This window comes from Saccopteryx leptura, chromosome 2, assembly GCF_036850995.1.
Source record: "Saccopteryx leptura isolate mSacLep1 chromosome 2, mSacLep1_pri_phased_curated, whole genome shotgun sequence".
Lineage (NCBI taxonomy): Eukaryota > Metazoa > Chordata > Mammalia > Chiroptera > Emballonuridae > Saccopteryx > Saccopteryx leptura.
Window position 1 is genome coordinate 229,887,608 of NC_089504.1, and position 72,089 is coordinate 229,959,696.

The 72,089-nt window shown below is 42.7% G+C and overlaps 1 pseudogene and 2 gene segments (V, D, J or C); all 3 read right to left on the reverse strand.

Moving 5' to 3' along the window:
- Window positions 1-5,301: 5,301 nt before the first annotated feature.
- LOC136393338 (mitochondrial import receptor subunit TOM5 homolog) lies at window positions 5,302-5,456 on the reverse strand (annotated as a pseudogene).
- Window positions 5,457-18,025: 12,569 nt separating this feature from the next.
- Window positions 18,026-18,560, reverse strand: LOC136393968 (immunoglobulin lambda variable 6-57-like). The segment is given in 2 exon segments: window positions 18,026-18,366; window positions 18,491-18,560. Coding segments are annotated over 2 exon segments (387 nt in total).
- Window positions 18,561-33,670: 15,110 nt separating this feature from the next.
- Window positions 33,671-37,872, reverse strand: LOC136393969 (immunoglobulin lambda variable 6-57-like). The segment is given in 3 exon segments: window positions 33,671-33,766; window positions 37,331-37,665; window positions 37,789-37,872. Coding segments are annotated over 3 exon segments (477 nt in total).
- Window positions 37,873-72,089: the final 34,217 nt, after the last annotated feature.

Sequence of the window (72,089 nt, forward strand, 5' to 3'; positions counted from 1 at the left end):
ACTGCAATGAGATACCACCTCACACTTGTTAGATTAGCTATTATTAACAAGACAGGTAATAACAAATGTTGGAAAGGCTGTGGAGAAAAAGGAACCCTCATCCACTGTTGGTGGGAATGTAAAGTAGTACAACCATTATGGAAGAAAGTATGGTGGTTCCTCAAAAAACTGAAAATAGAATTACCTTATGACCCAGCAATCCCTCTACTGGGTATATACCCCCAAAACTCAGAAACATTGATACATAAAGACACATGCAGCCCCATGTTCATTGCAGCATTGTTCACAGTGGCCAGGACATGGAAACAACCAAAAAGCCCGTCAATAGATTACTGGATAAAGAAGATGTGGCACATATACACTATGGAATACTACTCAGCCATAAAAAATGATGATATCGGATCATTTACAGCAAAATGGTGGGATCTTGATAACATGATACGAAGTGAAATAAGTAAATCAGAAAAAACCAGGAACTGCATTATTCCATACGTAGGTGGGACATGAAAGTGAAACTAAGAGACATTGATAAGAGTGTGGTGGTTATGGGGGGAGGGGGGAGAGGGAGAGGGAAAGGGGGAGGGGGAGGGGCACAAAGAAAACTAGATAGAAGGTGACAGAGGACAATCTGACTTTGGGTGATGGGTATGCAACATAAGTGAACGACAAGATAACCTGGAGTTGTTTGTTATCTTTGAATATATGTATCCTGATTTATTGATGTTGCCCCATTAAAAATAAAATTATTTTTAAAAATAAATAAATAAATAAAATAAACAGTAAATATAAAGATCAATGTAGCAAGCAAACAGGAATATTTATTTTAATATGAAGATTCAGAACCAATTGAGGAAAACAATATTTCAGTCACAATTATAGATAACAGTGATTTAAGAAGTAAACAGGCATTTTGCATTATACGCAAATCCAGATTCCAACTTGGTTACCTGTACAACCTCCACAAGTTACAAAAAATGTCAAGAGAATAAAATGCACTTTTGTAAGTTCACATTTAAAATTAAACTCACATCTTTATTCAATCATCTATTGTGGAACACTTCAGTTGTTTCCATGGCTTGGCCACTCTGATTTTAACCAACTTCACCCCAATACATTTCATTTAAAATGCTATTGAAAAAAAAATTAAATTTAGACTTACTTGCAATCTATGTGTTTGAAGAGTTAAATTGTTTTAGAAAAAAATTGTTTGCCAAGAACCAGCAAAAGCTGTAGCCCCATGGTCAAGGCACATATGAGAAAGCATTCAATGAACAACTAAGGTGTCGCAACAAAAACTGATAATTGATGCTTCTCATCTCTCTCTCTTCCTGTCTGTCCCTATCTGTCCCTCTCTCTGACTCTCTCTCTGTCTCTGAAAAAAAGAGAAAGAACCAGCAAATCTTGTAAACATTTTACATTTCAAAGAATTATCAGAAATTCATCACAATATTTTCACAGCTTAGAGCATGCTCTAATGAGCTTTAATAACAGTTGCATCCTTCTTGAATTTAAAGATTATTTGAAATCTTGTATTAGCAACAGTCACAAGCATTGGCTTTTATTATTATATTATTAAATATTTATATTAATTATATTATTATTTTTATATTATTAAATATAGTTTACTAGAATTATAAAATTTCAAGATAAAAAAATGCATTAAGGCCTGACCTGTGGTGGTGCAGTGGATAAAGCTTCGACCTGGAAATGCTGAGTTCGCCGGTTCGAAACCCTGGGCTTGCCTGATCAAGGCACATATGGGAGTTGATGCTTCCGCTCCTCCCCCCCTTCCCTCTCTCTGTCTCTCCTCTCTCTCTCTCTCTGTCTCTCCCTCTCCTCTCTAAAAATGAATAAATAAATTAAAAATCATGTTTAAAAAAATGCATTAAAAGATCCTGAGCAGGCTGTGGCACAGTGGATAGAGCAACAGACTGGGACACAGAGGACCCAGGTTCAAAATATCGAGGTCTCAGCTTGAGCACAGGTTCACCAGTTTGAGCACGGGGTTGCTGGCTTGAGTGTGGAATCATAAATGTGACCGCAAGGTCACTAGCTTGAGCCCAACATCACTGGCTTGAACCCAAGGTCGCGGGCTTGAGCAAGAAGTCACTTGCTCTGCTGTCAAGGCACATATGAGAAAGCAATCAATGAATAACTAAGGTGCAGCAATGAAGAATTGATGCTTCTCATCTCTCTCCCTTCCTGTATGTCTGTTCCTATTTGTCCCTTTCTCTGACTCTCTATCTCTGTAAAAAAAAAAAAAAAATTTTAATGCATTAAAAGAAAATTAATTGTATGATCAATCAGATATAAAATTAATAGTGTTATATTTATTGTATTACATAGTATGACACCATAAGTATTAATTTGTGATGTGTGAGTTTATGTTTTTATGTATCTTTACTCTCACTCTAATGCTTTGTAATAAAATATTTTAAAGGAAAAATCCCTGTATTACATTTAAGAGGTCTTTATTCCTTACGCTTCTCCTAAGGGGTCCCACATTACTTTCATGGGCCCACAAACTATGTCCCTGGCCCTACAAAGGGCAAACACATTCCAGCTGTCCAGCATAAGAGCTCCAGTGATGGGACCGGGCGGAGGCCTGCGGAGAAGCCTGTGTCAGCCTCACAGAACGCCACACTGTGACCTCATTGGTTCTTGGCATCATAACATAATACCAGTGTGTAGGTCTCGTTAAAGATTTCACATAACTGATGCTGTTGGACATGAGGTCCTTTCACAGAATCACAAGAAAAGCATTTCAGGAGTCTCACACCTCGGAGGTTGAGGCTTAGTGGTATGTTCTAATGTGGTAGAATAGAAGGCTGCCCCCCCCCCCCAGTTCCCAATGTCTAATCTCCGTCTGTCCTGTTATGGGAAAAGTCCAACCTTGTCTTCATCAGGCCCAGGAGGAAGACCAGTGTCCATAAATTCAGTGCATGGTTCCGTCCTTGTGTGTCCCCATCTGGCCAGCTTAGCTTCTGTTTTCCCAGGGGCGCTTTGGCTGGGGATGTACCCAGGTCCTCGCCTGGAGCCAGCATTTGAAGTCAACGTGGCCGCTATGGAGAGAGAGCACACAAATGAAGGGGTGAGAGCATTTTACCGGGCAACAGGAAGCTAGAGTACTCGAGCTCGTTTTTAACCTTTGTTTATACTATCTCTGGCTGGTAAGGACAAGCCACCCTTTCAAAATAACCAATCAACTTTGCAATCTTTGTAGGCTTGCATTGAATCCTCCCCCTAACCAACCCATAACCTCGATAGTCTAGGTTTCTGTGTCTCTTATCCAATTCAGTCCTTTCCCCAGGCTAGACAGATAGCCCTCTATGGACAATATCTTGGCTACCTCCCCCTGTGCCATTTTCATTCACTTCTACTTCTACTGGGCATGCGCTCAGCAGAGGCATTTCTCCTGCTGTTTTTATTCCTCCTTCTGTAATGATCCTTCCTTCCTACTTCAGGCCATAAGCAGGCTGAGGTTTTTGTTTCTCTTCCCCGTCTGTGTTGTGTCACTGTAACAACATCTTTGAACCAGATCATACGTGAATAGCTAGCGTCATCCTCAGGCTGGGGCCCAGAGATGAGCAGGAGCCCCGCATTGGCCGAGGCGTTTTTAGATCCAAAGAAACTGCTGGGGACCCCGGAGCCCTGGTGCTTATCTGAGTCTAAGTTGTAGTACAGGAGATACTGGAGAGGGCTCCCTGGCTTCTGCTGGAGCCAGTGTACAGTATAAATGCCCACACTGAAGCCACTGCTCAGGGTGCAGGTGAGTCTGGCTGATGCTCCAGGAGATGCAGAGAGGGAGGGCGGCTGAGTCAGCACAGGCTGGGACAGGGAACCTGCAGACACAGACACTTGTCAATGATGGGGAAGGACCAGGGAAAGTTTCTCAGGAGTTTCAGCATGAAAGGAATAAACTTGATCCTCAAGGCCTGTGCCCACCTGCGCAGTGAGAGAGGAGCACGAGGAGGAGAGGGGTCCAGGCCATGGTGCTCACAGCCCTGAGCCCACAGTGGGGCTGGGCTGCCCCAGGCCTCCTTTTCTTCTCCCCCCTCTGCCAGAGGAGGGGTTGTCCATGCAAATGTGTGTCCCTCAGTGACTGCCCAGCCCCTCCCTGAGCTCTGGTGCTGAGCTCAGCTCACAACCCACACTGAGGAGGATGGAGCTTGACTTCACCCCTCGGGAGAACCCTGGGAGGAAGCAGCTGCCGAGGCCGCAGAATGGTCTCTGTTCTGGGAACTTTATTAGGCCACAGACGACACAGCTGCTGAGTCCCCATCAGTGAGCACAGGGCCTAGCCCTCTGACCCAGGCTCCTATGCATGAATGGTCCTTAATGAGTAGCTACGGAGGGAAAACAGGGAAGTTCCACAGCATCCCCTGCTGATGGCAGGGCACTGACCTCCCCATGGCCAAAGCCCTGAGAGCCTAGCCGGTCTGGGCAGCTCAGCAGATCACTACCTCTAGTCTGTTCCCCAGACACGGTGATTCTGATACAGTGCAGTGATTACTGTCGTATCTCACTCCCAGGAGGAGGCCCCATCTGTGGGGGGTACAGAATGTACATAAATGACAAATTCATTAGTTTTCACCTCCATGTGTGATGATATTTCACCTAATATGTGATGATATTACAAAAGTAAATGCACAGTGACCTGTGATGTCACAGGCAAGGGGACCCTTCAATCTGGTCCCTGAAGAGCCAGAGAAAAAAATCAAGAGGGTGAGCAGAGGAGAGAAGAGGAGGGACAGAGTGGGGGGTGTTGTCAGTGACAGTCTGAAGTATTTGTGACCAACTTCTTTTTCTTAATTGATATATTTATTAAAACTTTAGATTAATGATCCTGTGATTAAGGGCTGTTGTGGTTGTGTGCTGGCTCCCATAAAACCTAACTAATCCTAAGGAGCTCTTCAACAAATATGGTCCAACAGAAGCAAGAAGGTCAATGGAAATGACTGACAAGACAGGCTCACTGCAGACATATTCCCTTATATAACTGATACTTGCTAGAAAATGGAGTTTGACATTACTTACAATTACACCAACATTCATGGAGGCTGAGTATCACAGGAATAAGGGTGTACCGAGACCATAAGAGGTCTTTTTCATATTTCCCAAATAGTTCCCTATTTTAGCTGTGAAGGTCAGTTACCACGACCAAACCTGTTCTTCACAAATAAAAAGTTGAATGTCTATTCAATCAAAGAGTCTCTTACATATTTCCAGGCCTATTCATTTGCAGAGTAGGGACTGTAACCAGGTTCTTCATATCCTGCGATCACAAATGGTGTCCCATCTTCACATGCTGTCCGGTTTCTTTAAGATAAAGCAGTCACGCTCGGCGGGGCTGCAAGGCTGAGGAAGTGCCCCACAGAGGAGAAGACATCCATGCACATCTTCCGTTTCATCTCCTTGGGCTCCAGCTTCAGCACAAGGCCCTTGGATCTGAACATCACAGCTCTGCCTCACCAGCTTCCAACCGCCACGCTCTGCTCTGGTGACCAACTTTTCCTAGGTTTCTTCAGAGGAAGAAATTGTATCTATGACCGGGGTGAATATTAACATACCAGATATGATGTATCATTAGTAACACAAGATTTACACTTCCAGCATTAATTAGTGTGTGACCAGGACTGTCTTGGTCATCATTTGTAGTTGCACACACAGTACTGGGAGATAATAGAAAATATATATTGTTCTCTGCTCGCGATTCTTGGCACAGACCTCCTGAAACCCTTGTAATTTCCTGGGTGATTTTCTGCTTGATTTTCATTCTAATGAAGTGACTCTGGGTGGGCTCCTGGATGGGGACTGGACACTGGAAAGACCAAGGCGTCAATAGAAACTTGGAAATTCGAACAGTCCCCTCATTTTCTTCAGCAAGGAGACGGCCTCAGGTGGAATTAACAAATTAATCTAGCAAATGAATTAAAACCAAGGAAAGGATCATGGTAACCTTCAATTCTGTGAAACCTGGGGACTTCCACTTGCATTTGGCACCTGCAGAGCACAAGTCTCTTTGGCCTGAGGCCTTAAACTGTGCGTCTGACCCTCCGAGCAGACAGTGTTAGAACTGAGTCATGTTGTAGGACAGCCAGCTGGAATAGCAGAGCATTGCTTGTTGTGAAGAAAGATCCTCATACATTTAGTACCAGGAGTGTCAGAAGTGATCTGTGTGAGTAGAAAAGAGACAAGAGTAGGAAAAAACTGAGATTTTTATTAGATAAATTTATTTTTGTTAAAATTTACTCCTGGCACTATGGGCAGTTAGTTGGGCTCTATTACCACATCAGTGTGTGTTCCCCTGGGACACCCAGGGCTGTCACCTGTCACAGTGTGTTACCCTTTCCCCCTATCATGGGTGTATCTTCCTGCAGAGGAGCCTCCCCTGCAGATGCCTCCATAAGAGCTTCTCACTTCGGTAAGGCTCAGAGCTTTAGTCTCTGGTCCAGGGGTTTTTGTCTCACTTCCTCGTCATCTGAGACACTGTGAGTAACTACCGCTGCTCCCATCACTATAAACTGTAGCACAGTAATAGTCTGCCTCGTCCTCAGGCTGGAGCCCAGAGATGAGCAGGAGCCCTGCATTGGCCGAGGCATCTTTGGATCCAGAGAAGCGACTGGGGACCCCGGTACCCTGGTGCTTTTCTGAGTCGGTGTGGTAGTACAGGAGATACCGGGGAGGGCTCCCTGGCTTCTGCTGGTACCAGAATATAGCATAGCTGCCAACACTGAAGCCACTGCTCAGGGTGCAGGTGAGTCTGGCTGATGCTCCAGGAGATGCAGAGAGGGAGGATGGCTGAGTCAGCACAAGCTGGGACAGGGAACCTGTGAATACAGATACTTGTCAGTGATGGGGAGGGACCAGGGAAAGTTTCTCAGGAGAGTGAGCATGAAAGGAATACACTTGAGAACTGAGGCCTGATCCTCAAAGCCTGTCCCCACCTGAGCAGTGAGAGAGGAGCACGAGGAGGAGAGGGGTCCAGGCCATGGTGCTCACAGCCCTGAGCCCACAGTGGGGCTGGGCTGCCCCAGGCCTCCTTTTCTTCTCCCCCCTCTACTAGAGGAGGGGCTGTCATGCAAATGTGTGTCCCTCAGTGACCACCCAGCCCCTCCCTGAGCCCTGGTGCTGAGAGCAGCTTACACCCCACACTAAGGAGGATGGAGGTGGCTTCACCCCTTGGCAGAACGCTGGGAGGAAGCACCTGCTGATACAACCCGAAGGTCCCTGCTCTAGGGGTTCTGCCAGGACAGAGAGGACACAGCTGCTGTATTTCAATCAGGGAGAACATGGCCCAGCCTGCAGCCCCAGCTCCACTGGTGAATTGTTCTCATTGAGAGCTGAGTGGGACATTACAGAAGTCCCACAGCGCCCCCTGCTGATCACAGAGCACACACCTCCCAATGGCCCTTAAACCCTGAAAGCCCAGATGATCTCTGCAGCTCACCAGGATCCTGTCTCTGTTTACACATCTGTTTGATTTGCAGTAACTATGATTCTGATACACTGTAAGTAATTTCTGTATCTTCTCTCTCCTAGAAATAGTCCTGTTCATTCAGATTTGTAAATATATGCATATATAAACACTTAAGTTGTCATCCTCAGCTCTCTTCCCTCCCGTATCCCACACACAGTAGATTCTCGGAAAAGTGAAATGGCTCACCTTTACCTCAGGCCAGGTGTCAGAGAACAGACCAGGGGGCAGATGATCTGTTTATCAATGTCATGCAAGGGCTTTTCAGGGGAACAATGTAAAATACACATGTTCCAAAAATAACAGTTCTGCAAAAATTGCCAAAGATTCACAATTGTTGGTAAGTTTTGTAAACACACTATTTGAATTAGTTAAGTTAGGAAAATTAACATTTGCCAGTGAACTGTGTAACATTTTCTTCTATAATTTGAAGTTAATTTTATCTCCAAGTATAATCTGCAACTTTATGCATAATTGTTTCATATATTTTTTATTAGGATTTTATCTTAAGTATTATACAATTTGCTTATGTTGTAATTTTATCACATTATTTTTTATTAGTTATTTTCAGTTTATTAGCAATATCAGTATATATTCTTTGGTCATACAGCATATGTGTTGATGCCTGAATATACCTGCGTAAAATCCCTATTTCATTGATGTGCCCAGTATGTACACTGCATAAACTGTAGAAATGCTTGCAGACTTCTAGAACTTTTAGCAATAATGTATGAGTGGGATCATCTGCTCCTGAATGCACTGTTTCCTCACAACATTCGGAGAGATCTTTCTTGTCTAAATAGGAGGGTTATTCAATGGCTGAAAATCCTTCAGTTGCTCCTGATTTTTTCTGCATAAAATCCAACACATTAGCCTACTAACTTGCCCTTTCATGGTCTGCCCCGCCCCTCAACACCCTCCTGGCAGCCCCGCCCCCTGCCCTCCCTCCTCCTCTGTTCTCAGAAACTCTGAGCTCTGTCTCTTCTGGGAGCTTCCTATCAGCTCTTCTTCTGGCTATTTGAAGGAGATGGGCTTCAACTTGAATTCATGATGGAAGGATGCATATTGTCAAATTTCAGCATTTGTTAAAAGAAGGGCAAACACATCATCATAGAGACAAATAGAGCTTCTAAACACATTTGTCATTGTGGACTTTTTTTTTTTACAGGGACAGCAAGAGAGTCAGAAAGAGGTAATAAACAGGCAGGAATGAAGAGAGATGAGAAGCATCAATCATCATTTTTTTGTTGCGACACCTTAGTTGTTCATTGATTGCTTTCTCATATGTGCCTTGACCGGGGCCTTCAGCAGACCGAGTAACCTTGGGTCCAAGCTGGTGAGCTTTCTGCTCAAGCCAGATGAGCCCGCGCTCAAGCTGGCAACCTCGGGGTCTCGAACCTGGGTTGTTCTGCATCCAGTTTGATGCTCTATCCACTGTGCCACCACCTGGTCAGGCCATTGTGAAATTTCTTGATGTTACACAAACAATAGAGAACTTCCCAGTGAAGTTCTTGCAGCCATAATCCAACCTCAGTCTTGGCCTATACGACTCGTCTTGTTCAATCCTCCAGTCACCTTCGCCTCTCACCGCACTTCCTAAATGATTGACAGTTACAAAAATCCCAAACACCGTATCATGTCATTTAGGTATGATTTAGCATATATACACACTTTTTATTTTTCCAAAACTCTCATACAGTGAAGAAATGAATTCCAACTACTCTCACATTGCTTGATTTCTGTCATGATTTCCCTAATGATTCGCTAAAGGAATTTTCTGATGGACAAAGTAAAACAAGTGCAGGGAATCTGAAGTTTTGCAGCTGTGGCTTTATGAAATGACTGTGTTTGGAATGATGTTGTTTAGAATGAAGTCCAGACCAGCACATACATTTGCAGATAATATTTTCTCACTATCCTTCATGTACTTTCCCTAGTACAGAATCATCTCTTCCATTAACACTGACCTTACTGTAGAAGGAATTAGCTACAACCAGAGAATATCACACCCAGACAAGGAGAAAAAAAGATTTATTTGTAGCCCGCAGAGCATGTGGGGCTGGTGCCACTAAAGACACGAGCTTCCTGAAGTCAGAGTTCTTACATCTTACATACCTTTACAGCTTTACCTTTCACTTGACGAAGGCCTGACTTCTAGGACTTCGTTGTTTGCAGACCTGAGTGACTTTTGCATCTCCAGGAGAGGAGGGGGTAAGAGAGGAGGCCAGAGGGTCTGTCCTGGACAATTATATTGCTCATTCTTCTTTCTGGTGCTGCAAGTTTGTTTCAGGGAACTGATAACAAGAAAGGACCACAACTGTGGTTTTATTTTTAAAATGTCTCTCAGTCCGCCCTTTCTCCCTCAATCCAAAACACTGAGGTCACTGGCTCGAGCGTAAGATCACAGAGACTACAGGATCCCTTTTTCTGCGTTCTCCTGGTTTCTCCTCTCTCATTACAAACCTATTATTCATCTTAGGATTTCCCACCAGAGTCCTTAGAGGGAGTTTGGGTTGAGGAGTGAATATTAAGTTTCAGAGATCACATGGTGGGTTCTTCAGAGGTGTATGTAACATCAGGTTGGCAATAGATTATCTCACAGACTCTCAGTTCACTGAAAAGTGAGAGGATGCTCATATGACTAAAGTGCACTAACAACAGTTGACTTACTCATCAAAGTTGTCTTTTTTCCTCAGAATTTATTCCACCAACTACCTGCTCCTAGTGGCTTCTTTTGTAACTACTTAAAGGTCAATTACCTCCTTCTTCATGGTTTCCACATGGACCAATGGAATTTAGTCCATTGTAGTAGACACTTTGCAGTCCTATAACCAATACTTTGCAGACAGATAATTAAGCCATCTAGAACTCAAGTTTATGACACTCTCCTGCTCCCTGGACCCTGAGGCCAAAGCTCTTTCTTAACAACTCCTCTAGAATGAACTCAGAATCTCATACTCAAAATGTTCAGAAAGTAAAAAATATTATTATTGTCAATCATTTGCCCTCACTTTATTAGATGCTTTATACCTTAGAAGACAATTTCAAACACAAAAATCCTCTTACATCACCTCTGTATTTAACCTGGGGACCTCCTGCTTTTGATTGGCACCTAAAGTGTGGGCAGACTTGTTGGAGTGAGCCCTTTATCTGTGGCTCTGACCATTCAGGCCGACCGTGTTAGAGTTGTGTATGCTCTAGGACATCCAACTGGAGTGGCAGAGAATTGCTTGTGATCAAGAAAGATCCTCATGCATTTGGTACCAGGAGTGTCAGAAGTGATCTGTGTGAGTAGAAAAAGGACACAAGAGTAGGAAAGAACTGAGATTTTTATTAGATAAATTTATTCTTGTTAAAATATACTGCTGGCACTGTGGGCAGTTAGTTAGGCTCTATTATCTTATCAGTATATGTGCTCCTGAGATGCCCGGAGCTGTCACTCATCACTGTGTGTTACCCTTTCTCCTGTCATGGGTGTATCTTCCTGCAGAGGAGTCTGCCCTACAGATGCCTCCATACATGCTTCTCTTTCAGTGAGACTCTGTTACAGTAATATAATGTTATAGTAATTAAATATATAGAAATATAGAAAAATATGGTAAATATATAGAAATAATTAGGATATAATATTAAAAGCAATTAAAGAAAGTATATAATGCTATGCAGTCTGGATAGGAATTATTCTAGTGAGTATAGATATGATAGGCAGACTCTGCCTTTCATGCAGGGCTCAGTCAGTGTGTGTGTGAAGTTATACATAGATAAGAAGTGGCTGGGTGTCATAACTCTGTAGGTTAACATTAACAAGAAGCTTCCCTAGGAACACCTTAAAAGTAGCTTGATGTGACATTTCAGTAGATTAACATAAAAAGGGCTCCCTGCTAGGAACTGCCAAAAAAGGGGGTTTGAGGTGATAATCCTGATTGTCACCTGTTAGAAGGCATAGACCAAAAAAAGTAGGAAAGTTAAGGGGCTCCCGTGATGTGTTAGTCACCCAGACTCCAACGTTGAACGTGGACTGTCACCATGCTGCTCTGACCAAGGACAACCAACAGGAGCACACCGACAGGGTCCCCTTAAGCTGTACCCAAGCACGCCAAAAGGATTTGTGAGTAATAAACTGCCTGTGTGATTCTTGCAACTAACTTGTGTGTCAGTCGTGTCTTCCTCTGGTGGCATTTGGTCTCGGCTCTGATAAGTAGACTCCTCATAGCCGCCTCAAGAGTAGTCTCAAAGAGGCTGCCAGCTCTGCTGATAAGCAGGAGTGTCCTACTGTGCAGGGAGGTAGAACCGGGATGCTTGACCAACTTAGACCTGGGGCTCTACAGGGACAGGTCAGAGCCCTAGTCTCTGGTCCAGGCTTTTTGTCTCACTTCCTCATCATCTGAGACACTGTGAGTAATTAACACTGCTCTCATCACTATGAAGTGTAGAACAGTAATAGTCCGCCTCGTCCTGAAGCTGCAGTCCAAGGATGAAGAGGAGCCCCGCATTGGCCGTGGAGTCTTTGGATCCAGAGAAGCAGCCAGAGACCGCAGAGCCCTGTTGTTTATCTGAGTCTGTGTTGTAGAATAAGAGATACCGGGGAGGGCTCCCTGGCTTCTGCTGGTACCAGAATATTGGATAGCTGCCAACACTGAAGCCACTGCTCAGGGTGCAGGTGAGTCTGGCTGATGCTCCAGGAGATGCAGAGATGGAGGGCGGCTGAGTCAGCACAGGCTGGGACAGGGAACCTGCAGACAAAGCAAATATCAGTGATGGGGAGGGACCAGGGGAAGTTTCTCAGGAGAGTGAGCATGAAGGGAATACACTTGAGAACTGAGGCCTGATCCTCAAAGCCTGTCCCCACCTGTGCAGTGAGAGAGGAGCACGAGGAGGAGAGGGGTCCAGGCCATGGTGCTCACAGCCCTGAGCCCACAGTGGGGCTGGGCTGCCCCAGGCCTCCTTTTCTTCTCCCTCCTCTGCCAGAGGAGGGGTTGTCCATGCAAATATGTGTCTCTCAGAGATCACCCCGCCCTTTCCTGAGCCCTGGTGCTGAGCTCAGCTCACATCCCACACTAAGGAGGATGGAGGTTGGCTTCATCCCTAGGGAGAACCCTGGAAGGAAGCACCTGCTGAAACAACACTAAGGTCTCTGCTGAGGGGACATTGCCAGGACAGAGAAGACACAGCTGCTGAATTACAATCAGAGAGAACATGGCCCAGCCTGCAGCCCCAGCTCCACTGGTCAATTGTTCTCACTGAGAGCTGAGTGGGGGCATTACAGAAGTCCCACAGCGCCCCCTGCTGATCACAGAGCACACACCTCCCAATGGCCCTAAACCCTGAAAGCCCAGATGATCTCTGCAGCTCACCAGGATCCTGTCTCTGTTTACACATCTGTTTGATTTGCAGTAACTATGATTCTGATACACTGTAAGTAATTTCTGTATCTTTTCTCTCTCAGAAATAGTCCTGTTCATTCAGATTTGTAAATATATGCATATATAAACACTTAAGTTGTCATCCTCAGCTCTCTTCCCTCCCGTATCCCACACACAGTAGATTCTCGGAAAAGTAAAATGGCTCAACTTTACCTCAGGCCAGGTGTCAGAGAACAGATCAGGGGGCAGATGATCTGTTTATCAATGTCATGCAAGGGCTTTTCAGGGGAACAATGTAAAATACACATGTTCCAAAAATAACAGTTCTGCAAAAATTGCCAAAGATTCACAATTGTTGGTAAGTTTTATAAACACGCTATTTGAATTAGTTTATGTTGGGAAAATTAATAGATTTTGTAGGTTTAACATTTGCCAGTGAACTGTGTAACATTTTCTTCTATAATTTGAAGTTAATTTTATCTCTAAGTATAATCTGCAACTTTATGCATAGTTGTATAACTGTGTCATAAAATTTTATTAGAATTTTATCCTAGACATTATACAATTTGCTTTTGTTGTAATTTCATCGCATTGTTTTTTATTAGTTCTTTTCAGTTTATTGGGAACAGTATATATTCTTAGGTCATACAGCATATGTGTGGATGCCTGGATACACCTGAGTAAAATCCCTATTTCTTCAATGTGCCTAGTATGTACACTGCATAAACTGTAGAAATGCTTGCAGACTTCTAGAACCTTTAGCAATAATGTAGGAGTGGGATCATCTCCTCTTTAAGGCACTGTGTCCTCCCAACATTCAGAGGGAACTTTCTTGTTCATATAGCAGGGTCATCCAATGCCTGAAAATCCCACAGTTGCTCCTAATTCTTCTTGCATAAAATCTAACACATTAGCCCACTAACATGCCCTTTCATTGCCCGCCCCACCCCTCCACAGCCTCCTGATAGCCCCGCCTCCCGCCCTCAATGCTCCAGCCTCCCTCCTGCTCTGTCCTCAGAAACCCTGAGCTCTCTCCCTACCATGACCTTCACATCAGGTCCTCTTCTGCCTGTTGGAAGGAGATGAAATTCAACTTGAATTCATGGTGTAAGTACACATGTTGTCAACTTTGAGCATTTTTTAAAATAAGAGCAGACACATCATCATAGATACCAATAGAATTTTTAAACACTGTTATCATTGTGGACTTTCCTGTTACAGAAACTATAGGGAGAATGCCTACAGTTGCCATGCAGCCATCATCCAACCTCAGTCATGGCCAATAGGACATGTCTCGTTCAATCCTCCAGCCATTGTCACCTCTCATCCCACTTCCTCAGTGAATGAAAGTCACAAAAATCCCAAACTCCATGTCACATCATTCAGGTAAGATTTAACACACACACACACACACACACACACACACACACACACACATGTGCACACACACACACTCTCTCTCTCTCTCTCTCTCTCTCTTATTATTCCAGATCACTTGTATATTGAAGATAGGGATTTCATCTGCCCTCACATAAAGTGATTGATGTTTTAATGTCTTTAATGATTAGCTACAGTAATTGTTCTGATGAAAACAGTAAACCAAGTGCAAGGAATATCAAGTTTTGCAGCTGTGCAGGTCATGGTAAGCTGCATTTGTTTAGAATAGAGTCCAGACCAGCACATACGTTTTCATATACTGATTTCCCAGCATCCTCCATGCACTCTCCCCGGCACAGAATCATCTCTTCTGTTAACACAGAGTTTTCAAACCCATTACTCTTCCTTTATGAGATTTCCCACAGGTATTTTTAGTTTGGGGATTTGAATATGGAAATTCAGTGATCACATGCCACCATTTTTGAGATCTGCATGTAACATCATTTAACAACTGCTTATCCTACAGACTCTTAGTTCACTGAAAAGTGAGTAGATATTCTTACCACTAACTTGCACTTAGAAGTTACTTTTTTCATTTCATTTCATTAAATGTAATATGGTGACATTGGTTAATAAGATAGGCAATGATGACTGTCATTTAACTGACTTGGGCCCACCTCTATATAATCTTCCTTTGCATTTTCTACGTAGACCATTCTTTCACTTTATAATAAGGACAGCTGTATCCTTCTCTATTAAGACTTTAGGCCAGGGGTCCCCAAACTTTTTACACAGGGGGCCAGTTCACTGTTCCTCAGACTGTTGGAGGGCTAGACTATAAAAAAACTATGAACAAATCCCTATGCACACTGCACATATTTTAAAGTAAAAAAACAAAATGGGAACAAATACAATATTTAAAATAAAGAACAAGTAAATTTAAATCAACAAATTGACCAGTATTTCAATGGGAACTATGGGCTTGCTTTTGGCTAATGAGATGGTCAATGTGCTCCTCTCTCTGACCACCAATGAAAGAGGTGCCCTTTCCGGAAGTGCGGCGAGGGCCAGATAAATGGCCTTAGGGGACCGCAGGCGGCCCACGGGCTGTAGATTGGGGACCCCTGCTTTAGGCCATCCACTTATTTTCTTGCGTTCGGTTCTGTCTCAAACCTCCCAGCCTGTATTGAATTAGCAGTAGTGAGTCCAGATGTGCTGGCCATGTGTGTCACCCCAGGGAAAGCAGTTTTCAGTTGTTCACCTTTATGTACAGGGGTATTGACTTCTGCCACATGCTTTTTTTAATTAAATTATAAGATGTTATGACTTTTCTTAGTGAGTCTGTTGATGACACTGACTGACACTCAATAGGGCACCAGCCTTACACCCCTGCAATTAATCTCATTTGGATCTTGTGTATACATTTATGCCTATTACTGAATATTATTTTCTAATTATGTCTTCAGTGTTTATGTCTTTATTTGTGAGTAATATGTCTTTATTTGTGAATAATACCTTGTTTTATTTCCTTCCTTGTCTTTGTATCATGAACTTGTTGGCACCAGATAAATTCAACAAATTTAGGATGCATCATTATCTAAACCAGCGGTTCTCAACCTGTGGGTCGCGACCCCAACGGGGTCGCCTAAAGTCATCGGAAAATACATAATGCATATCAGGTATTTACATTCCGAATCATAACTGTAGCAAAATTATAGTTATGAAGTAGCCACCAAAATTATTTTTTGGTTTGGGGTCACCACAACATGAGGAACTGTATTGCGGAGTCACGGCATTATAAAGGTTGAGAACCACTGATCTAAACCAAATTGAGTGTTTCTATCCACAAATAAGAAATACTTTTTTATGCATTCAAGGTTTTTTTTTTCCTCTTGCAATGATTTATAGCTTTCCCGGTACAAGACTTTATTTGTCTCAGATTTATCTTTTAGTATTTCATGATTATATAATGATGAATAGTGAATGGTCTAGTTCTGTTTTTTAGATGTCACTGATTGATTGCTTCTATAGAGAATGCTATTTATTCTACATGTTGGTTTTGTCACCTGAAGTCAAAATTGAGGCACTTAAACTAGTAGCATCTGTGAGTCACAAGCTAATCTGCAATCATCTCTTTGGCTCCTTTGACATCTCTGTTGAATCATTTTAAACTCTGAACAGGCAAGTCTTGCCTTTGAAAACATGACCAAGGTGAGAATATGATAGTAATCTAGAATTTAACTGAAGGAAATAATATGACAATGAGCTCTAATGGGTTCAAAGATATCCTGTTTTGTTGAACATCTTTCAGGAGAACTCTTCAGTTCCTGAGCCCCCAAAGCGGTCAGTGCCCCAGGACTGGAGGCTGGAGAGAGGAGTCGACTGCACCGTGTGAGCATTAGCACTGTCCTGGCACATATTATAGTCATAGTCAGCCCATCCACAGTGGAGACCAGAGGCATTCAGAACACCTGACTTAGTCAAGGCAGCTCTGGATCAAGAGAAATGGTCAGGGACCAGAACTCTGGTGCTTATCTCAGTGTGAGTATGACCTCAGGAGACACAAGTGAGGGCTCCTTGCCTTCTTTTGCTACCAGTATACACTTTTTGTACCAAAAATTATTTCACTGCTCAGGGTGCAGGTGAGTCTGGCTGATACTCCAGGAGATGCAGAGAGGGAGGGAGGCTGAGTCCGCACAGGCTGGGACAGGGAACCAGCAGACACAGATGCTCACTGGTGATGGGGGTAAGCTGCTTGGATCTTCTGTCTGGGCCAAAGGGGCTGACACAGGCTGGGAGGGGAAAGGTTGTCTTTCACCTCCAAGAATTGTCCCTACCTGTGCAGTGAGAGAGGAGCATGAGGAAGACAGGAGTCCAGGACACAGTGCCCACAGCCCTGCTGTGGAACTCTGTGTCACAGGCCTCTTACATCTTCTTCACTGGCCTGAAAGAGGTAGGGCTTCTCACATGCTCCTCATCCACCTATTGTTCTGTCTGATATCTGGGACCCACACAGACATGCAGACTCAAAGAGCAAGTGACCTTGTCATGGGTTTATTCATCTTTGTGTCTCACAGTTGGAAAATACTACCTAAGAAAATAATAAGGATAGATATGATAGACTTTATATGCATTGTGTAAACTTTCAAAATGTTAACTGCGCAGGAAGATTTACCAAAAATTATACTTCACTCTGCTTAAGAGGATATTCCACAGACTGGGTCACACTCTCTGACTTCGTGTGAGTGTGTGTGTAACTGTCCTGTCCAAGAGACAGGAACGCAGAAGCACAGAGAGATGACACATCTTGTCTCTACCCAGCTAAATGGCATAAACAGGACTGAAAGTCAAAGGAGTCCTATTAGCTGAGAAAATATACTTTTAACCGAGTGGTTCTCATACTGGGGTGACATGGCCCCCCCTAAGAGGATATTCGGAAATATCTGGAAATCTTTTCTATAGTCATAACTTAAAGAACTGGGTGCTACAGGCATCATTTATGCAGAATCCAAAAAATGCTTCTAAATGTCCCACGTGTACAGAACAGCGCCCTCCACAGGCAGTGCTCTGATCTCCAATGCGCAGAGGGTCAGAAACTCTGTTCTGATCTAAATTGCCTCCATGAGTGCAAAGGAAATAAGCAATTATTATCAAGACATGGGGGAAATCCAAAAACAAAACAGAGGGACTCAGAAACCTACAGTCTCAAAGCAATAACACAACAACTGCAGGAGACAGAAAGGAGCACCCTTCCATGATGGGGACAGTGAGGGCAGACCCAGGACCGGGAGGCTCTGGGGTGTTTTGGTCACACTTCCCCATGAGTCTGGAGCACTGTGTGATAATAGCTGCTATCACTAGACTGACAGTAGTAGTCGGCCTCGTCCTTGGGCTGCAGCCCAGAGATGGTCAGGGAGGCGGCATTGGAGGAGCTGTCGGTGGACCCAAAGAACCGATCCAGAACCCCAGAGAGTCTCTTGTCATCACTGTAGATCATGCTGGTGGGGGCACCGCCCAGGTGCTGCTGGTACCAGTACATATATCTGTCCCCAATGTTGCCGCTGCTGCGGGTGCAAGAGATGGTGTCCTTCTGTCCAGGAGACCCCAACACAGAGTGGGGCTGAGTCAGCACAAACTGGGCCCAGGACCCTGCAAGGAGGGAGCAACACAGAGATCAGGGAGGACAGAACAGACCCCTTTCCCAGGGTGGGGGGAGAGGTCATCCTCCCAGGTGACAAACAGATGCCCTTCCAGAATTCCCTACAGGCTCCACCTGTACAGTGAGCCAGGAGGGCGAGGAGGAGTGGAGCCCAATCCATGGTGCAGACGCCCCAGACTCTGCTTCCTGATGCCACAGCCAGGCCTGAGCCTTTATACTTTTTTTTTAAGAGACAGAGAGAGAGTCAGAGAGAGAGAGATAGGACAGGCAAGAACAGAGAGAGATGAGAAGCATCAATCATCAGTTTTTCGTTGCGACACCTTAGTTGTTCATTGATTGCTTTCTCATATGTGACTTTACCTTGGGGCTACAGCAGACCGAGTAACCCCTTGCTTGAGCCAGCAACCTTGGGTCCAAGCTGGTGAGCCTTGCTCAAACCAGATGAGCCCGACTCAAGCTGGCGACCTCGGGGTCTCGAACCTGGGTCCTCTGCATCCCAGTCTTACGTTCTATCCACTGCACCACTGCCTAGTCAGAGAGCCTTTACACTTCTTATATGTCCCCCTGACATAGGGGCTGCGAAGTCTATGCAAATCTTCCTCTTTTTGGAGACTGTACAAGCTCCACCTTCTACCTAAGCCATGTCTCCAGGTGAGAGAATGAGTGTGTAGGAATAGGCTAAAGCCGGAAGATGATACAGGAAACATACAAGAGGCAAGGAGAGGATTCAAAGCTAAGGAACTGGGGAGCACGCGCACCCTCTGGTAAATACTGGAGACATAACGCCTCAGGCGGACACACTCTTGAGAACAAGCACTACACAGTAACCTCCCTGATCTTATACCTGTCACAGTTCCAGCTTTTTAGATTGGCTACTTTCACTTAGAAATATACGTGTTCAGTTTCTCCGTGTCCTTCAGCAGCATGACAAATCACTGGGGAACAATTATTTTTTCATTTTCTGTTGCATGAGGTTTTAGAGATTTTTCTATATATGTCTGCATCGCTGATTCCAAATCTGAAATCTGTTTTTTAATGCATGCTCTACTTTGTATGCAATTTTAATTTGTTTTTGTTACAGTTAATGGCATGCATTGGTTTTTAAATTGGAGTTAAGGCGCAACAACTCTTGGATTGAACATAACCACAAGGCAATTAATGTTTTACAAACATCATTTTAACATAATTGTAATTGTTTTTAAATGTAAAAAATTATTATCTGATAAAAAAAACACCCTCTTATTTTGTTTTAAGATTGAATCATAGCTTCTTCAAGTAAGCGTAATGTAAGAATAGTCCTGACACCTTCTGTTATATATGTGGCTGTTACACACTTCAACGTCAAAGGCACAGTATTTCATCATTTGTGACACATGTATATATTGCCTATTTTCAAGTTCCACTTGGCAATCAAGACAAGAATTGGGCTCCTCATATTGTGTGTCATAATTGTGAAGAAATACTTCATGACTGGAAAAAGGAAAATGCAAAGGAATGCCTTTTGGTATTTCCATGGTTTGGCATGAACCTAAGGACCACAGCAGTGACTGTTATTCTGTCTGACCCTAATATTCCTTCAGCAATACAACCTATCCCACACTCTGAGACACTCTTGTTTCCAGATTTCAATGGTTGTATTTCTTCTAAGGATGAAGAAAGTGAACATGGTGATCAAGTGTATTTTGATAAGATGCATGAGGAAATGGTTGTAAAATCGGAAGGGTCTTCTTCTGATGCCAAGCAGTCATTAACCCCTCAGCAATTTAGCCAACCCAAATTGAATGACTCAGTAAGAATGACATAAAAATAGTCCTCGACTTTCTGAAGTATGAGGAGCGTAACTGGATCATTTGTGTGAATCTTAAAATGGTAAATTTCCTGCTAGGACAACAGAGAGGTTTCACGAAGTATCTTTGCTTTCTGTGTTTGTGGGACAGCCGAGCTCGGAAGAAACACTGAACACAGAAAGAGTGGCCAAAACGTGAAGCTCTGGAAGTAGGGATGCAAAATATTGTGAATGAACCTGAAGTTAATTGAGACAGGATCATCATTCCCCCACTTCACATCAATCTTGGCTCAATGAAGCAGTTTGTTCAGGCTTTGAATAGATAAAGTGAATGCTTTCAACATATCATTTCTGCTTTTCCTGCCTTGTCTGTCGAGAAGATAAAAACAGGTGTATTTGATGGACCTCAAATTTGAACCCTCATACATGACGAAGAATTTTCCAGGAAGATGAATAAGGAGGAGAAAGCAGCATGGCAGTCTTTTGTAGCAGTTACAAAGAACTTCCTTGGCAACAAAAAAGCAGAAAACTATGAACTTCTGGTTCAAAGGATGCTGTTGGCTTTCCGCGACATTGGATGTAACACGAACGTTAAGATTCACTTCCTGCAGGGAGAGACAAGATGGCGCTGGAGTAGGCGGACGTACCAGCATCTACCTCCCAGAACCAAAGTGGATTACAAACTAATTTTATGAACTATCAGCTGGAAAAACCAACTCTGGACTAAACTAAAAGGACTCTTCAACCAAGGAACGCTGAACAAGCCACACAGAGACTGGTAGGAAAAGCGGAAACGCGGAGAGGGTTGCCCAGCTCCTCGGAGCGAACGGCAGCAGGGAGAGACTCGCGTGGTGGGAAGTGAGTTTAGCAGAGGGGAAAGGGTCCAGAGCCCCAGGAACAAAGCCCCAGCCTGCAGCCCCAGAGCCCAGAAGAAGCGTAAGGACAGTATTTAGCCAGAAACAAGTCAGGATACTGTTTGTGAGGGAGTCTGATTTCTCAGACCCAGGATCCTTCTTAAAGGGACCACGCAGAACATCTCTCTCACAAACACTCACCCGGGGCTCCTGGAGACGGAGGGAGAGGGGAGAGAACCACAGTAACAGGAAGAGAGTGTAATCTAGGAGGCACAGGGAGAAACATTTTGGGAGATAGCCACCCTAACCCCTGGGATGAGTCACTCCCCAAAGCTGAAGTGAATATTTCCCCCGGAAACAGCAATACCAGCAAAGGGAAGCAGGAGAGCAGCCAAACAAGCTCCCCCGCAGCATTCAGAGCAGAGTCGCATAGAAGGAGGGAGCTTTAGGGTCTACAGTAGTGAGTCTTAGGGTCCAAGCTGCAACGCCCCCACCCACGCGGCTGAGGGTGAGCCGGAGGGCGGGCGGCAGCGGGAGACAAAAGCGCGGTTCTGCTGGCAGGGTTGGAAGCTGGCTGGCCACCACTGGGCTCAGGTGTGAGCTCAATCTTGCCCGGCTAGGGAGAAGGGGGCATGCAAAAGCGGCCAAGCTCAGCTGCCGGCAGCCTGTAATCCAGCCTCGGGAGAAGGGCGGGAAACCCGGAAAGGGTAGAAACCAGCCCCGGAGCAAGGGCAGAGGAGCACATCCCTGCCCCGCCCGTGCAACCCAGGCTTGCGGTCTGACTTGGTAGCCGGCTCCTCCCGCGGGGGTGGAGCCAAAAGCCCAGAAGAGGCGGAGTTCCACTACGGAGCTGAGCTTGGGCACGCAGCCCTGCCTGGTGGTAGAGCCAAAGCTAGCAGCTGTTCCTTGAGTGGGATCATCCGGCAAAGGCAGGGCGAAAGCTCGGAAACAGGCGGAGACCCACAGCTGAGCAAAGGTGCTCGCCAGTGCCCTCAGGACCGAGCATAATGTCACACACGGGGGCGGGGCAAAGGCCAAGGCCACCAACCCTTGTGCACCCGAGCACGTGATCACAGCCACTCCCGTGAAGAGAAAATGCGGAGGCAGAGAAATACAACACAAATAAACCAAGAGAAATCCCCAGAAAAGGACCTAAGTGAATCAGATATAACCAAATTACCAGATGCAGAGTTTAAAATAACGATTGTTAGGATGCTCAAAGATATCAAAACAACCATAGATGGCCATTACGAAAACCTAAATAAAGAGATAACAAATATAAAAAAGGAGATTGAAATAATAAAAAAGAATCAGACAGAAATGACAAATACAATATCTGAAATAAAGAATACAATGGAAGGAATTAAAAGCAGGATGGATGAAGCAGAGAATCAAATCAGTGAGTTAGAGGACACAATAAATAAAGGCACAGAAGCAGAGCAGAAAAAAGAAAAGAGACTCAAAAAGTCTGAGGAAACTTTAAGAGAGCTCTGTGACAACATGAAGAGAAATAACATCCGCATCATAGGGGTTCCTGAAGAAGAAGAGAAAGAACAAGGGATAGAGACTTTGTTCAAACAAATTATAGCGGAAAACTTCCCCCAATTAAGGCAGGAAAATGTCTCACATGTTCAGGAAGCACAGAGAACTCCATTAAGGAGAAACCCAAAGAAACCAACACCAAGACACATCATAATTAAATTACCAAAGCTAAATGATAAAGAGAAAATATTAAAAGCTGTGAGAGAAAAAAAAACTATCACCTACAAAGGAGCCCCCATAAGGATGACTTCTGACTTCTCAACAGAAACACTTGAGGCCAGAAGGGAATGGCAAGAAATATTCAAAGTAATGCAGAACAAGAACCTACAACCAAGACTACTTTATCCAGCAAGGCTATCATTTAAAATTGAAGGAGAAATAAAAAGCTTTACAGACAAAAAAAAACTCAAGGATTTCACTGCAACCAAACCAAGGCTGCAAGAAATGCTAAGGGACCTGTTGTAAACAGGTCAAACGAAAAAAAGAATATAGCAAAAGAGAAAAACAGTTTTAAAGAAAAAAAATGGCAATAAACAATTACATATCAGTAATAACCTTAAATGTTAATGGATTAAACGATCCGATCAAGAGACATAGGGTAGCTGCGTGGATAAGAAAACAGGACCCATACATATGCTGTCTACAAGAGACAAACCTTAAATCAAAAGATGCACACAGACTGAAGATAAAAGGATGGAAAAAAAATATTTCACGCAAATGGAAATGAAAAAAAAGCTGGGGTAGCAATACTTATATCAGACAAAATGGACTTTAGAACAAAGACCATAGTTAGAGATAAAGAAGGTCACTACATAATGATAAAGGGAGCACTCCAAAAGGAAGATATAACCATTATAAATATCTACGCACCTAATATAGGAGCACCTAAATATATAAAGCAGACTTTGATAGACTTAAAGGGCGAGATCAACAGCAATACTATAATAGTAGGAGATTTCAATACCCCATTAACATCATTAGATAGATCCTCAAGAAAGAAAATTAACAAAGAAACAGCAGACTTAAAGGACATATTAGATCAACTCGATCTAATAGATATCTTCAGAACCTTTCATCCTAAAGCAGCAGAATATACATTCTTTTCAAGCGCTCATGGTACATTCTCTAGAATAGACCACATGTTAGGGCACAAAAGCGGGCTCAACAAATTTAAGAAGATTGAAATCATATCGAGCACTTTCTCTGATCACAATGGCATTAAACTAGAAATCAACCACAATAGAAAAATTGAAAAACATTCAAACACTTGGAAACTAAATAGCACAATATTAAACAATGAATGGGTTAACATTGAGATCAAAAAAGAAATGAAAAAATTCCTAGAAACAAACGATAACGAGCATACATCAACTCAAAATTTATGGGACACAGCAAAAGCAGTCCTGAGAGGGAAGTTTATAGCATTACAGGCATACCTCAAGAAGCTAGAAAAAGCTCAAATAAACAACTTAACCCTACATCTAAAAGAACTAGAAAAAGAACAGCAAGTAAAGCCCAGAGCTAGTAGAAGGAAGGAAATAATAAAGATCAGAGCAGAAATAAATGACATAGAGGCTAAAGAAACAATACAGAGGATCAATGAAACCAGGAGCTGGTTCTTTGAAAAGGTAAACAAGATCGATGAACCTTTAACAAGACTCACCAAGAAAAAAAGAGAGAGGACTCAAATAAATAAAATTAGAAACGAGAGTGGAGAAATAACAACTGACACAACAGAAATACAAAATATTGTAAGAAAATACTATGAAGAACTGTACGCCAAAAAACTAGACAACCTAGATGAAATGGACAAATTCCTTGAATCATATAATCTTCCAAAAATCAATCTGGAAGAATCAGAAAACCTAAACAGACCAATTACAACAAATGAGATTGAAACAGCTATCAAAAAACTCCCAAAAAAGAAAAGTCCTGGGCCTGATGGCTTCACAAGTGAATTCTACCAAATATTCAAAAAAGAACTAACTCCTATCCTTCTCAAGCTATTTCAAAAAATTCAAGAGGAAGGAAGACTCCCAAATTCCTTTTATGAGGCGAGCATAATTCTGATTCCAAAACCAGGCAAAGACAACACAAAAAAAAGAAAATTATAGGCCAATATCCCTGATGAACTTAGATGCAAAAATCCTCAACAAAATATTAGCAAACCGGATCCAGCAATATATGGAAAAAAATCATACACAATGATCAAGTAGGATTTATTCTTGGGAGGCAAGGCTGGTACAATATTCCCAAATCAATCAATGTGATTCATCACATAAACAAAAGAAAGGAGAAAAACCACATGATAATTTCAATAGATGCAGAGAAGGCATTTGATAAAGTCCAGCACCCATTCATGATCAAAACTCTCAGCAAAGTGGGAATACAGGGAACATTCCTCAACATGATAAAGGCCATCTATGACAAACCCACAGCCAACATCATACTCAATGGGCAAAAATTAAAAGCAATCCCCTTAAGATCAGGAACAAGGCAGGGGTGCCCCCTTTCACCACTCTTATTCAACATAGTTCTGGAAGTCCTCGCCACAGCAATCAGACAAGAAAAAGAAATAAAAGGCATCCAAATTGGAAAAGAAGAAGTAAAACTATCATTATTTGCAGATTACATGATATTGTATATAGAAAACCCTAAAGTCTCAGTCAAAAAACTACTAGACCTGATCAAAGAATTTGGCAAGGTGGCAGGATATAAAATCAACACTCAGAAATCAGAGGCATTTTTATACACTAATAATGAACTGTCAGAAAGAGAAATCAGGGAATCAATCCCCTTTACCATTGCAACCAAGAAAATAAAGTACCTAGGAATAAATCTAACTAAGGAGATTAAAGACTTGTACTCGGAAAATTATAAAACATTGATAAAAGAAATCAGGGAAGATACGAATAAGTGGAGGCATATACCGTGCTCATGGTTAGGAAGAATAAACATCATTAAAATGTCTATATTACGCAAAGCAATTTATAAATTCAATGCAATACCAATGAAAATACCAATGACTTACTTCAAAGACATTGAACACATATTCCAAAAATTTATATGGAACCAAAAAAGAACACGAATAGCCTCAGCAATCCTGAAAAGGAAGAAAAAAGTGGGAGGTATCACACTTCCAGATATCAAGTTATATTATAAGGCCATTGTACTCAAAACAGCATGGTACTGGCATAAGAACAGGCACATAGATCAATGGAACAGAACAGAGAACCCAGAAATAAACCCACAGCTCTATGGACAACTGATATTTGACAAAGGAGGTAAGACAATACAATGGAGTAAAGACAGCCTCTTCAACAAATGGTGTTGGGAAAACTGGACAGCTACCTGCAAAAAAATGAAACTAGACCACCAACTTACACCACTCACAAAAATAAACTCAAAATGGATAAAAGACTTGAATGTAAGCCGTGAAACCATAAGCATCTTAGAAGAAAACATAGGCAGTAAGCTCTCTGACATCTCTCGCAGCAATATATTTGCTGATTTGTCTCCACAGGCAAGTGAAATAAAAGACAGGATAAACAAATGGGACTTTATCAAACTAAAAAGCTTCTGCACAGCTAAAGACAATAAGAACAGAATAAAAAGACAAACTACACAATGGGAGAACATATTTGACATAGCGTCGGACAAGGGGTTAATAACCAAAATTTATAAAGAACTTGTAAAACTTAATACCAGGAAGACAAACAATCCAATCCAAAAATGGGCAAAAGAAATGAATAGACACTTCTCCAAAGAGGACACACAGATGGCCAATAGGCATATGAAAAAATGTTCAACATCACTAATGATTAGAGAAATGCAAATTAAAACCACAATGAGATATTACCTCACACCAGTCAGAATGGCGCTCATCAATAAAACAACACAGAATAAGTGCTGGCGAGGATGTGGAGAAAAGGGAACCCTCCTGCACTGCTGGTGGGAATGCAGACTGGTGCAGCCACTATGGAAAACAGTATGGAGATTCCTCAAGAAATTAAAAATTGAACTGCCTCTAGACCCAGCTATACCACTGTTAGGAATATACCCCAAGAACACCATAGCACTGTTTGAAAAGAAGAAATGCACCCCCATGTTTATGGCAGCATTGTTCACAATAGCAAAGATTTGGAAACAGCCCAAGTGTCCATCAGAGGACGAGTGGATTAAAAAGCTTTGGTATATATATACTATGGAATACTACTCAGCCATAAGAAATGATGACATAGGATCTTTTACAACAACATGGATGGGCCTTGATAACATTATACTGAGTGAAAGAAGTAAATCAGAAAAAACTAAGAACTATATGTTTTCATACATAGGTGGGACATAAAGACATAAAGATGAGACTCAGAGACATGAACAACAGTGTTGGGGTTACAGGGTGGGGGGAGGAGAGGGAGGGGGTTGGGGGAGGGGAGGGTCACAAAGATCATAACTTTTCAGCATTTGCCATATTCCCCCCATAATCTATAGACAGACAACAAATATTTACGTATGGTGTTCCCACTACAAAGACTGCTGTCTTAGGGACAAATGCTGATAAACTACTTCAGCAGTTCCTTCTTCTTCAAAGACTTATATGTAAACATAGAGCTCCATGTTTCATAGGACATACTCAAGCTCACTCCATGCTCCCTGGAGCTTTAGCACAAGGGAATGCCTTCTCCCTTTTTTTTTTTTTTTAGTATTTTTTCTTTTATTTATTTATTTTTTGTATATTTCTGAGAATGGGGATGGGGAGGCAGTCGGACAGGCTCCTGCATGCGCCTGACTGGGATCCATCTGGCATGCCTACCGGGGGGAATGCTCTGCCCATCTGGGATGTTGCTCTGTTACAACCCAAGCCATTCTAGCAACTGGGGCGGAGGCCGTGGGGCCATCCTTAGTGCCCAGGGTGGATTTGCTCTGGTGGAGCCTTGGCTGCGGGTGGGAGGAGAGAAATGAAGAGGAAGGAGAGAGGGAGGAGTGGAGAGGTAGATGGGCACTTCTCCTGTGTGCTCTGGCCAGGAATCGAACCCGGGAATCCTGCACACCAGTCCAATGACTCCAACGGGTCTACTATATCATGCTTTTTACTAAATAAAAAAAAAAATTTACATTTCTTTTGAATGCTGATGAACAGGAGACACCAAATCTTTTTCGCCTGCAAACTACTACCTTCTTTATTAGATCTAGCTAATAACACTGTTCTGTCTTTTTTCCAAACAGCTCCAGATATATGGAAAAGATTTATATAGGCGGATGGGGATTCTCAAACCCCTCAGCGAGATCTTCTGAGAATGGCTTTTAAGATACCTAGAGGCAGAAAAAGCTCAATAGAGATCAGGGGAACTACCAGCTTTTAGGATACACCCTTAAAGGCTCCAACGCCCCAAAGGGGTCTCATAGGATGCCATCTGGGTCCTGCTTCAATAGTGGAAAGGAAGGTCATTGAGCTAAAGCCTGCCAGGCTTACACGCCTCTGCTGCGAGGAAACAGGGACACTGGAAGGTGGGCTTCCCCCTCGCTCCTCTAAGGGAGGGTTCAGTCTCTTCCAGCCCTGCTCCAGCCACCTATGACCTAACCTTGCCCAGAAAGCTGGGGTTTGCCACTGAAGGCTGAAGGTGCCCAGGGCCGTCAGCCCCATCTACAACACTGTGGACGAGCCTAGGGTATTTCTTCCAAGAAGCAGGTAAACTGATCTCATTCGCACAAGGGCCACTTAACTATGTTTTGCCTGAATAGTCAGGTTTTTTATTCTTCCCTCAAAGATCTCTGTTGTGGGTGTTGATAGTCCTATTTTCTGCTGCTTTGCTTAATATATAGTGTTTCCTTTATCCCTCCTACCTCAATGCCCCACTCATATTTCAGGCTGGGACCTACTCCTAATTTAGAGCTCTCTTTCCTCCTTTAGCCAACTTGTATTATGAATTTACCTTTGCCACCCAGCTTAGTGTATCCCAAGGTTCTCTTTACCAGGCCACAGTCACAGAGCTCCAGGAAAAAGCTACCTGGTCTCAACTCTCCAGGCAGAGGAGAACAGAAGCTTCATATCCATGCATGCTGCAAATGGCTTTTTCCAGTCTACCTGAATCATTACCAGCTAGAAGCAGCGGTCATTGGGACTTGGACATGAGCTGCAAAATATAGAATGGTGACAACAATTCCAGTGCCATGCGGACTTTTCCTGTGGGGAACTTTCCTGGACTCCTGCTCCCTGTGACAGCTCCTAACAGACTGAACTGTGGTTGGGTTGCATGTTTCAGGGATTTGGCATGGTGATGGGGCCAACTTGGACTTGGGGAACATGTTAAGGACACTACTCTTTTAGGGATTCTTGCTGTATTGGCCAAGAGTTTGCTTAAAGGCTTTTAATCACTGTAAAAAAAAAATAGAGGACTGGATGAAGAAGATGGGGCACATATACACCATGGTATATTATTCAGCTAGGAGAAATGGTGACATTGGATCACTTATAGAGGAATGGTGGAGTCTTGGTAGCATTGTGCGGGGTGAAATAAGCGAATCAGAACAAAACAGGAACTGCAGGATTCCATACATTGGTGGGACATAAAAGCGAGACTAAGAGGCATGGACAGGAGTGTGGTGGCTATGGGAAGGTGGGGGGAGGGAAGGAGGGAGAGGGGGAGGGGGAGGGGTACAGAGAGAACTGGATGGAGGGTGGCGGAGGATGATCTCGCTTCGGGTGATGGGTATGCAACAGAACTAAATGACCAGGTAACCTGGAAATGTTTTCTTTGAATGTATGTACCCTGATTTATTGATGTCACCCCATTCAAATAAAAATTTATTTAAAAAAAAAAAAAAAAAAAAAGATTCACTTCCTGAATAGTCACCTTGGCAAGTTTCCTGAAAATCTTGGAGCTGTTAGTAATGAGCAGACTACTGCTGAAGCATCAAACAAGATTGTCCTCAACAAGTACACAAATGCAAGAGCTACAAACGCAAATATTTGCCTGAATAGAATTTAAATAAGTTTTGCATAAATTTTATGATTAAAATAAGAGTTTTAATATGTTCTATTTTGAAATTAAAGACAAATTCTGATGCAATCATATCCTTTAGTGTATTAGTGTATTTACAGCATTATATAAATTATTATATTTTCACAAAGATGATGCCCAAGAAGACATTCTACTTCGTTATGTTAAACTAAATGTTGAAAATTTTACAATAAAATGAAAACCTAAAATCTTGAATTGCAAAAAAAACTGTAGCTTACAGAGAAAAACTAATGTCAGATTTGAGATCAGCACACTCAAATTAGATAAGAACAAGTGTTTTTGTGGATGCAACAAAAATTTTGTTCCCCAGTGTTATTCATTTATATTGCTAATTATATTCCTCTTCATTCATGGACCAGAGCTTGTTTATTCATTCACCTATTGAAGGACAAAGCAGTTGCTTTCTAAGTTTTAACAAACATAAAATTAAAGAGCTCTAAACTTTCTGTGCATATGCTTGTTTGGACACAAGTGACTGATTTACCTAAATAGCTGGGAGTATCATTTCTGTATTATATCACATAAGAATGTATTTAGTTTTGTAAGAAACTACTAGTGTTTTCAAAAGCAGCCATGACACTTTGCATCCCCAACAGCATGAGTTAGAGATCCTGCAGCTCACATCCTGGGAACGTCTAACACTGTCAGTGTATTGAGTGTTAGCCAGTCTGATAAGAGACTAGTGGGATCTACCTTGTTGTTTACATTTGTAATGCCCAATGACACTCCCACTATCCCCACTTCGGCTTCCTCTATTGTGATGAATGGGGTGTCAGAACCCGTCCTCAGTGCAGGGAGCAGAAGGGCAAAAGCACCAGCCACCTGACTCTGTGGCTCTCAGATCTCTGACCCCAGCTCCCTGCGCTTTCAGCTGAGCCTCAGTTCTCACTCTTGATGGACGGCTTTATAGTCACACAGACTGAGGGAGGGGGGGCGAGCTCAGTGTTCCCCAGAGCAGATGTGGCTCCTGCAGGGTCTGCACTGTGCATTGAGGAAGCGGAGGCTGCCCTCCACAGGGGCAGAGAGGACCTCAGTCCTGACATCAGACCAGGGGTGAAGGTGGGCTGGAGGCTCTTTGTTGAGTTTGGCATCTTCGACAGGACAGCAGGATAGAGGGTGGAGGAGAGAGGAGGAACGGGGGAACTCGACTCATCCCTGTGTGTCCCCTGAGTGGACAGTGTCTGGACTGCAGTGCATGGAGAGACCGTGACTGTGTGAGGGAAGCCGTCCTTCACTCTCTCTGCTCCCTGAGCATCAGCAGAACAGGCCTGCAGGGAATGTACATGACCTCAGAGTGAGAACAGAGGGCCTTCCCTCTTCTTGACACCTCAGCTGTATCTGCACCAGTAGAGGCCACAAGAGTCTGTAATTCCTTTGGACCAAGAATTTCACAGGATGAACCAGGTCTTAATTATCCACAGAAACATGGGGCTGTGCCTTCCTAGTCCACAAGGACTGAAGCAGGTTCTTGGGACTCTGGTGGGACCATACACCCACCCATGACCCCTCTTCAGTGTGTGTGTGTGTGTGTGTGTGTGTGTGTGTGTGTGTGTGTGTGTGTGTGTGTGTGTGTGCAGAGTCACAGACATAGTAGGACAAAGATGTAGGACAAGGCTGGGAGAAAACAGGAGGGTCTGTCTGACACCCCAGGAAATACAGCTGAGCCAGAGCTGCTAGGAACGAAGCTGAAGGTGTTTCCTGAGCCTGTGAAATGAGGATTGTCCTTTGTTGCACCTCAGGTCTCCTCCTAGGATCTATTTGTACCAGGTCCCATCACAATAACCCGCATTTCTGATGCCATAAGGAGAGACAGGAATGAACCTCCCACCAGATCACCAGGCAGTAAGAGACCCTGATTCAGCCCAGAGTGAGCACCAGGCCTTAGACACAGGACAGAATGACACATTGCAGGGTCTGAAGTCACAGCCCCCAGCATTCCTGGTGCCAGAGAGAAGGGGAACCCTGTGTTGTCCAGGGACTACCCTCCAGAGCACCAGGAGTGATCTCTGTGTGGGTGAGGTGGGCAGGGAAGAGCGGCCATGGAGCAGCTCAGACCTCCATCTCATGGGAACTGTTTGAACCTCTCTACTTTTCTGTACCTGGTACACATGTTCTTTGGATGGAGTTACCTCTTGTCACCCTGGACAGGGACATAAAAAAGAAGAGTATCAGAAAGAAGAGGAGGAAATAATCAAAGTCAGAAGCATTGGGGTGAGAACCCGAAATTGGGGGCATTTGGATGACAGATACAGGAGAGTTCGACATCCGCGTGGGTATGTTTCCAATGTTCAGGAGCAAGATAAGCAGTTTCTCACCTGGCTGGCTGGCAATCATTCCTCTCAGCACCAATCCTTCTGTTCCACTGCTGGGAATAACTGGAGGCCTTACTCAATTTGTGGAAATGTAAATTGTCCAAGCACATGAGTGAATACTCTGTCATTTTCTGATTGATTTGAAGGTGACTTGTCTTAGACTGTCTACAATGCATCAGTCAGAATAATCTGGGTAATGCTGGGTAACAAAGAACCAACAGTTCACAGACAGACAACAAAACATGCAGCCAATAAATCAGGTGTTCAGGGCACTGCCTGGCTGCACTAAGGAAAGGAATCCAGTCTCCGGATAATGAAGATTCTAATTCCCAGAGATTCTGACCCTGAGTACGACTGGTCAGCAGAGGTTGGAAATTTCAGGCCTTCCTCCATTGGCATGAGGAGGAGAAGGGCTCAGGTACAGTTAGCAAATTAATCTAGAAAATTAACAAGACCAAGGGAGGGATCGTTGGAACCAGCATTTACAGCCAAAAATTTGGGTGAGCCTGGGGACCGCCTACTTCCAATTGGCATCTGAAGAGCAGGCAATCAGGTTGGATTGTGCCCTTTAACTGTGGCTCGGACATTGTCTCCAGGAAGATAATTTTAGTTGGCACTACATTGTAAGACATCCAGCTGGTATTACACAGAACAAATACCCCACACATTTAGGACCAAAAGTGTCAGAAGTGAAGGGTTTGGTGTGAATATAAAACAAGACACAAGAACATGAAAAAAGTGAAATTTGTATTTTAAAATATTTATTCTTGATAAAATTTATGCCTGACACTACAGGGACAATTTGTATGGCTATATTACCTCATCCTTCTGTGTGCTTCTAGGACACCCAGACTGTCACTTGTCATTGTGTGTTACCCTTTCCCCTGTCATGGGTGCATCTTCCTACAGAGAAGCCTGCCCCACAGATGCCTCCACACAAGCTTCTCACTCAGTGAGGCTCAGAGCCCTAGTCTCTGGTCCAGGGGTTTTTGTCTCACTTCCTCGTCATCTGAGACACTGTGAGTAATTAATGATGCTCCCACTGCCAAGATCTGCAGCACAGTAATAGCCTGCCTCGTCCTCAGGCTGGAGCCCAGAGATGAGCAGGAGCTCCGCATTGGCTGAGGCGTCTTTGGATCCAGAGAAGCGGCTGGGGACCCCAGAGCCCTGGTGCTTGTCTGAGTCTGTGTGGTAGTACAGGAGATACCGGGGAGGGCTCCCTGGCTTCTGCTGGAGCCAAACTATAGGATAGCTGCCAACACTGAATCCACTGCTCAGAGTGCAGGTGAGTCTGGCTGATGCTCCAGGAGATGCAGAGAGGGAGGGTGGCTGAGTCAGCACAGGCTGGGACAGGGAACCTGTGAACACAGACACATGTTAATGTTGAGATAGAGACCACAGTGAAGTTTTTCATTAGACTGAACATAAAGGGAACAAAGCTGGTAAATGAGGACTGGCCCTGAGTTCTTTCCCTACCTGTGCAGTGAGAGAGGAGCACGAGGAGGAGAGGGGTCCAGGCCATGGTGCTCACAGCCCTGAGCCCACAGTGGGGCTGGGCTGCCCCAGGCCTCCTTTTCTTCTGCCCCCTCTGCCAGAGGAGGGGCTGTCCATGCAAATGTGTGGCCCTCAGTGACTTCCAACCCCTCCCTGAGCCCTGGTGCTGAGCTCAGCTCACACCCCACACAGGGGAGGAAGGAGTTTGTTTTCACTTCTTTGGTAGACCCCTGGGAGGAAGCACCTGCTGAGACCACACAAAGGTCTCTGCTCAGGGGACTCTGTCAGGACAGAGGTACCAACTGCTGAGTCTCCATCAGGGAACACATGGCCCAGCCCGCAGCCCAGGCTATATTGTGTGAATAGTCCTCACTGAGGATCTAGGTGAAAACGCAGGAAAGTCTCACAGCACCCCCTGCTGATCACAGAGCACACACCTCCCTGTGGCTCAAAGCCCTGAGAACCCAGCTGGTTTCTGCAGCTAACCAGGTCCCTTTCTCTGTTCACACAGCTGTGGTGTCATTTACAGAAACTGTGATTTTGATGCACTGTAGATGATCACTGTTATTTCTCACTCCTACAAGGAGTCCTGTTTGGTGAGATTTCTAAATACATACATACACGGTGGGCCCAAAGTAGGTTTACCATTGTTCTTATGGAAAATAGGAAAATAATTAATAACTATGATAATCAATAAATAATAATACAAGAATAAACTGTTTGCATACTCACAACTGTAAACCTACTTATGCCCCATCCTGCATATGGACACTTAAGTTGTCAATCCTTCCCTCCCCCCGTAGTATCTACAAAAAATGAAATGGTCTACTTGTGCGTCAGGCCAGGTGTCAGAGAACAGAGCAGGGGGAGCTGATCCGCTTTTTAATATTATGCAAGGGCTCTTCAGAGGGAACAGCGTAGAATACACATGTTCCAGGAATTAAAAGTCTTCTGTGATATTTTATAAAAATAGTTCAACAAAAATGCCTAGACACTCAATTCCAATTATTTTACATTCAGAAAATTCATAGATTTTGCAAACTTAACTCTTGTCAGTGAACTGTGTAACATTTCCACCTATAATTTGAAGTTAATTTTATCTCTGTAAGTAAAATCTGCAGTTTTATGCATAATTGTGTCATATACTTCTTAATGGGATTTTGTCCTAGGTATTGTACAATTTTTTATATCTTATTTTATCATCTCATTTTTATGCTAATAATTTTCTGTGTATTCTGTGTATTATTCTCTGTGTATGCTAATATATACTGTGTATCAACACCAGTATATATTTTTAGTTCATACGTAGTATGTGTTGATGCCTGAACACACATGGGTAATAACCCTATTTCCTCAGTGTACCAGGTATGTACACACATTATCTGTATAAAAGGCACAGACCTTTAGAACCTTTAGTAAAGAATCTAGGAGTGGGATCACCTGCTCGCTAAGGCACTCTCTCCTCACAGCATTCAGAAGGATCTTTCTTACCCATATAAGAGGGTCACCCAATGACTGAAAGTCCTTCAGTTGCTCCTAATTCTTCTTGTAAAAATCCTACTCATTAGCCCACTAACATGCCCTTTCATGGTCATCCAGGCTCCTTCACACCCTCCGGGCAGCCCCGCCCCCTGCCCTCAATGCTCCAGCCTTCCTCCTTTTCTGTCCCCAGAATCCCTGAGCTTTGTCCTTACTGAGACCTTCCCATCAGCTCCTCCTCTGTCTGTTGGAAGGAGATGGGCTTCAACTTGAAATCATGGCGGAAGCATAAATGTTGGCAACTCATTTGTTAAGGAAGGGCAGGCCCTGGCCTGTTGGCTCATTGGTAGAGCATCCATGTGGCCTTTGGAAGTCTGGGGTTTAATTCCTAGTCAGTGCACACAGGAGAGCCAACCATCCACTTCTCCACTCTTCTCCCTTCCCCTTCTATATCTCTCTCACTTTCCTTCCCTCAGCCATGGCTCCACTGATCTGAATGCGTTGGACCCACATACTGAAGATGGCTCTGTGGACCCTGTGCTTCTGGCACTAAAGCTCGCTCAGTTGTGAGCATGGTCCCAGATGGGCAGATCATTGACCCAAGATGGAGGTCGCTGGGGGGATCCTGGTTGGAGAACATGCTGGACTCTGTCTATGTCCCCTCCTTTCACTTAAATTTAAAAACTTAAAATACTTAAAAAATAAAACATAAAGAAGGGCAGACATATCATCATAGATACAAGTAAAGTTTTGAAACACCTTTTTCACTGTGGACTTTCCTGATGGTACAAAAACAGTAGGGAGCTGCTCAAAGAACTTTGTGCAGCGATCATCCAACCTCAGTCATGGTCAATAGAAATCATCTTCTCTAATCTTCCAGCCATCTTCACCTCTCATCCCACTTCCTCAGTGAATGATATCAACACAGATACCCATAACCATGTCAGGTCATTCAGGTATGACTTAGCGCATATATATATATATACACACACACACACACACACACACACACTTTTATTGTCCCCACACTCTTGTATATTGAAGATATGAATTTCATCAGTTCTCACATAAAGTGATTGGTGTTTTAATGTCCTTAATGATTTTCTAAAGGCATTGTTCTGATACAAACAGTGAACTAAGTGCAAGGGATCTCAAATTTTGCAGCTGTGCAGGTCATGGAAAGCCGTATTTGTTTAGAATGAAGTCCAGACCAGCACATACGTTTTCATATACTGATTTCCCAGCATCCTCCATGCTCTCTCCCCAGCTCAAAATCATCTCTTCTGTTGACACAGAGCTCCTAAACCCATTGCTCTTCCTTCATAAGATTTACCACAGGTATTTTTGGGTTAAGCATTTGAATACTGAATTTCAGTGATCACATGCCACCATTTTGAGATCTGTATGTAATGTCACTTGACAACTGCTTATTTCATGCTCTTACTTCATTGAAAAGTGAGTAGATATACACCCAGCTAACTTGCACTAGGCAATTCTCTTTTTAATTTCATTTTTTCATTTCATTAAATGTAATGTGGTTACATTGGTTAGTAGGATAGGTGATGATGACTGGTCATTTAACCCAGTGGTCCCCAAACCCCGGGTCGTGGACCGGAACTGGTCCGTGGGCCATTCGATACCGGTTCGCAGAGAAAGAATAAATAACTTACATTTTTTCCGTTTTATTTATATTTAAGTCTGAACGATGTATTATTTTTAAAAAATGACCAGATTCCCTCTGTTACATCTAAGATTCACTCTTGCCGCTTGTCTGGGTCACGTGATACATTTATCCGTCCCACCCTAAAGGCCGGTCCTTGAAAATATTTTCTGACATTAAACCAGCCCATGGCCCAAAAGAGGTTGGGGACCACTGATTTAACCGACTTGGGCCCACCTCTGTGTAATATTCCTTTGCATTTTCTACATAGATCATTCCTTCACTTTATAATAAGGACAGCTATATCCTTGTCTATTTAGACTTTAGGCCATCCATTTATTTTTCTGCCTCGCAAAACTGTCTTATAGGTCTAATCTGTACTGAATCAGCAGTAATGAGGCCAGATGTGCTGGCCACGTGTGTCACCCCAGGGAAAGCAGTTTTCAGCGGTTCACCTTTATGTAGCAGGGGTACTAACTTCTGCCATGTGCTTTTTTTTATTATTAAATGATAAGATCTTATGACTTTTCTTAGTGAGTCTGTAAATATAGTATAATATAGTACATAACATTGACTGATATTCAATACAGCACCAGCCTTGTACCCCTACAACTAACCCCATTAGGTCACATGTATACATCTCCATCTGTATTACTGAATGTTATCTCTTAATTACGTCTTTAGTGTATATGTCTTTATTTGTGAATATATAACAACAATCAGAGACAGAAAAGAGCACCTTTCCATGGTGGGGACCAGTGAGGGCAGACCCAGGATGGGAGGCTCTGGAGAGTTTTGGTCTCACTTCCCCATGAGTCTGGAGCACTGTGTGATAATAGCTGCTATCACTAGACTGACAGTAGTAATAGGCCTCGTCCTCAGGCTGCAGCCCAGAGATGGTTAGGGAGGCAGCGTTGGAGGAGCTGTCGATGGACCCAGAGAACCGATCCGGAACCCCAGAGGGTCTCTTGTCATCATCGTATATAACAGTGGTGGGGACACCACCCGGGCGCTGTTGGTACCAGTACACATATCTGTCCCCAATGTTGCCGCTGCTGCGGGTGCAGGAGATGGTGACCGTCTCTCTGGGAGACCCCGACACAGAGCGGGGCTGAGTCAGCACAAACTGGGCCCAGGACCCTGCAAGGAGGGAGCAACACAGAGATCAGGGAGGACATAACAGACCCCTTTCCCAGGGAGGGGGGAGAGGTCATCCTTCCAGGTGACAAACAGGTGCCCTCCCAGAATTCCCTCAGGCTCCACCTGTACAGTGAGCCAGGAGGGTGAGGAGGAGTGGAGCCCAATCCATGGTGCAGACGCCCCAGACTCTGCTTCCTAACCCCACAGCCAGGCCTGAGCCTTTACACTTCTTATATGTCCCCCTGACACAGAGGGGGGAAGTCTATGCAAATCTTCCTCTTTCTGGAGGCTGTGCAAGCTTCACCTTACACCTAAGCCAGGAATCCAGCTGAGAAAAAGAGAGTGTAGGAGTAGGGAGGGCTTTAGGCCAAAGATGATACAGGAAATATACAAGGTGCACGGAGAGCAGCACTCAAAGCTGAAGAACCCAGGAGCATGTACGCCCTCCTGTGGATTTCCAAGACATAGCGCCCTGTGCAGACACATGCTCAGGGGCTAAACCCCACTCTGGACCCTGATCTTGCACCTCTCACAGTTCCAGCTTTTCAGATTGGCTACTTTCACTTAGAAATATACATGTTCAGTTCCTCCGTGTCCTTCAGCAGCATGACAAATTATTCATTTATATTGCTAATGATATTCCCCTTCATTCATGGACCAGAGCTTGTTTATTCATTCATCTACTGAAGGACATAGCAGTTGCTTTTTAAGTTTTAACAAACATGAACTAAAGAGCTCTAAACTTTCTGTGCATATGCTTGTTTGGACACAAGTGACTGATTTGCCTAAATAGCTGGGAGTATCATTTCTGTATTATATCACATAAGAATGTATTTAGTTTTGTAAGACTACTAGTGTTTTCAAAAGCAGCCATGACATTTTGCATCCCCAACAGCATGAATTAGAGATCCTGCAGCTCACATCCTGGGAACGTCTAACACTGTCAGTGTATTGAGTGTTAGCCAGTCTGATAAGAGCCTAGTGGAATCTACCTTGTTGTTTACATTTGTAATGCCCAATGACACCCCCACTATCCCCACTTCTGCTTCCTCTATTGGGGTGAATGAGGTGTCAGAACCCGTCCTCAGTGCAGGGAGCAGAAGAGAAAGAGCACAAGCACCTGCCTCTGTGGCTCTCAGATCTCTGACCCCAGCTCCCTGCTCTGTCAACTGAGCCTCAGTCCTCACTCCTGTCGGGGAGGGCTCCATGGCCACACAGACTGGGGCGGGGGGAGGGACGTGCTCAGTGTTCCGCAGAGCGGACGCGGCTCCTGCAGGGTCTGCATTCTGCATTGAGGAAGCGGAGGCTGCCCTCCACAGGGGCAGAGAGGACCTCAGTCCTGACATCAGACCAGGGGTGAAGGTGGGCTGGAGGCTCTTTGTTGAGTTTGGCATCTTCGACAGTACAGCAGGATGAAGGGTGGAGGAGAGAGGAGGGATGCAGGCACCTGGCTCATCCCTGTGTGTCCCCTGAGTGGACAGTGTCTGGACTGCAGTGCATGGAGAGATCGTGACTGTGTGAGGGAAACTGTGCTTCACTCTCTGCTCCCTGAGCATCGGCATCACTGGCTCTTTGCTGAGTCTTTGTGCCTCCTCTTTCCTGCTGACATTCCCAGAATAAAGGCAGGGGTTAAGGGCCAGTGGTGCCTGCATCCCCAAGGCCTGACCAGACTGTGATTCATTATGTGTTCTGCCCTTTGAAACATTCTACAGACATTTTATCCGCATCCTGGGACACCCGCAGGTCCCTCCCAGCACCACAGTCAGGCTGGTCCCTGAGTCAGAGATCTCCTGAGTGTGGCTGAGCTGGGCTTCCCACCCTCTGTCCCTGCTCCTCTGAGTCACATCATCCTGGGGTTGTCCTAGGGAGAATTTCTCAGACCCTGTCATATGTCACTCCTGAGATGACTGTAGACGAGAAATGTGAAAAGCCATGTCTAGAATTTCATCAACACACTGTATTTCCCCATCTATAAAATGCTCCCATGTATAAGATGCTCCTTAATTTGGGGAACTAAAATTTGAAAAAAATATATTACATAAAGTTATTGAACTCAAGTTTTATTCATTATAAAACTCATAGAACTCCTCACCACTGTCAAAACTCCCATCCATTTGCTTGTCCTCATCTGTGTCTGATGACGAATCACTGTCTTCATATATTGCCTCATCCTCAGTTCCATCTATGGAATTTGAAATGCCACACTTCTACAAACACTGTATAAAATGCACCCACTTTTTAGACTCCAAATTTTTCGGGAAAATATACATCTTATACATGGGGAAATATGGTAATTTCATGTAAGGAGAGAGAGTAGACAGTGTGGTCAGCAGGGGAAACTGGTGAGCTCCTGTCCTGGATCAGCCCCTGCCTTGTTGTGACAGTCTGTCTCTGGGGTCAAATGTGACTGAGGAACTTCAGACTGACAGGGCCCTGACTCATGGGACCTCACCTGAGTGACACACTTTCTGAGCTTCAGTGTACAATTATGTAAAATGAAAAAATATATATCACACAGGAGATAGTCCATTCAGGTTCTATAGCATTCTATATTACGATCAGCCCATTGTTTAAGGACACAGTTATGCGACATAGCTTAGACCTTTGATGCAAGCCATCCTTTTCAGGTCCCCATAACTCACTGTGGAAGCCTTTAGGATAGTCTTTGTTCTGGTTCCGGTATTGACGCTCAACCTCAGAGCAGGGACTACATACATCACAGGGACCCATGAGGCTTGTCCATCAAGGCCTGCAGGGGACGGACATGATACACAGCCCTGTCGTGGGTGTATCCTCCTCCTGACAGCTCAGTTTTGTCTGCAAAAGAAGAAGCTACAGAAGCCTGTAATTTCTTTGGACAAGGAATGTTGCAGAATGACCCAGGTCTTGATTATCTGCAGGAACATGGGGCTGTGCTGCCTGAGTCCACAAGGACTGATACACATTCTCAGGGCTCTGGTGAAAGAGCTGCCTGCTCTACACCCACCCATGACCCCCCTTCAGTGTGTGTGTGTGTGTGTGTGTGTGTGTGTGTGTGTGTGTGTGTGTGTGCAGAGTCACAGACATAGTAGGACAAAGATGTAGGACAAGGCTGGGAGAAAACAGGAGGGTCTGTCTGACACCCCAGGAAATACAGCTGAGCCAGAGGGGCTAGGAACGAAGCTGAAGGTGGGTCCTGAGCCTGTGAAATGAGGATTGTCCTTTGTTGCACCTCAGGTCTCCTCCTAGGATCTGTTTGTACCAGGTCCCATCACAATAACCCGCATTTCTGATGCCATAAGGAGAGACAGGAATGAACCTCCCACCAGATCACCAGGCAGTAAGAGACCCTGATTCAGCCCAGAGTGAGCACCAGGCCTTAGACACAGGACAGAATGACACATTGCAGGGTCTGAAGTCACAGCCCCCAGCATTCCTGGTGCCAGAGAGAAGGGGAACCCTGTGTTGTCCAGGGACTACCCTCCAGAGCACCAGGAGTGATCTCTGTGTGGGTGAGGTGGGCAGGGAAGAGCTGCCATGGAGCAGCTCAGACCTCCATCTCATGGGAACTGTTTGAACCTCTCTACTTTTTTGTACCTGGTACAGGTGTTCCTTGGATGGAGTTACCTCCTGTCACCCTGGACAAAGACATAAAAAAGAGGAGTATCAAAAAAAGAGGAGAAGATAATCATAGTCAGAAGCAATGGGGTGAGAACCCAAGAATTGGGAGCATTTAGATGACAGATACAGGAGAGTTCAACATCGCGTGGGCATGTTTCCAATGCTCAGGAGCAGGATAAGCAGTTTCTCACCTGGCTGGCTGGCAATCATTCCTCTCAGCACCAATCCTTCTGCTCCACTGCTGGGAATAACTGGAGGCCTTACCCAACTTGTGGAAATGTAAATTGTCCAAGCACATGAGTGAATACTCTGTTGTTTTCTGATTGATTTGAAGGTGACTTGTCTTAGACTGTCTACAATGCATTGGTCAGAATAATCTGAGTAATGACAGGTAACAAAGAACCAACAGTTCACAGACAGACAACAAAACATGCAGCCAATAAATCAGGTGTTCCAGACATTTCCTGGCTGCACTGATGACAGGGTCCCAGTTACACTTGTGTCTCTGGTGTTCTCTGATGATGAAGATTCTATTTCCTGGAGATTCTGACCCTTAGAAAAGTTGGATCAGCAGAGGTTGGAAAGTTTAGACCTGCTTCCATTGGCTTGAGGAGCAGAAGGGTTCAGGTGGAGTTAGCAAATTAATCTAGCAAATGAACAGGACCAAGGGAGGATCATGTGAAACTACATCTTCCGCCAAAAAGTTGGGTGAAACCTGGGGGCCGCCTACTTCCAATTGACGTTTAAAATGTAGGCACTGACACTGTCTCCAGGAAGATAGTGTTAGTTGGCACTATGTTGTAAGACATCCAGCAGGTGTTGCACAGAATAGCTTGTCATGAACAAATATCCCCACACATTTAGGATCAAAAGTGTCAGAAGTGAAGGGTTTAGCGTGAATATAAAATAAGACACAAGAGCCAGATAAAAGTAAGATTTGTATTTTAAAATATTTATTCTTGATAAAATTTATGCCTGACAGGACAGGTACGGAAACTACGGCTATCTTATCTCATCCTTGTGTGTGCTTCTAGGACACCCGGGCTGTCACTTGTCACTGTGTGTTACCCTTTCCCCTGTCATGGGTGCATCTTCCTGCAAAGGATCCTGCCCCACAGATGCCTCCACCCAAGCTTCTCACTCAGTGAGGCTCAGAGCCCTAGTCTCTGGTCCAGGGGTTTTTGTCTCACTTCCTCGTCATCTGAGACACTGTGAGTAATTAATGATGCTCCCACTGCCAAGATCTGCAGCACAGTAATAGCCTGCCTCGTCCTCAGGCTGGAGCCCAGAGATGAGCAGGAGCCCCGCATTGGCCGAGGTGTCCTTGGATCCAGAGAAGCGGCTGGGGACCCCGGAGCCCTGATGCTGATCTGAGTCTGACTTGTAATTCAAGAGATACCGAGGAGCACTCCCTGGCTTCTGCTGAAGCCAACGTATCCTGTAGCCACCAATACTAATGTCACTGCTCAGGGTGCAGGTGAGTCTGGCTGATGCTCCAGGAGATGCAGAGAGGGAGGGCGGCTGAGTCAGCACAGGCTGGGATAGGGAACCTACAAACACAGACAATTATAAGTGATGGAATAGGAACCAGGGAAGGATTCTCAGGAGAGTGAAGGGAATAAACTTAAAAACTGAGGCCTGGTTCAAGACCTGTCCCCACCTGTACAGTGAGAGAGGAGCACGAGGAGGAGAGGGGTCCAGGCCATGGTGCTCACAGCCCTGAGCCCGCAGTGGGGCTGGGCTGCTCCAGGCCTCCTTTTCTTCTCCCCCCTCTGCCAGAGGAGGGGCTGTCCATGCAAATGTGTGTCCCTCAGTGACCACCTGCCCCTCCCTGAGCCCTGGGGCTGAGCTCAGCTCACTCCCTACACTGAGGAGGATGGAGGTTGGCTTCAATTTTTGGGGTGAGCCCTGGGAAGAGAACCTACAGGGAAAACACAAAGGTCCATGTTCAGGGGACTGTGCCAGGACAGAGAGAACACAGCTGCTGAATTTGCATCAGGGAACACAGGGTTCAGTTCACTGCCCAGTGTCCAGTGCATGAATTGTCCTCACTGAGCACGTGGGTGGGGACCACAGGGAAGACCCACAGTGCCCCCTGCTGTTCACAGAGTACACACCACCCCCTGGCCCGAAGCCCTGAGAGCCCAGTTGGTTTCATCAGCTCACCTGGTACAGTCTCTATGCACACATCTATGGACTGATTCCCAGATGATGTGATTTTGATACACCGTCAGTGATTACTGTAGTTTCTCACTCCCATAAGGAGTCCTGTTTAGTGAAATTGTAAATATATACATACTTAAAATTGTAAGTTGTCACTCCTCCTCCCCCACCCTGCACTGTACATAAAGTAGGGTTTTGAAAAAGAGAAATGGCCCACCTGTGCTTCAGGTCCAGTGTCACAGAACAGACCAGGGGCCAGTTGGTCTGTTTTTCAATGTCATACAAGGGTTCCTTCGGAAGAACACTGTTGAAAGCACATGTTCAGAAAATAACAGTTCAGCAAAAATTCCCAAAGATACTCAGTGTTTGTAAGTGTTGTAGACACTCAAAAAGAATTAGTTTACATTTGGAAAATTAATAGATTTTTGTAGGCTTCACATTTTTTATTGAACTGTGTATAAATTTTCTTCTATACTATGAACTTAATTTTATCTCTGTAAGTCAGTCTGCAGTTTTATGCATAATTGTGTCATTTATTTCTTATTGGGATTTTGACCAAAATATTATACAATTTCTTTATATCTTAATTTTATAATCTCATTTTTCATACTAGTTATTTTCAGTTTTTTAGGAACATCAGTATATATTCTTAGGTCAGACTGCATATGTGCTGATGCCTGAATACACCTGGGGAAAAACCCTGTTTCCTCAGTGTGCCCGATATGTGCACTTGCATTAACTCTATAAATGGCACAGACTTCTAGAACCTTTAGTAAATAACCTAGGAGTAGGATCACCTGCTCCCTAAGACACTCTCTCCTTACAGAATTCAGAAGGATCTTTCTCACTCATTTAAGATGATCGCCCAATGACTGAAAATCCTTCAGTAGCTCCTGATTTTTCTTGCATAAAATCCAACAATTAGCCCACTAACATGCCCTTTCATTGCCCGCCCCACCCCTCCAAACCATCCTGATAGCCCCGCTGCCTGCCCTCAATGCTCCAGCCTCCCTCCTCCTCTGTCCTCAGAAACCCTGAGCTCTGTCTCTTTGGGACCTCCCTATCAGCTCTTCCTCTAGCTGTTGAAAGGAGATGGGCTTCAACTTGAATTTATAATGGAAGTACGCACATTGTCAAATTTCAGCGTTTGTTAAAAGAAGGGCAGACACATCATCATAGAGACAAATAGTGTTTCTAAACACATTTGTCATTGTGGATTTTCTTGATGTTGCACAAACACTAGAGAACAGCCCAGTGAAGCCTCTGCAGCCATAATCCACCTCAGTCATGGCCAATAGGACTCATCTTGTTCAATCCTCAAGCCATCTTAGCCTTTCATCCCACTTCCTGAATGATTGACAGTTACAAAAATCCCAAACACTGTACCATGTCATTCAGGTATCATTTAGCATATATACACACTTTTTATTTTTCCAAAACTTTTATAGTGAAGAAATGAATTCCAACTACTCTCACATTGTTTGATTTTTGTCATGATTTCCCTAATGATTCACTAAAAGAATTATTCTGATGGAAAAAGTAAAAGAAGTGCAAGGGATCTCAAGTTTTGCAGCTGTGGGTTTATGGAATGACTGTGTTTGGAATGATGTTTAAAATGAAGTCCAGATGAGCACATACATTTGCAGATAATTTTTTCTCACTATCTTTCATGCACTTTCACTAATATAGAATCATCTCTTTGGTGAACCTTACTATAGCAGTAATTAACCACAAACAAAAAATAAGACACCCAAACAAGGAGGAAGAAAGATTTATTTGTAGCCAGCAGAGCACGTGGGTAGGGCTGGTCCCACCAAAGTCATGAGCTCCCCGAAGTTAGATTTCTTACATCTTATATACCTTTACAGCTTTACCTTTCACATGACAAATGCCTGACTTCTATGACTTCATTGTTTGCAGACCTGAGTTACTTTTGTGTCTCTGGGAGAGGAGGGGGTAAGAGAGGAGGCTGCATTTCTCCTTTTGGAGCAGTTCTATGGTGTTCTTGGGGTATATTCTTAAAAGTGGGATAGCTGGGTCAAAAGGCAGTTCAATTTTCAATCTTTTGAGGAATCTCCATACTGTTTTCCACAGAGGCTGCACCAGTCTGCATTCCCACCAGCAGTACAGGAGGGTTCCCTTTCCTCCACATCCTCGCCAGCACTTATTCTGTGTTGTTTCGTTGATGAGCACCCCATGTTTGTGGCAGCATTGTTCACAATAGTAAAGATCTGGAAACAGCCCAAGTGTCCGTCAGAGGACGAGTGGATTAAAAAGGTTTGGTATACATATATATACTATGGAATACTACTCAGCCATAAGAAATGATGACATCGGATCATTTACAATAACATGGATGGACCTTGATAACATTATACGGAGTAAAATAAGTAAATCAGAAAAAACTGAGAGAGACAAGATGGCGCTGGAGTAGGCGGACGTACCAACATCTTCCTCCCAGAACCAAAGTGGATTACAAACTAATTTTATGAACTATCAGCTGGAAAAACCAACTTGGGACTAAACTAAGAGGACTCTTCAACCAAGGAACGCTGAAGAAGCCACACAGAGACTGGTAGGAAAAGCGGAAATGGGGAAATGCAGAGAGGGCTGCCCAGCTCCCCGGAGCGAACAGCAGCAGGGAGAGACTCACGTGGCGGAAAGTGAGTTTAGCAGAGGGGGAAGGGTCCTGAGCCCCAGGAACAAAGCCCCAGCCTGCAGCCCCAGAGCCCATAAGAGGCGTAAGGACAGTATTTAGCTGGAAACAAGTCGGGATACTGTTTTTGAGAAAGAGTCTGATTTCTCAGACCCAGGATCCTTCTTAAAGGAACCGCGCAGAACATCTCCCTCATAACCACCCACCCGGGGCTCCTAGGGACGGGGGGAGAGAGGAGAGGACCAGAGTAACAGGAAGAGAGTGTAATCTAGGAGGCACAGGGAGAAGCATTTTGGGAGATAGCCACCCTAACCCCTGGGACGAGTCACTCCCCAAAGCTGAAGTGAATATTTCCCCCGGAAACAGCAATTCCAGCAAAGGGAAGCAGGAGAGCAGCCAAACAAGCTCCCCTGCGGCATTCAGAGCAGAGTCGCATAGAAGGAGGGAGCTTTTGGGTCTACAGTAGTGAGTCTTAGGGTCCAAGCTGCAACGCCCCCACCCACGCGGCTGAGGGTGCGCCTGAGGGTGGGCGGCAGTGGGAAACAAAAGCACAGTTCTGCTGGCAGGGGCGGAAACCAGGTGGCCACCACTGGGCTCAGGTGTGAGCTCAATCTTCCCCGGCTGAGGAGAAAGGGGTGTGCAAAAGCGGTCAAGCTCAGCTGCCAGCAGCCTGTAATCCAGCCTGCGGGGGAAAAGGGCGGGAACCCTGGAAAGGGTGGAGACCAGCCCCTGAGCAAGGGCAGAGGAGCACAGCCTTGCCCCACCCGTGCAACCCAGGCTTGCGGTCTGACTTGGTAGCCGGCTTCTCCCATGGGGGTGGAGCCAAAAGCCCAGAAGAGGTGGAATTCCACTACTGAGCTGAGCTTGGGAATGCAGTCCTGCCTGACAGTAGAGCCAAGGCTAGCAGCTGTTCCTCGAGCGGGCTCCTCCTGCAAGGGCAGGGCGAAAGCCCGGAAACAGGCAGCTGAGCAAAGGTGCTCACCAGTGCCCTCAGGACCGAGCATAACGTCACACACAGGGGCGGGGCAAAGGCCAAGGCCACCAATGCTTGTGCACCCGAGCACGTGATCACAGCCACTCCCGTGAAGAGAAAATGCGGAGGCAGAGAAATACAACACAAATAAACCAAGAGAAATCCCCAGAAAAGGACCTAAGTGAATCAGATATAACCAAATTACCAGATGCAGAGTTTAAAATAACGATTGTTAGGATGCTCAAAGATATCAAAACAACCATAGATGGCCATTACGAAAACCTAAATAAAGAGATAACAAATATAAAAAAGGACATTGAAATAATAAAAAAGAATCAGTCAGAAATGACAAATACAATATCTGAAATAAAGAATACAATGGAAGGAATTAAAAGCAGGATGGATGAAGCAGAGAATCAAATCAGTGAGTTAGAGGACACAATAAATAAAGGCATGGAAGCAGAGCAGAAAAAAGAAAAGAGACTCAAAAAGTCTGAGGAAACTCTAAGAGAGCTCTGTGACAACATGAAGAGAAATAACATCCGCATCATAGGGGTTCCTGAAGAAGAAGAGAAAGAACAAGGGATAGAGACTTTGTTCAAACATATTATAGCGGAAAACTTCCCCCAATTAAGGCAGGAAAACATTGCACATGTTCAGGAAGCACAGAGAACTCCATTAAGGAGAAACCCAAAGAAACCAACACTAAGACACATCATAATTAAATTACCAAAGCTAAATGATAAAGAGAAAATATTAAAAGCTGCTAGAGAAAAAAAGACTGTCACCTACAAAGGAGCCCCCATAAGGATGACTTCTGACTTCTCAACAGAAACACTTGAGGCCAGAAGGGAATGGAAAGAAATATTCAAAGTAATGCAGAACAAGAACCTACAACCAAGACTACTTTATCCAGCAAGGCTATCATTTAAAATTGAAGGAGAAATAAAAAGCTTTACAGACAAAAAAAAACTCAAGGAATTCACTGGAACCAAACCAAGGCTGCAAAAAATGCTAAGGGACCTGTTGTAAACAGATCAAAGGAAAAAAAGAATATAGCAAAAGAGGAATACAGTTTCAAAGAAAAAAAATGGCAATAAACAATTACATATCAGTAATAACCTTAAATGTTAATGGATTAAATGATCCGATCAACAGATATAGGGTAGCTGCATGGATAAGAAAACAGGACCCATACATATGCTGTCTACAAGAGACACACCTTAAATCAAAAGATGCACACAGACTGAAGATAAAAGGATGGAAAAAATATTTCACGCAAATGGAAATGAAAAAAAAGCTGGGGTAACAATGCTTATATCCGACAAAATGGAATTTAAAACCAAGACCATAGTTAGAGATAAAGAAGGTCACTACATAATGATAAAGGGAGCAATCCAAAAGGAAGATATAACCATTATAAATATCTACGCACCTAATATAGGAGCACCTAAATATATAAAGCAGACTTTGATGAACTTAAAGGGCGAGGTCAACAGCAATACTATAATAGTAGGGGATTTCAATGCCCCATTAACATCATTAGATAGATCCTCAAGAAAGAAAATCAACAAAGAAACAGCAGACTTAAAGGACATATTAGATCAACTCGATTTAATAGATATCTTCAAAACCTTTCACCCTAAAACAGCAGAATATACATTCTTTTCAAGCGCTCATGGTACATTCTCTAGAATAGACCACATGTTAGGGCACAAAAGCAGTCTCAACAAATTTAAGAAGATTGAAATCATATCAAGCACTTTCTCAGATCACAATGGCATTAAACTAGAAATCAACCACAATAGAAAAATTGAAAAACATTCAAACACTTGGAACTAAATAGCACGTTATTAAATAACGAATGGGTTAACATTGAGATCAAAGAAGAAATTAAAAAATTCCTAGAAACAAACGATAATGAGCATACATCAACTCAAAATTTATGGGTCACAGCAAAAGCAGTACTGAGAGGGAAGTTCATAGCATTACAGGTATACCTCAAGGAGCTAGAAAAAGCTCAAATAAACAACTTAACCCTGCATCTAAAAGAACTAGAAAAAGAACAGCAAGTAAAGCCCAGAGCTAGTAGAAGGAAGGAAATAATAAAGATCAGAGCAGAAATAAATGACACAGAGGCTAAAGAAACAATACAGAGGATCAATGAAACCAGGAGCTGGTTCTTTGAAAAGGTAAACAAGATCAATGAACCTTTAACGAGACTCACCAAGAAAAAAAGAGAGAGGACTCAAATAAATAAAATTAGAAACAAGAGTGGAGAAATAACAACTGACACAACAGAAATACAAAATATTGTAAGAAAATGCTATGAAGAACTGTATGCCAAAAAACTAGACAATCTAGATGAAATGGACAAATTCCTTGAATCATATAATCTTCCAAAAATCAATCTGGAAGAATCAGAAAACCTAAACAGACCAATTACAACAAATAAGATTCAAACAGCTATCAAAAAACTCCCAAAAAAGAAAAGTCCTGGGCCGGATGGCTTCACAAGTGAATTCTACCAAATATTCAAAGAAGAACTAACTCCTATCCCTCTCAAGCTATTTCAAAAAATTCAAGAGGAACGAAGACTTCCAAACTCCTTTTATGAGGCAAGCATAATTCTGATTCCAAAACCAGGCAAAAACAACACACAAAAAAAATTATAGGCCAATATCCCTGATGAACTTAGATGCAAAAATCCTCAACAAAATATTAGCAAACCGGGTCCAGCAATATATGAAAAAAATCATACACAATGATCAACTGGGATTTATTCTTGGGAGGCAAGGCTGGTACAATATTTGCAAATCAATCAATGTGATTCATCACATAAACAAAAGAAAGGAGAAAAACCACATGATAATTTCAATAGATGCAGAAAAAGCATTTGATAAAATCCAGCACCCATTCATGATCAAAACTCTCAGCAAAGTGGGAATACAGAGAACATACCTCAACATGATAAAGGCCATCTATGACAAACCCACAGCCAACATCATACTCAATGGGCAAAAATTAAAAGCAATCCCCTTAAGATCAGGAACAAGGCAGGGATGCCCCCTTTCACCACTCTTATTCAACATAGTTCTGGAAGTTCTAGCCACAGCAATCAGACAGGAAAAAGAAATAAAAGGCATCCGAATTGGAAAAGAAGTAAAACTATCATTATTTGCAGATGATATGATATTGTATATAGAAAACCCTAAAGTCTCAGTAAAAAAACTACTAGACCTGATAAATGAATTTGGCAAGGTGGCAGGATATAAAATCAATACTCAGAAATCAGAGGCCTTTTTATACACTAATAATGAACTGTCAGAAAGAAAAATCAAGGAATCAATCCCTTTTACCATTGCAACCAAAAAAATAAAGTACCTAGGAATAAATCTAACCAAGGAGATTAAAGACTTGTACTCGGAAAATTATAAAACATTGATAAAATAAATCAGGAAAAATACGAATAAGTGGAGGCATATACCATGCTCATGGTTAGGAAGAATAAACATCATTAAAATGTCTATATTACCCAAAGCAATTTATAAATTCAATGCAATACTGATTAAAATACCAATGACTTACTTCAAAGACATTGAACACATATTCCAAAAATTTATATGGAACCAAAAGAGAACACGAATAGCCTCAGCAATCTTGAAAAGGAAGAATAAAGCGGGAGGTATCACACTTCCGGATATCAAGTTATATTATAAGGCCATTGTACTCAAAACAGCATGGTACTGGCATAAGAACAGGCATATAGATCAATGGAACAGAACAGAGAACCCAGAAATAAACCCACAGCTCTATGGACAACTGATATTTGACAAAGGAGGTAAGGAAATACAATGGAGTAAAGACAGCCTCTTCAACAAATGGTGTTGGGAAAATTGGACAGCTACCTGCAAAAAAAATGAAACTAGACCACCAACTTACACCACTCACAAAAATAAACTCAAAATGGATAAAAGACTTAAATGTAAGCCGTGAAACCATAAGCATCTTAGAAGAAAACATAGGCAGTAAGCTCTCTGACATCTGTCGCAGCAATATATTTGCTGATTTGTCTCCACAGGCAAGTGAAATAAAAGACAGGATAAACAAATGGGACTTTATCAAACTAAAAATCTTCTGCACAGCTAAAGACAATAAGAACAGAATAAAAAGACAAACTACACAATGGGAGAAAATATTTGACATTGTGTCTGATAAGAGGTTAATAACCAAAATTTATAAAGAACTTGTAAAACTTAATACCAGGAAGACAAACAATCCAATCCAAAAATGGGCAAAAAAAATGAATAGACACTTCTCCAAAGAAGACACACAGATGGCCAATAGGCATATGAAAAAATGTTCAACATCACAAATGATTAGAGAAATGCAAATTAAAACCACAATGAGATATCACCTCACACCAGTCAGAATGGCGCCCATCAATAAAACAACACAGAATAAGTGCTGGCGAGGATGTGGAGAAAAGGGAACCCTCCTGCACTGCTGGTGGGAATGCAGACTGGTGCAGCCACTGTGGAAAACAGTATGAAAACTCCTCAAGAAATTAAAAATTGAACTGCCTTTTGACCCAGCTATACCACTGTTAGGAATATACCCCAAGAACACCATAGCACCGTTTGAAAAGAAGAAATGCACCCCCATGTTTATGGCAGCATTGTTCACAATAGCAAAGATCTGGAAACAGCCCAAGTGTCCATCAGAGGACGAGTGGATTAAAAAGCTTTGGTATATATATACTATGGAATACTACTCAGCCATAAGAAATGATGACATCGGATCATTTACAACAACATGGATAGGCCTTGATAACATTATACTGAGCGAAAGAAGTAAATCAGAAAAAACTAAGAACTATATGATTCCATACATAGGTGGGACATAAAGATGAGACTCAGAGACATGGACAACAGTTTTGGGGGTACAGGGTGGGGGGAGGAGAGGGAGGGGTTGGGGGAGGGGAGGGGCACAAAGAGCACGGCTTTTCAGCATTTGCCATATTCCCCCTTTAATCTATAGACAGACAGCAAATATTTACTTATGGTGTTTCCACTAAAAAGACTGCTGTTTTAGGGACAAATGCTGATGAACTATTTCAGCAGTTCCTCCTTCTTCAAAGACTTATATGTCAACATAGAGCTCCATGTTTCATAGGACATACTCAAGCTCACTCCATGCTCCCTGGAGCTTTAACACAAGGGAATGCCCTTTTTTTCTTTCCTCTTTTCTTTTTCTTTTATTTTTATTTTTTGTTGTTGTTGTTGTATTTTTTCTTTTATTTATTTATCTTTTGTATTTTTCTGAGGATGGAAATGGGGATACAGTCAGACAGACTCCCGCATGCGCCTGACCGGGATCCACCTGGGATACCTACCAGGGGGTAATGCTCTGCCCATCTGGGGTGTTGCTCTGTTACAACCAGAGCCATTCTGGTGACTGGGGCGGAGGCCATGGGGCCATCCTTAGTGCCCAGGGTGGCTTTGCTCCGGTGGAGCCTTGGCTGCGGGAGGGAAGGTGAGAGGCGGAGAGGAGGGAGAGGGGGAGGGGTGGAGAGGTAGATGGGCGCTTCTCCTGTGTGCTCTGGCCAGGAATCGAACCCGGGAATCCTGCACACCAGGCCAATGACTCCTACAGGTCTACCATACCATGCTTTTTACTTAAAAAAAAATTTTACATTTCTTTTGAATGCTGATGAACAGGAGACACCAAATCTTTTTCGCCTGCAAACTACTACCTTCTTTATTAGATCCAGCTAATAACACTGTTTTGTCTTTTTCCAAATAGCTCCAGATATATGCAAAATATTTATATAGGTGAATGGGGATCCTCAATCCCCTCAGCGAGATCTTCTGAGCATGGTTTTTTAAGATACCTAGAGGCAGAAAAAGCCCAATAGAGATCAAGGGAACTACCAGCTTTTAGGATACACCCTTAAAGGCTCCAATGCCCCAAAGGGGTCTCATAGGATGCCATCTGGGTCCTGCTTCAATAGTGGAAAGGAAGGTCATTGAGCTAAATAAAGCCTGCCAGGCTTACATGCCTCTGTGGTGAGGATACAGGGACACTGGAAGATAGGCTTCCCCCTCGCTCCTCTAAGGGAGGCTTCAGTCTCTTCCAGCCCTGCTCCAGCCACCTATGACCTAACCTTGCCCAGAAAGCTGGGGTTTGCCACTGAAGGCTGAAGGTGCCCAGGGCCATCGGCCCCATCTATGACACTGTGGACGAGCCTAGGGTATTTCTTTCAAAAAGCAGGTAAACTGATCTCATTCGCACAAGGGCCACTTAACTATGTTTTGCCTGAATAGTCAGGTTTTTTATTCTTCCCTCAAAGATCTCTGTTGTGGGTGTTGATAGTCCTATTTTCTGTTGCTTTGCTTAATATATAGTGTTTCCTTTATCCCTCCTACCTCAATGCCCCACTCATATTTCAGGCTGGGACCTACTCCTAATTTAGAGCTCTCTTTACCCCTTTTGCCAACTAGTATTATGAATTTACCTCTGCCACCCAGCTTAGTGTATCCCAAGGTTCTCTTTACCATGCCACAGTCACAGAACTCCAGGGCAAAGTAACCTGGTCTCAACTCTCCAGGCAGAGGAGAACAGAAGCTCCATATCCACGCATGCTGCAAATGGCTTTTTCCAGTCTACCTGAATCATTACCAGCTAGAAGCAGCGGTCATTGGGACTTGGACATGACCTGCAAAGTATAGAATGGTGACAACAATTCCAGTGCCAGGTGGACTTTTCCTGTGTGGACTTTTCCTGGACTCCTGCTCCCTGTGACAGTTCCTAACAGACTGAACTGTGGTTGGGTTGCATTTCTCAGGGATTTGGCATGGTGATGGGGCCAACTCGGACTTGGTGAACATGTTAAGGACACTACTCTTTTATGGATTCTTGCTGTATTGGCCAAAAGTTTGCTTAAAGTCTTTAAATCACTGTAAAAAAATAGGGGACTGAATAAAGAAGATGGGGCACATATACACCATGGTATACTATTCAGCTAGAAGAAATAATGACATCGGATCACTTACAGCAGAATGGTGGAATCTTGATAACACTATTCAGAGTGAAATAGGCGAATCAGAAAAAGACAAGAACAGCAGGATGCCATACATTGGTGGGACATGGAAACGAGACTAAGAGACATGGACAGGAGTGTGGTGGTTATGGGGGGTGGGGGGAGGGAAGGAGGGAGAGGAGGAAGAGGAGGGGGAGGGGTACAGAGAAAACTGGATAGAGGGTGATGGAGGGCGATCTCTCTTTGGGGGATGGGTATGCAACAGAACTAAATGACAAGATAACCTGGAGATGTTTTCTTTGAATATGTATACCCTGATTTGTTGATATCACCCCATTAAAATAAAAATTTATTTATAAAAAAAAACCAAAAAACTAAGAACTATATGAATCCATACATAGATGGGACATAAAAATGAGACTCAGAGACATGAACAAGAATGTGATGTTAAAGGGGGTAGGGGTGGGGGGGAGGGGAGAATGGGGCAAGGAAGGAGAGAGGGGCTGGGGGAGGGGAGGGACACAAAGAAAACCAGATAGAAGGTGACGGAAGACAATTTGACTTTGGGTGAGGGGTATACAGCATAATCAAATGTCAAAATAATCTGGAGATGTTTTCTCTCAACATATGTACCCTGATTTATCAATGTCACTGCATTAAAATTAATAAAAAAAAGAGAGGAGGCTGGAGGGTCTGCCCTTGACAATTATATTGCTCATTCTTCTTGCTGGTGCTCTGAATTCATTTCAGGGAACTGATAACAAGCAAGGACCACAACTGTGGTTTGTTGTTTTTTAAACTTATATCTGTCTGCTCTTGGTTCCTCAATCCAAAACACTGAGGTCACTGGCTTGAGCATAAGATCACAAACATTGCAGGACCCTTTTTTCTGCATTCTTCTAGTTTCTCCTCTCTCACTACAAACCTATTACTCTTCTTTCTTAGGATTTCCCACCAGAGTCCTTAGAGAGAGTTGGGTTTGGGAGTTGTAGTAAGGTATCAAAAAGCTGCAAAACTTTTTGATCTGATATTGATATTCTAGGAGGAAAAGTCAGGCTTTCCTGTTCCATCCTTCCTTTGGGGAGGGTGGGAGAAGAATGTAGAAGTTTCTGGCTTGAAAGAAAAATGGGTCATTTAATTTTAAAACTAAAATAAAGGTTAACTGAGAAACTTCATCTCTTTCAATGGGAGACAGCATTTACATACCACCCTACATTGATTGTAGTTCCGTCCCCCTTCCTGGAACCCTGAGAGTAACATACCTCTAGGCAAAGGAGGGAAGATGAACCCTGAAAGATTTTAAGTATCTCTGATTGTGTTACCTTGTGTATCCCCTAAACAAATGTTGTAAGCTTATGCTATGATGTCATGCTCTCCTCAGCCTCTATGTGATCAAGGGTATATAACCAGCCCCTGAGATGTATTTGGCGCACACAATTTGGGTCTGAAAATGCCCCGTGTCAGTCATATGTGGCCGGCATATTTAATAAATCTCCTCCTTTAATAAAACCCTTCAACATTCATCTGGACTTGGTGTCTCTACATAAACCCACAGAAGTGAGGTACAGTAATTTTCAGCATCTGGGATATGTTGAATTTAATATTCAACATAGTGAATATTAAATTTCAGAGATCACATGGTAGGTTCTTCAGATCTGTATGTAACATCAGTTGGCAATTTACTGTATCTGACAGACTCTCAGTTCACTAAAAAATAAGAGGATACTCATTAAAGTTGTCTTTTGTCCTCAGAATTTATTCCACCAACTACCTGCTCCTTGTGGTTTCTTTTGTAACTACTTGAAGGTCAATTACCTCCTTCTTCATGGTTTCAACATGCACCCATGGAATCCATCCATTGTACTAGGCACTTTGTAGTCCTATTACCAGTAATTCATAAACAAATTATTAAGCCATCTAGAAGTCAAGTTTATGACACTCTCCTGCTCCCTGGACCATGAGGCCAAAGCTCTTTCTTAACAACTGCTCTAGAATGAACTCAGAACCTCAAACTCAAAATGTTCAGAAAGTAAAAAATGTTATTTTTGTCAATCACTTCCCCACACTTCATTTGATGCTTTATACCTTAGTCAGAAGACTATTTCAAACAAAAAACTATTAAGTCACCTCTGTATTTAACCTGGGGAACTCCTGCTTTTGACTGGCACCTAAATTGTGGGCAGACTTGTTGAAGTGAGCCCTTTAACTGTGGCTCCGACCCTCTAAGCAGACAGTGTTAGAATTGTGTATGCTGTAGGACATCAAGCTGGAGTTGCAGAGAATTGCTTGTGGTCAAGAAAGATCTTCATGCATTAGTACCAGATGTGTCAGAAGTGATTTGTGTGAGTAGAAAAGAGACAGAAGAGTAGGAAAGAACTGAGGTTTTTATTAGATAAATTTATTGTTGGGGACTGAAAGCCAACAGGGTCTTTGCAGTTTAAATTTTGGGGGGACAAAGGTGTGGGAAACTAGCAATAAATTGACAGTCTGCCCAACCTCCCACCTCACTTGATCTATGAAGTTGCTAAAGGCTGTTAAGCTGGAGTGCTGGATTGTTCATACTCATCCTACCCTCCATGTCCCCAGGAAAGACTGGAGGCAAGTTTCTTTTATCTTTTGTCTTGTGAAGTTAAGATGTTATGTATGCTGGGGGTTTTCTGCACTTGGTACAATTCTTGAGTTGCCTTGGAAATGTGATCAGAGATCTATGATTTGTTAATGGCCTCACTTTGCCCTATAAATAAAGCAGGAAGGGGGTGTTCATCACTCTCTATTCTTGCCATCAGCATTGCAGAGGCCTCCTGAGCCCATCCTTTATCTCTAATCCTATTTTCTTAATTCTGCGCTGTTCTCACTCAGGACCTGGAATTACTAGCTGTGCTGGTTTGCAGCAATTTATTCTTGTTAAAATTTACTGCTGGCACTATGGGAAGTTAGTTGGGCTCTTTTATCTTATCAGCATATGTGCTACTGGGATGCTCAGGGCTGTCACTCCTCACTGCGTGTTACACTTTTCCCCTGTCATTGCTGTATCTTCCTGCAGAGGGGCCTGCCCTACAATTGCCTCTATACAAGCTTCTCACTTCAGTGAGGCTCTGTGCCCTAGTCTCTGGTCCAGGGATCTTTGTCTTACTTCCTCGTCATCTGAGACACTGTGAATAATTAATGCTGCTCCCACTACCAAGATCTGCAGCACAGTAATAGTCCACCTCGTCTTCAGGCTGGAGCCCAGAGATGAGCAGGAGCCCCACATTGGCTGAGGAGTCTTTGGATCCAGAGAAGTGGCTGGGAACCCCAGAGCCCTGATCCTTAACTGCGTCTGAGTAGTAACTGAGGAGATATCGGGGAGGGCTCCCTGGCTTCTGCTGGTACCAGAATATAGTATAATCGCCAACACTGAAGCCACTGCTCAGGGTGCAGGTGAATCTGGCTGATGTCCCAGGAGATGCAGAGAGGGAGGGTGGCTGAGTCAGCACAGGCTGGGACAGGGAACCTGCAAACACAGACAATTATCAGTGATGGAGCAGGAACCAGAGAAAGATTCTCAGGAGATTGAGCATGAAGGGAATAAACTTGGAAACTGAGGCCTGGTCCTCAAGACCTGTCCCTACCTGCACAGTGAGAGAGGAGCACGAGGAGGAGAGGGGTCCAGGCCATGGTGCTCACAGCCCTGAGCCCACAGTGGTGCTGGGCTGCCCAGGCCTCCTTTTCTTCTGCCCCCTCTGCCAGAGGAGGGGCTGTCCATGTAAGTGTGGGTCCCTCAGTGACCACCCAGCCCCTCCCTGAGCCCTGGTGCTGAGCTCAGCTCACACCGCACACTGAGGAAGAAGGAGGTTGGCTTCACCTCTTGGAAGAGCCCTGGGAGAAAGTGCCTGCTGAGACCACACATAGGTCTCTGCTCAGGGGACTCTATCAGGACAGAGGTACCAACTGCTGAGTCTCCATCAGGGAACACATGGCCTAGCCTGCAGCCTCAACTATATTGCATGAATAGTCCTCACAGAGGATATAGGTGGAAACAGCAGGAAAGTCCCAAAGTGCCCCCTGCTGATCACAGAACACACACCTCCCTGTGACTCAAAGCCCTGAGAACCCAGCTGGTTTCTGCAGCTCACCAGGTCCCTTTCTCTGTTTACACACCTATGGTCTGATTTGAAGAAACTGTGATTTTAATGCACTGTAAGTAATCACTGTAGTTTCTCACTCCTACAAGGTGTCCTGTTTGGTGAGATTTCTAAATACATACATACATGGTGGGTCCAAAATAGGTTTGCAGTTGTTCTTATGAAAAATAAAACAATAATTAATAACTATGATAATCAATAAATAATAATACAAGAATAAACTGTTTTGCATACTCACAACTGTAAACCTACTTATGCCCCATCCTGCATATGGACACTTAAGTTGTCAATCCTTCCCTCCCCCCGTAGTATCTACAAAAAATGAAATGGTCTTCTTGTGCGTCATGCCAGGTGTCAGAGAACAGAGCAGGGGGAGCTGATCTGCTTTTTAATATTATGCAAGGGCTCTTCAGAGGGAACAGTGTAGAATACACATTCCAGGAAATAAAAGCCTTCCGTGATATGTTTTATAAAAATAGCAGTTCAATAAAAATGCCAAAAGATATACCATTGTTGTTAAGTTCTATAGACACTTAATTCCAAATAATTTACGCTCAGAGAATTCATAGATTTTGCACACGTAACACTTGCCAGTGAACTGTGTAACATTTCTACCTATAATTTGAAGTTAATTTTATCTCTGTAAGTAAAATCTGCAGTTTTATGCATAATTGTGTCATATATTTCTTCGTGGGACTTTGTCCTAGGTATTCTCTAATTTATTTATATCTTAATTTCATCATCTCATTTTTATGCTAGTTATTTTCAGTGTATTACGAACACCAGTATAAATTTTTAGTTCATACTGCATATGTGTTGATGTCTGATTACACACTGGATAAAAATACTATTTTCTCCATGTGTCCAGTATGTACATTCACATGATCTGTATAGATAGATGGCTACAGATTTTTAAAACCTTTACTACATAATCTAGGAGTTGAATCACCTGATCCCTAGGGCACTCTCTCCTCACAGCATTCAGAAGGATCTTTCTTACCCATATAAGAGGGTCACCCAATGACTGAAAGTCCTTCAGTTGCTCCTAATTCTTCTTGTATAAAATCCTACTCATTAGCCCACTGACATGCCCTTTCATAGTCATCCAGGCTCCTCCACACCCTCCGGGCAGCCCCGCCCCATGCCCTCCATGCTCCAGCCTCCCTCCTCCTCTGTGCCCAGAATCCCTGAGCTTTGTCCCTACTGAGACCTTCCCATCAGCTCCTCCTCTGTCTGTTGGAAGGAGATGGGCTTCAACTTGAATTCATGGCGGAAGCATACATGTTGGCAACTCTTAGCATTTGTTAAGGAAAGGCAGGCCCTGGCCTGTTGGCTCAGTGGTAGAGCATCCATGTGGCCTGTGGAAGTCTGGGGTTCAATTCCCAGTCAGTGCACACAGGAGAGCCAACCATCCACTTCTCCACTCTTCTCCCTTCCCCTTCTATCTCTCTGTCTCTTTTCCTCCCTCAGCCATGCCATGATTGATCTGAATGCGTTGGACCCACATAGTGACAATGGCTCCATGGAGCCTCTGCTTCAGACACTGAAGATAGCTCATTGAGCATGGTCTCAGATAAGCAGGGCATCAACCCAAGATAGGGGTTGCTGGGGGGATCCAGGTTAGGGCACATGCTAGACTCTATGTCCCCTCCTCTCACTTAAATTTAAAATATCAAAATATTTTTAAATAAAAAAGGGCAGACACATTGTCATAGATACAAATAAAGTTTTTAAACACATTTTTTTGTTGTGGACTTTTCTGATGGTACAAAAACTATAGGGAGCTGCTCAATGAACTCTGTGCAGCGATCATCCAACCTCAGTCATGGTCAATAGGAATCATCTTCTCTAATCTTCCAGCCATCTTCACCTCTCATCCCACTTCCTCAGTGAATGATATCAACACAAATACCCATAACCATGTCACATCATTCAGGTATGACTTAACATATATATATAATATATATATATAACTTTTATTATCCCAAAACTCTTGTATATTGAAGATATGAATTTCATCAGTTCTCACATAAAGTGATTGTTGTTTTAATGTTCTTAATAATTTGCTAAAGGCATTGTTCTGATACAAACAGTGAACCAAGTGCAAGAAATCTCAAATTTTGCAGCTGTGCAGGTCATGATAAGCCACATTTGTTTAGAATAGAGTGCAGACTAGCACATACATTTTCCTCTAATTATATCTCAGCATCCTCCCTGCTCTTTCCCCAGCACATAATCATCTCTTCCGTTAACACAGAGCTCCCAAACCCGTTGCTCTTTCTTCATGAGATTTCCCACAGCAATTTTGGGGTTGAGAATTTGAATACTGAATTTCAGTGATCACATGCCACCATTTTGAGATCTGCATGTAACATCATTTGACAATTGCTTATGCAACAGACTTTTAGTTCATTGAAAAGTGAGTAGATATACACACAGCTAACTTGCACTAGGCAGTTCTTTTTTTTTTTTTTTTTTTTTCATTTCATTAAATGTAATGTGGTGACATTGGTTAGTAGAATAGGTGATGACTGGTCATTTAACCAACTTGAGCCCACCCCTGTGTACTCTTCCTTGGCACTTTCTATGTACACCTTTCTTTCACTTTATAATAAGGACAGCTGTATCCTTCTCTATTTAGACTTTGGACCTTTCATATATCATATTTCCTGCTTCACGATTCTGTCTCAAACATCCCAGGCTGTATTGAATTAGCAGTGGTGAGGCCCAATGTGCAGACCATGTGGCACACCCCAGGGAAAGCAGTTTGCTGCATTTCACCTTTATGTAGCCATGGTGCTGACTTCTGCCACGTGCTTTTTTCAAATTAAATGACAAGATGTTATGACTTTTCTTAGTGAATCTGTTAATAGAGTAGATGACATTGACTGATATTCAATACAGCACCAGCCTTGTACTCCTGCAATTAATACCATTTGGTGATGTGTATGCATCTCCATCTGTATTACTGAATGTTATCTCCTAATTATGTCCTTAGTGTATATGTCTTTATTTGTGAATAAATAACAACAGTCGGAGACAGAAAAGAGCACCCTTCCATGATGGGCATCTGTGAGGGCAGACCCAGGACAGGGAGGCTCTGGGAAATTTAGATCTCACTTCCTCTTGAGTCAGAAGCACTGTGTGATTGTAGCTGCTGCCGCTGCTATCATAAGACTGACAGTAGTAGTCGGCCTCGTCCTTGGGCTGCAGCCTAGAGATGGTCAGGAATGCAGCATTGGAGGAGCTGTCAATGGACCCGAGAACTGATCCAGAACCCAAGAGGATCTATCATCATCATCATAGATCACGGTGGTGGGGGCACTGCCCGGGCGCTGCTGGTACCAGTGCACATAGTAGTCCCCAATGTTGTCGCTGCTGCGGGTACAGGAGATGGTGACCTTCTGTCCAGGAGACCCCGAAACAGAGCGGGGCTGAGTCAGCACAAACTGGGCCCAGGACCCTGCAAGGAGGGAGCAACACAGAGATCAGGGAGGACAGACAGACCCCTTTCCCGGGGAGTGGGGAGAGGTCATCCTCCCAGGTGACAAACAGGTGCCCTCCCAGAATTCCCTCAGGCTCCACCTGTACAGTGAGCCAGGAGGGCGAGGAGGAGTGGAGCCCAATCCATGGTGCAGACGCCCCAGACTCTGCTTCCTGACCCCACAGCCAGGTCTAAGCCTTTACACTTCTTATATGTACCCCTGACACAGAGGGGGGAAGTCTATGCAAATCTTTCTCTTTCTAGAGGCTGTGCAAGCTCCACGTTGGACCCAAGCAACAACTACAGCTGAGAAAATGAGAGTTTAGAAGTAGGGAGCTTTAGCCCAAAGACACAAGAAACATACAAGAAGCAAGGAGAGCAACACTCAAAGCTGAAGAACCCAGGAGCACGCATGCCCTCAGGTAGATACCGGAGACATAGCACCCTACGCGAACACTTGCTCAGGGTCCAAACCCCACTCTGGACTCTGATCTTCCATCTCTCCCAGTTCTAGCTTTTCAGATTGACTACTTTCACATAGAAATATACGTGTTCGGTTCCTCCATGTCATGTCCTTCAGTGGCATGACAAATTATTTATTTATATTGCTAATTATATTCCACTTTGTTCATGGACCAAAGCTTGTTTATTTATTCATCTATGAAAGAACTTAGCCGTTTCTTTTTAAGTTTTAACATGAATGAAAGAGCAATAAACTTTCTGTGCGTATACTCATTTGGACACAAGTGACTGCTTTAAGTAAACAGCTAGGACTGAGAGTTCTGTATTGTTTCACAAAAAAAAGTGTATTTAGTTTTGTAAGAAACTACCAAAGAATTTTCAAAAGCAGAGATTTTGCATTCCAGACAGCATGAATTAGAGGTCCTCGTCCCCACATTCTGAGAACATCTAATGCTGTCAGTGTATTGAGTGTAAGCCAGTCTTATAAGAGCCTAGTGGAATCTATCTCATTGTTTAAATTTGTAATGCCCAATGACATCCCCCCTACCTCCACTGCTGCTTCCATTACACTGGGGAACAAAATTTTTGTTGCATTCATAAAAACACTTGTTCTTACCTAATTCAAGTGTGCGGACCTCAAATCTGACATTAGTTTTTCTCTGTAAGCAATAGTTTTTCTGCAACTCAAGATTTTAGGTTTTCATATTATTGTAAAATTTTCAACATTTAATTTAACATAATAAAGTAGAATGTCTTCTTGGGCATCATCTTTGTGAAAATATAATAATTTATATAATGTAGTAAATATACTAATACACTAAAAGATTGCATCAGAATTTGTCTAAAATTTCAAAATAGAACATATTAAAACACTTATTTTAATCATAAAATTTGCTCAAAACTTATTTAAATTCAATTCAGGCAAAAGTTTGCGTTTGTAGCTCTTGCATTTGTGCACTTGTTGAGGACAATCTCATTTGATGCTCCAGCAGTAGTCGATCATCACTAACAGCTCCAAGATTTTCAAGAAACTTATCAAGGTGACTGTTCAGGAAGTGAATCTTTTTTTTTTTTTTTTATAAATTTTTATTAATGTTAATGGGATGACATTAATAATTCAGGGTACATATATTCAAAGAAAACATGTCTAGGTTATCTTGTCATTAAATTATGTTGCATACCCCTCACCCAGAGTCAGATTGTTCTCCGTCACCCTCTGTCTAGTTTCCTCTGTGCCCCTCCCCCTCCCCCTAACTCTCTCCCTCCCTCCCTCCCGTGTCCTCGCTCCCCCCACCCCTGGTAACCACCACTCTCTTGTCCATGTTTCTTAGTCTCGTTTTTATGTTCCACCAATGTATGGAATCATGTAGTTCTTGTTTTTTTCTGATTTACTTATTTCACTTTGTATAATGTTATCAAGATCCCACCATTTTGCTGTAAATGATCTGATGTCATCATTTCTTATGGCTGAGTAGTATTCCATAGTGTATATGTGCTACATCTTCTTTATCCAGTCCTCTATTGAAGGGTTTTTTGGTTGTTTCCATGTCTTGGCCACTGAGAACAGTGCTGCAATGAACATGGGGCTACATGTGTCTTTACGTATCAATAATTCTGAGGTTTTGGGGTATATACCCAGTAGAGGGATTGCTGGGTCATAAGGTAGTTCTATTTGCAGTTTTTTGAGGAACCACCATACTTTCCTCCATAATGGTTGTACTACTTTACATTCCCACCAACAGTGTATGAGGGTTCCTTTTTCTCCACAGCCTCTCCAACATTTGTTATTACCCGTCTTATTGATAATAGCTAATCTAACAGGGGTGAGGTGGTATCTCATTGTAGTTTTGATTTGCATTTCTCTAATAACTAATGAAGCTGAGCATCTTTTCATATATCTGTTGGCCATTTGTATTTCTTCCTGGGAGAAGTGTCTGTTCATGTCCTCTTCCCATTTTTTCATTGGATTGTTTGTTTGTTTGTTGTTGAGTTTTATGAGTTTTTTGTAAATTTTGGATATTAGGCCCTTATCTGAGCTGTCGTTTGAAAATATCAGTTCCCATTTAGTTGGCTTTCTGTTTATTTTGTTATCAGTTTCTCTTGCTGAGCAAAAACTTTTTATTCTGATGTAGTCCCATTCATTTATCTTTGCCTTCACTTCTCTTGCCATTGGAGTCAAGTTCATAAAATGTTCTTTAAAACCCAGGTCCATGAGTTTAGTACCTATGTCTTCTTCTATGTACTTTATTGTTTCAGATCTTATATTTAGGTCTTTGATCCATTTTGAATTAATTTTAGTACACCGGGACAGGCTGTAGTCGAGTTTCATTCTTTTGCATGTGGCTTTCCAGTTTTCCCAACACCATTTGTTGAAGATGCTTTCTTTTCTCCATTTTGTGTTGTTGGCCCCCTTATCAAAGATTATTTGACCATATATATGTGGTTTTATTTCTGGGCTTTCTATTCTGTTCCATTGGTCTGAGTGTCTATTTTTCTGCTAATACCATACAGTTTTGATTATTGTGGCCCTATAATATAGTTTAAAGTCAGGTATTGTAATGCCCCCAGCTTCATTCTTTTTCCTTAGGATTGCTTTGGCTATTCGGGGTTTTTTATAGTTCCATATAAATCTTATAATTTTTTGTTCCATTTCTTTAAAAAATGTCATAGGAATTTTGATGGGAATTGCATTAAATTTATATATTACTTTGGGTAATATGGCCATTTTAATTATATATATTCTTCCTATCCAAGAACAAGAAATATTTTTCCATCTCATTGTGTCTTTTTCTATTTCTCTTAGCAATGCCTTGTAGTTTTCGTTATATAGGTCCTTTACATTCTTTGTTATGTTTATTCCTAGGTATTTTATTTTTTTTGTTGCAATCGTGAAGGGGATTATTTTTTTGAGTTCGTTTTCTAATATTTCATTGTTGGCATATAGAAAGGCTATGGACTTTTTTATGTTAATTTTGTATCCTGCGACCTTACTGTATTGGTTTATTGTTTCTAGTAATCTTTTTGTGGAGTCCTTTGGGTTTTCGATGTATAGGATCATATCATCAGCAAAAAGTGATACCTTTACTTCTTCTTTTCCGATATGAATGCCTCTTATTTCTTTGTCTTGTCTGATTGCTCTGGCCAGAACTTCTAGCACCACGTTAAATAAGAGTGGAGAGAGTGGACAATCCTGTCGTGTTCCTGATTTAAGGTGGAAAGTCCTCAGTTTTACACCATTTAATATGATGTTGGCTGATGGTTTATCATATATGGCCTTTATCATGTTGAGATATTTTCCTTCTATACCCATTTTGTTGAGAGTCTTAAACATAAAATTGTGTTGTATTTTATCGAAAGCCTTTTCTGCATCTATTGATAAGATCATGTGGTTTTTATTCTTTGTTTTGTTGATATGGTGTACTACGTTAACCGTTTTACATATGTTGAACCATCCTTGAGATTCTGGGATGAATCCCACTTGATCATGATGTATTATTTTTTTAATATGTTGTTGTATTTGATTTGCCAGTATTTGGTTTAGTATTTTAGCATCTGTATTCATTAGAGATATTGGTCTGTAGTTTTCTTTCTTTGTGCCATCCTTGCCTGGTTTTGGTATGAGGGTTATGTTGGCCTCATAAAATGTGTTTGGAAGTATTGCTTCTTCTTCAATTTTTTGGAAGACTTAGAGTAGAATAGGAACCAAGTCTTCTTTGAATGTTTGATAGAATTCACTAGTATAACCGTCTGGACCTGGACTTTTATTTTTGGGGAGGTTTTTAATAGTTTTTTCTATTTCCTCCCTGCTGATTGGTCTGTTTAGGCTTTCTGCTTCTTCATGACTCAGTTTAGGAAGGTTGTATTGTTCTAGGAATTTATCCATTTCTTCTAGATTGTTGTATTTGGTGGCATATAGTTTTTCATAGTATTCTACAATAATTCTTTGTATATCTATGATGTCTGTGGTGATCTCTCCTCTTTCATTTTGGATTTTATTTATTTGAGTCCTGTGTCTTTTTTCCTTGGTGAGTCTTGCCAAGGGTTTGTCGATTTTGTTGATCTTTTCAAGAACCAGCTCCTTGTTTTATTGAATTTTTTCTATAGTTTTTCTGTTCTCTATTTCCTTTATTTCTGCTCTGATTTTTATTATCTCCTTTCTTCGGCTGGTTTTGGGTTGTCTTTGTTCTTCTTTTTCTAGCTTTTTAAGGTGTGAAGTTAAGTGGTTTACTTTGGCTCTCTCTTGTTTGTTCATATAGGACTGAAGTGATATGAACTTTCCTCTTATCACTGCTTTTGCTGCATCCCAGAGATTCTGATATGTCGTATTTTCATTTTCATTTGTCTGTATATATCTTTTGATCTCTGCGCTTATTTCTTCTTTGACCCATTCATTTTTTAGAAGTATGTTGTTTAGTTTCCACATTTTTGTGGGTTTTCCCCTCTCTTTTTTACAGTTGAATTCTAGTTTCAAGGCTTTATGATCAGAGAATATGCTTGGTACAATTTCAATTTTTCTAAATTTGCTGATATTGTCTTTGTGGCCCAACATATGGTCAATTCTTGAGAATGTTCCATGTACACTAGAGAAAAATGTATACTCTGTCGCTTTGGGATGAAGTGTCCTGTAGATGTCTATCATATCCAGGTGTTCTAGTATTTCGTTTAAGGCCACTATATCTTTATTGATTCTATGTTTGGATGACCGATCTAGAGCCGTCAGTGGTGTATTGAGGTCTCCAAGTATGATTGTATTTTTGTCAGTTTTTGTTTTAAGGTCAATAAGTAGCTGTCTTATATACTTTGGTGCTCCTTGGTTTGGTGCATATATATTAAGGATTGTTATGTCTTCTTGATTCAGTGTCCCCTTAATCATTATGAAATGACCATTTTTGTCTCTGAGTACTTTTTCTGTCTTGTAGTCAGCATTATCAGATATGAGTATTGCTACACCTGCTTTTTTTGGGGTGTTGTTTGCTTGGAGTATTGTTTTCCAGCCTTTCACTTTGAATTTGTTTTTATCCTTGTTGCTTAGATGAGTTTCTTGTAGGCAGCATACAGTTGGATTTTCTTTTTTAATCCATTCTGCTACTCTGTGTCTTTTTATTGGTGAGTTTAATCCATTTACATTTAGTGTAATTATTGACACTTGTGGGTTCCCTATTGCCATTTTATAAATTGCTTTCTGTTAGTTTTGTATCTTGTTTGATTCTTCTCTTTTGTTTTTCTATTGTTTGTTTTTGTTTGTTTGTATTCCATACTTCTTTCTTCTGTTGCTACCTTTTTTAAGTCAAGTGTTTTTGTGGTGCTTTTTCAAGGGTGGTTACCATTAAGTAATGAAAAGGGTACCTACCATATTCATTGTAGTACCCTTTCTTATGAGTATTTCTGCGCTTCATCGTCCTTTGCTACTGTTAATCTTCATCTTTCTCCCCCTTTTTTTTTCTTTTGTTGTCACAGTTTAAGTTTGGTTTTATTGTTTTCTTGGTGGAGCTGTTACTTGTGGTTTTGTTTTCTTTTGTTCTTTGAATCTGGTTGGAAAACCCCCTTTAGTATTTCCTGGAGTGGGGGCTTTCTGATGATAAATTCTCTCATCTTTTCTGTATTTGTGAATGTTTTTATATCTCCTTTATACTTGAAGGATAGCTTTGATGGGTATAGTATTCGTGGCTGAAAGTTTCTCTCTTTCAGGGCTTTGAATATTGGGGTCCACTCTCTTCTAGCTTGTAGAGTTTCTGCTGAGAAATCTGATGATAATCTAATAGGTCTTCCTTTATATGTTGTATTCTTCTTTTCCCTGGCTGCCTTGAGAATTTTTTCTTTGTCATTGGTTTGTGTCATCTTCATTATGATGTGCCTTGGAGTGGGTTTGTTGGGGTTAAGAAAACCCGGTGTTCTGTTTGCTTCTAGAATTTGAGGCTTTAGTTCTATCCATAGGCTTGGGAAGCTCTCATCTATTATTTGTTTGAGTATATTCTCCATTCCATTTTCTTTCTCTTCTCCCTCTGATATACCTATTATTCTTATGTTATTCTTTCTGATGGAGTCAGACAATTCCTGTAGGGTTTTCTTGTTTTTTATTATTTTTGAGTCTCTTTTTTCTTCTCTCTGTTGTGCCTCAAGTTGCTTGTCTTCTATTTCACTAATCCTATCTTCTATCTGGGCTGTTCTATTAGCTAAGCTTGTTATCTCGTTTTTCAGTTTGTGAATTGAGTTTTTCATTTCTGTTTGATTTGTTTTTATAATTTCAATTTCCTTGGTAATATATTCTTTGTGATCGTTGAGTTGTTTTCTGATTTCCCTAAATTGCCTTTCTGTGTTTTCTTGTATATCTCTGAGTATTTTTAAGATTTCTATTTTAAATTCTCTGTCATTTTGCCCCAAGGCTTCCAATATGTTAAATCTTTTCTCCATAGATTTTTCCACATCTATTTGTGTTACCTCTCTATCTTTTGTATCCATAATATTCAATTTCCTTTTTCTTATTGGCATCTGAAGGTGGTCTTGTTGATAGTGTTAATTAGAATTAATAAAGAATAAAAAGGGAAAAAATAAATAAATAAAAGGGAAAAAAAAGGAAAACACTCCACACACAGAAAAGTAATAATTTATTATTTCCCCCTTTTTTCTTTGTTCTCCTCCCCTCCTCTCACCTCTTTAGGTAAATATCGTGATGACCTGTGAATTATATTATGCTAAATGGAACAAAAACTGCCTATAACGGAAGGCCTGATTTGGGGTGAAGAGTTCAAGGAGCAAAAAAAGGGAGTAGGGACCTACTAAATGCAAAAAAAAAAAAAAAAAAGGAGGATATCTTAGACAAGCAGAAAATGATTTGCTTGTAAGTGATGGTCAACTAAGAGATATAATGAGAGGGATAAGAGGGAAACAGAAAAAAGGAGAGAAAAAATAATAATATTTAAAGAAGAAAAAAATAAAAATAATAAGTAAAAATCTGTTCTATTAAGTGGAGCGAAGACTAAATACAATGGAGACTTTGGGTTGGGAGGAATGCTAGTGAGTTAAAAAGCAATGTAAAAAGTACCCAAAATGCCACAAAAACAAACAAATAAAGGAAAACCAAGAACAAAAGCAGAAAAGAAAAAAAAAAAAAACTTGAGTCCCAAATTAAATAATTTGTTCGTGATTGAGGATTAAATGAGAGGAAAAGTAAAAGGAGAAAAGTAGAAACAAATAGAAAGGAAAAAATAAGAAAAAGAGAGAAACAAAGGAAGAAAAAAAGGAAAGGGAAAAAAAACAAAAAGAAAACAAAAGGGGAGAGAGTGAGAGTTAAGGGTTTTGGAGTGTAACCCTAAGGGAGAGTAAGGATGAAGAAAAGAAATAAAATGTAACACTCATGGGTAGTGTAGTTCAAGAAAAGGGTAGCATAAGATGGGCAGGGAATAAAAGGACCTAGGTGGAGGAAATACAAATAATAATAAAGGCAATAAGAAAGAAGAGAGAAACAACAACAACAAAGAATTAGTGGAACAAGTTATAAAGTCTGTGGATTTTTCTTGATTTTGAGAGGTTAACTTCTTCCTTTTTCTTTTCTCTCCCTCTTCCTGGCCGGTGACTCTGTACCCCAGGTTCTGCCTCTGTGTCACGCTTAGGTAGGGATTTGCAGTTGATGGGATTCTATGGCAATGTCATATAATTGGCTTTAGTCTCACTGGTAGTCAAGGCTTGTTGGCATTTGCAGAGTCCAACAATGAGAGAGTTTGCTTTCCTGGAGTCTCTCCCCTAGTCTCCCCTTCCTGAATTAGCAGCCTGGTGATCCAGCTATGAGGCTGCCACTGCTTCTGTCTGGGGAGTAAGAGGCTCAAAGAGCTGGGAAATCCCCACTCTATCCTCACTCAGCACAAGGCTCTGGGTAAGGCTCTGGCAGTCAGAGCCTCCAGCGTAATCGGGTGGGGCTGGGAGTCAATTGTTGTCAAGGTGACTGTTCAGCGCCTACCATTCAGTTGGACCACTCAACCCAGGCTTTCCACACTTTGTAGCCTGTTTTGGCTGGAAAGAAAATGCACTATTCGCTGCTTGCTGTATAGATCTTAATATCTGCCAAGTCCCTCTTGTTAGGTAAATCCCTGAATATGGAGGCTCTGTCAATCAGAAATTGCCCCCGCCCCTTTAGCGAAAGGCACTGAAAAATATTATGCCTCTTGTCTTGGATCGCTGAACTGGGAGAGATCTTATCAATTAGAGCCCCGTGGGTACGCAGATTTTGTGGGTTAAGCCAATTTCAGTGATTGGATCCGCAGCTGTGCTCCAGAGAGTATTTCAGGCTGCCTGCGCACCCCTCCCCCAATGCTTGATTGTTAGCTCGAATGGCTGGGTGAGGTGCCCCGCCCACGGAGAGAATCTCCTGACTAGGAAAGACAGGTTTGACGCTTCTCCCGGACTGCGGCACGGGGGCACGTGCGCAGCTTCTCAGTGCACGCCGGTGGTGGCCGGGACTCCCGAACCGCGGCACGGGGCGCGCGTGCGCGGCTTCTTAGTGCACTCCGGTGGCCAGGACTCTCCGGACCACGGCGCGGGCAGCTGCACGTGTGGGTTGACTCACCACAGGCGTATTCCCTCCTTGGCAACAGTCATTTCGCTTTCAGTGTGTGTGTGGAACTCCGGGATGCTCCGAGGATAAATTTTTCTGTTTCTAGTTGATAAATTTGTTGAGATTTTGGGGAGATCTGTCGGAAGCGCTGCTCACGGCGCCATTTCCGTGACATCACTCCTTCAGGAAGTGAATCTTAACACTCATGTTATATCCAATGTTGTGGAAAGCCAACAGCATCCTTTGAACCAGAAGTTCATAGTTTTCTGCTTTTTTGTTGCCAAGGAAGTTCTTTGTAACTGCCACAAAGGACTGCCATGCTGCTTTCTCCTCCTTATTCATTTTCCTGGCAAATTATTTGTCACATATGAGGATTCGAATTTGAGGTCCATCGAATACACCTGTTTTTATCTTCTCGAAAGACAAGGCAGGAAAAGCAGAAATAATGTGTTGAAAGCATTCACTTTCTCCATTCAAAGCCTGAACAAACTGCTTCATTAAGCCAAGTTTGATGTGAAGTGGGGGGAAAATGATCCTGTCTCAATTAAATACAGGTTCATTCACAATATTTTGCATTCCTACTTCCAGAGCTTCACGTTTTGGCCACTCCTTCTGTGTCCAGTGTTTCTCCCGAACTCAGCTGTCCCACAAACACAGAAAGCAAGGATACTTCATGAAACCTCTCTGTTGTTCTAGCAGGAAATTTACCATTTTAAGATCCACACAAATGATCCAGTTATGCTCCTCATACTTCAGAAAGTCGAGGACAATTTTTATGTCATTATAATCTTCTTGCAACAAGTTGAATAACCAATTGGAACCGCTGCATAAACATTACCGTTGTGTAGAAGAACACATTTCAGACTCCGTTTAGAGCTGTCAAGAAATAGCCGCCATTTTGTTAGACTCTAAGTGGTAACACCTAGCTGGCTGAGAAGACTACTGATATCAAGACAGTAAACAGAAGTGTTTGTCTTCGGGAAAAAAGTCCACAAAAATTAGTTCATGCTTCCTGAAATGGGATACTTTTGCTCAGTGGTCCCCAACCCCCGGGCCACAGACAGGTACTGCTACTTGGGCAATTTGGTACTGGTCCACAAAGAAAGAATAAATAACTTACATGATTTCCATTTTATTTATATTTAAGTCTGAACAAGGTTTTATTTTTTTTATTGAATTTAATACAGTGACATTGATAAATCAGGGTACATATGTTGAGAGAAAACATCTCTAGATTATTTTGACATTTGATTGTGCTGTATACCCCTCACCCAAAGTCAAATTGTCTTCAATCACCTTCTGTCTCGTTTTCTTTGTGCCACTCCCCTCCCCCAACACCTCTCTCCTTCTTTGCCCCCTACCCCTCCCCCCA